The 60,948-nt window shown below is 38.3% G+C and overlaps 1 protein-coding gene across 4 annotated transcripts; it reads right to left on the bottom strand.

Moving 5' to 3' along the window:
- Positions 1-27,917: 27,917 nt before the first annotated feature.
- Positions 27,918-60,334, bottom strand: LOC139759020 (uncharacterized). Of its 4 annotated transcripts, none has more exons than XM_071680912.1 (5): positions 60,153-60,333; positions 56,983-57,036; positions 39,486-39,570; positions 34,629-34,780; positions 27,918-29,586 (listed from the first exon to the last, which is right to left on the bottom strand). In XM_071680912.1, the coding sequence occupies exons 3-5, from the start codon at positions 39,568-39,570 to the stop codon at positions 28,957-28,959; spliced, it is 867 nt and encodes a 288-aa protein (XP_071537013.1). In that variant the 5' UTR covers positions 56,983-57,036; positions 60,153-60,333; the 3' UTR covers positions 27,918-28,956. The 4 variants fall into 4 exon arrangements, with proteins under 4 accessions (XP_071537013.1, XP_071537014.1, XP_071537010.1 ...); XM_071680913.1 differs by having other exon boundaries at positions 60,097-60,333; XM_071680909.1 differs by lacking the exon at positions 56,983-57,036 and having other exon boundaries at positions 60,097-60,334.
- Between the last annotated feature and the right edge of the window lie 614 nt (positions 60,335-60,948).

Here is a 60,948-nt window from a genome sequence, read left to right on the forward strand (position 1 = left end):
ACAGAATATTTGTCAAAAGGGGAACTTTCATGTTGAATGATACAGGGAGCCACTTTTTTTATGGAAAATGTATCTTCTTACACCAAATACGCTTATATCGACTACTTTTTAGAAACATACCCTAAGTGTTTCTCACTCACATTCTTCAAAGCAAACACCTGATCCACATATCCTCTACCAATTGTGAAACCACATTTCTTCCCAATCTGATGGTCTGTACATGCCTTCACCTAATCAGTCACTACCCTCCCACGGTACCTAACCAGGTACACTTAACAAACTTATAGCTCTGTAGTTTGAACACTCAACTCTCAACTGGCCTTCAAAGTTTCTCCAGGCATCTCACCATGATCTACACATGCACTGAAAATCATAAATAACCTATCAATAACACAGTCAACCAATTAATGGAGTGAAAAAGATTTTGAGTGATCGGGGTCTGAACATGCAGGAGGGTGAAAGGCGGACAAGGAATAGAGTGAATTGGATCGATGTGGTATACCGGGGTCGACGTGCTGTCAATGGATTGAATCAGGGCATGTGAAGCGTCTGGGGTAAACCATGGAAATTTCTGTGGGGCCTGGATGTGGAAAGGGAGCTGTGGTTTCGGGCATTATTACATGACAGCTAGAGACCGAGTGCGAACGAATGGGGCCTTTGTTGTCTTTTCCTAGCGATACCTCGCACACATGAGGGGGGAGGGGGATGTTATTCTATGTGTGGCAAGGTGGCGATGGGAATAAATAAAGGCAGACAGTATGAATTATGTACATGTGTATATATATATATATATGTCTGTGTGTGTATATATGTGTACATTGAGATGTATAGGTATGTATATTTGCGTGTGTGGACGTGTATGTATATACGTGTATGGGGGTGGGTTGGGCCATTTCTTTCGTCTGTTTCCTTGCGCTACTTCGCAAACGCGGGAGACAGCGACAAAGCAAATTAAATAAAATATAAATATATAGAGGGGACGGGAGCGGGGGGGCCAGAAATCCTCCCCTCCTTGTATTTTAACTTTCTAAAATTGGGAAACAGAAGGAGTCACGCGGGGAGTGCTCATCCTCCTCGTAGACTCAGATTGGGGTGTCTAAATGTGTGTGGATGTAACCAAGATGTGAAAAAGGGAGAGATAGGTAGCATGTTTGAGGAAAGGAACCTGGATGTTTTGGCTCTGACTGAAACGAAGCTCAAGGGTAAAGGGGAAGAGTGGTTTGGGAATGTCTTGGGAGTAAAGTCAGCGGTTAGTGAGAGGACAAGAGCAAGGGAAGGAGTAGCAGTACTCCTGAAACAGGAGTTGTGGGAGTATGTGATAGAATGTAAGAAAGTAAATTCTCGATTAATATGGGTAAAACTAAAAGTTGATGGAGAGAGATGGGTGATTATTGGTGCATATGCACCTGGGCATGAGAAGAAAGATCATGAGAGGCAAGTGTTTTGGGAGCAGCTATATGAGTGTGTTAGTGGTTTTGATGCACGAGACCGGGTTATAGTGATGGGTGATTTGAATGCAAAGGTGAGTAATGTGGCAGTCGAGGGAATAATTGGTATACATGGGGTGTTCAGTGTTGTAAATGGAAATGGTGAAGAGCTTGTAGATTTATGTGCTGAAAAAGGACTGGTGATTGGGAATACCTGGTTTAAAAAGTGAGATATACATAAGTATATGTATGTAAGTAGGAGAGATGGCCAGAGAGCGTTATTGGATTACGTGTTAATTGACAGGCGCGCGAGAGAGACTTTTGGATGTTAATGTGCTGAGAGGTGCAACTGGAGGGATGTCTGATCATTATCTTGTGGAGGTTAAGGTGAATTTTTGTATGGGTTATCAGAAAAGAAGAGTGAATGTTGGGGTGAAGAGGGTGGTGAGAGTAAGTGAGCTTGGGAAGGAGACTTGTGTGAGGAAGTACCAGGAGAGACTGAGTACAGAATGGAAAAAGGTGAGAACAATGGAAGTAAGGGGAGTGGGGGAGGAATGGGATGTATTTAGGGAATCATTGATGGAGTGCGCAAAAGATGCTTGTGGCATGAGAAGCGTGGGAGGTAGGTTGAGTAGAAAGGGTAGTGAGTGGTGGGATGAAGAAGTAAGATTATTAGTGAAAGAGAAGAGAGAGGCATTTGGACGATTTTTGCAGGGAAAAAATGAAATTGAGTGGGAGATGTATAAAAGAAAGAGACAGGAGGTCAAGAGAAAGGTGCAAGAGGTGAAAAAGAGGGCAAATGAGAGTTGGGGTGAGAGAGTATCATTAAATTTTGGGGAGAATACAAAGATGTTCTGGAAGGAGGTAAATAAAGTGCGTAAGACAAGGGAGCAAATGGGAACTTCATTGAAGGGCGCTAATGGGGAGGTGATAACAAGTAGTGGTGATGTGAGAAGGAGATGGAGTGAGTATTTTGAAGGTTTGTTGAATGTGTTTGATGATAGAGTGGCAGATATTGGGTGTTTTGGTCGAGGTGGTGTGCAAAGTGAGAGGGTTAGGGAAAATGATTTGGTAAACAGAGAAGAGGTAGTAAAAGCTTTGCGGAAGATGAAAGCCGGCAAGGCAGCAGGTTTGGATGGTATTGCAGTGGAATTTATTAAAAAAGGGGGTGACTGTATTGTTGACTGGTTGGTAAGGTTATTTAATGTATGTATCATTCATGGTGAGGTGCCTGAGGATTGGCGGAATGCCTGCATAGTGCCATTGTACAAAGGCAAAGGGGATAAGAGTGAGTGCTCAAATTACAGAGGTATAAGTTTGTTGAGTATTCCTGGTAAGTTATATGGGAGGGTATTGATTGAGAAGGTGAAGGCATGTACAGATAATCAGATTGCGGAAGAGCAGTGTGGTTTCAGAAGTGGTAGAGGATGTGTGGATCAGGTGTTTGCTTTGAAGAATGTATGTGAGAAATACTTAGAAAAGCAAATGGATTTGTTTGTAGCATTTACGGATCTGGAGAAGGCATATGATAGAGTTGATAGAGATGCTCTGTGGAAGGTATTAAGAATATATGGTGTGGGAGGCAAGTTGTTAGAAGCAGTGAAAAGTTTTTATCGAGGATGTAAGGCTTGTGTACGTGTAGGAAGAGAGGAAAGTGATTGGTTCTCAGTGAATGTAGGTTTGCGGCAGGGGTGTGTGATGTCTCCATGGTTGTTTAATTTGTTTATGGATGGGGTTGTTAGGGAGGTGAATGCAAGAGTTTTGGAAAGAGGGGCAAGTATGAAGTCTGTTGTGAACGAGAGAGCTTAGGAAGTGAGTCAATTGTTGTTCGCTGATGATACAGCACTGGTGGCTGATTCATGTGAGAAACTGCAGAAGCTGGTGACTGAGTTTGGTAAAGTGTGTGAAAGAAGAAAGTTAATATTTTAATAAGATTTTGAGTGATCGGGGCTTGAGCATGAAAGAGGGTGAAAGGGGTGCAAGGAATAAAGTGAATTAGAACGATGTGGTATACCAGGCTCGACGTGCTGTCAATGGATTGAACCAGGGCATGTGAAGTGTCTGGGGTAAACCATGGAAAGTTGTGTGGGGCCTGGATGTGGAAAGACACCTGTAGTTTCGTTGCATTATACATGACAGCTAGAGACTGAGTGTGATCGAATGTGGCCTTTGTTGTCTTTTCCTAGTGCTACCTCGCGCACATGAGGGGGGAGGAGGTTGTCATTTCATGTGTGGCGGGGTGGCGACAGGAATGAATAAGGGTAGACAGTATGAATCATGTACATGTGTATATATGTATATGTGCGTGTCTGGACGTGTATGTATATACATGTGTATGTGGGTGGGTTGGGCCATTCTTTCGTTTGTTTCCTTATGCTACCTTGCAAACACGGGAGACAGCGACAAAGTATTATAAATAAATAAAACATATATTCTTATTTCATTTACTTTGCTTTGTTGCTGTCACCCGCGTTAGCGAGGTAGCACAAGGAAACAGACAAAAGAATGGCCCAACCCACCCAGATACACATGTATATACATACACATCCACACACACAAATATAAATACCTATACATCTCAACGTATACATATGTATACAAACACAGACATATACATATATACACATGTACATAATTCATACTGTCTGCCTTTATATGACAGGAAATAAATAAAACATTACTAATATGAGAACATTTTTTTTAATGAACAAACTTTTACGAGAGAATTCCTTTCTTTTCACTCCTAGTATTAATATGAGTGAAAAATGTTTTGCCTACGTTAATTTGCCACTAGTTACTTTCTTTGACATCTTTATATTAACAGTGTTGTTATCACTGTTACCATACAAGAGGTTCCTGTAGCTTTGAGGCTGCACTCCAAGCAAGAGCAGGGAAAGACGGATCTGATACATCAATGATTTGATTATTTTGTGGCAAAGAAATCTGGCAGTTCTATATACTGCAAAATATCCTAGACACTTTATAATAAGGTTTAGTGTACATATAACTCTTCAGTTCTTATCAAGTCATAATTACCATTATCTATGAAGATACTCCAAAAGTTACTAACAAGTGTCTCAAAAAACAAAACTTGAAATATGGAGTGCACATTGGTAGACATTATTCTTTGTACCAATCTCAGTGAAAAATATGGGACTTGATAACATACAAATCCGAAGATGACAAATGTCATCAACTGGTATATATGATTTCTAGAAAAAACATTAGTTTATTGATCTGCAGGTTATCATTAACGTAAAATAGTGATATCTTTATGGTTGGTCAATACCAACGAAAGACAGGAAAGAAAGCACGAGTCTCACAAACACTGGTGCAAATATTTTCAGGTTTCAGTATGTTAATATTCTTTACTATTAGCAACATTTTCTACAAAACAATAAACTAAATGTTAAATATTCAGAATATATTGGTTCTCCTTGCTTGTAGACTAATTATCTCGTCTATGCTGTACAAGATGCTGAACTGTTATGGTTGGGATGCTGTGTAAATACTTTAAAAGATAAAAATACTGAGTCTTTTACAAGCATATCCTCAGTACTAGTAGCCTTAATTTCTTTAAAAATTTTTGTCCAAAACTAAGGATAATTCTTCCCAACAGCATTTCAAAGCATATCTAATTGTAAGCATAACATTAGATATATATATATATAATTAGCCAATAAAACATAGATATTCTTCTAATAAACAGATAATGATGACAATATACAAATGTATAAGTATCCTCACTGACCTCTCTACACAGGCCTCCCTTGCTATACACATAGGATGAGTTACCAGTAATAGTCATTTAAAGTGAAATCACCAACAATGAAGAAATTTTCATAGTAAAATTGGGATTGCATTCTAGGCCCCTTCCCCCATACCCAGTATTTTCTCTTTTGGACACAGAAAAAACAAGTATTGAAAATGTATACATACAAGACATAAAATAACTAGCTAAAAAGTATAATGTTCTTAGAGCATTAATGTTTGTTTAAATGTTTTACTCTTGAATTCTGGGGGTAAAACTTGATCCGACAGTGGTATTTAAGATATATTTATCTTCAATTATGCAACAAATTGTGCCACCAATTGACTTTCTTTAGCTTTTGTCTTCATATGCTTCCATAAATCTGCAATTGTTTATCAATTTCAGTTACAGAGATCCCCATTACTATAGTTGCACATTTCCTATCCTATTCATTTCAAAAAGTCTATGACTGTTTAAAGTTTTTTTTTTTTTTTTTTTTTTTTTTTTTTTTATACTTTGTCGCTGTCTCCCGCGTTTGCGAGGTAGCGCAAGGAAACAGACGAAAGAAATGGCCCCCCCCCCATACACACGTACATACACACGTCCACACACGCAAATATACATACCTACACAGCTTTCCATGGTTTACCCCAGACGCTTCACATGCCTTGATTCAGTCCACTGACAGCACGTCAACCCCTGTATACCACATCGCTCCAATTCACTCTATTCCTTGCCCTCCTTTCACCCTCCTGCATGTTCAGGCCCCGATCACACAAAATCTTTTTCACTCCATCTTTCCACCTCCAATTTGGTCTCCCTCTTCTCCTCGTTCCCTCCACCTCCGACACATATATCCTCTTGGTCAATCTTTCCTCACTCATTCTCTCCATGTGCCCAAACCATTTCAAAACACCCTCTTCTGCTCTCTCAACCACGCTCTTTTTATTTCCACACATCTCTCTTACCCTTACGTTACTTACTCGATCAAACCACCTCACACCACACATTGTCCTCAAACATCTCATTTCCAGCACATCCATCCTCCTGCGCACAACTCTATCCATAGCCCACGCCTCGCAACCATACAACATTGTTGGAACCATGATCGAGCATTTCCTACATCCTTTTGATTTTGATCGTTCAGCTGCAAAGCTCACATTTTTTCAACTTTTTCTGTCACTGGATTGTAATCTTTGCTGAGACAAGCTAGACTGTGTCACAGAGCTTTTAATTTCATCATGATTGACCACAGAGAACACAGTGTAAGCACCAAATGCAAACTGGTGGGTGATATGCTGTACATAGAGTGTGCATATTGTAACATCTGTGCCAAACTTTTCAAGTGTGAAGCTTTGACAGGGAATAATAAATATTTTACACTTGAATTCTGAGGCTTAGTCATCTGTTCTTGATGCTACCTTGCTAACACAGCAATGGCAAATATGTCTGAAAAAATCTTTGAATTCATTAATAACAAAAATCACAGGTGTTTGCTTAATGGAATAGATTTGTTCCTGAAATGTTAACCATTCCATAAACTTCCTGTACACAAAATCCATTTTCCTACAAAGTTCCATTATATAACTAGAAATGCATTTCCACAGAAGAAATTCAATCCATAAGACATAATAAAACTTTCTTAAAAATGCATTTAATTCTGATAATGTTTCAATAATATTTTTACAAAAAAGAAGGCACAAAATTAATAAAAGTATTTTGAACAGAACACTCATGTTTCGATGGCACACTTTGCATCACTTTAAAAGTAAATTCACACCAATAATGCTTGCTGAGTCAACTGTTTTTCAAAATTCATTTAAAGTCAAATCTGAATTGTTGTATAAATAACAAGGTTCAATTGGCATGTCATAAGCATGGGGATGATCTACACAGATAGATGCTCTGCATTATCTCACTGATAAATACAGTACAACTGATGGTTCGTCTTAAGAAAGGTGACTTATCGCCAGAAAAAAATTTAGAAAACACATAGCCAAGATAAACATACAGTAACCACATTGTCTGTATTATATGCCGAAGTCTGCATTATATGCCTATGTCTGCATTAAATGCCTAAGAACCACAATAAACATAGTGTTACTACTTTGTCTGAATTATATGTCTAAGAACCTTTGACTATTGTTTCATAACTTGCATCACCAAGAATCACAGAAAATATTACTTAAACATTATGTAATTTCATTACAGTGTTACAGCAAATGAGTATATAAAAAATGTGAAATATCATTGTAATATATTATCATATCAGAATATAAAATTTAAAGATCCCTTGCCTACCACTGTTTTGCCAGCTAAGCTTGGGCTATGCTTGCTAATAAAATATACCATTTTACCAACCAAAGCATCATGTTTTGAGTATTCACTGTCTTCCATAATACCACCAAAATCTTCTCCAAGCATTGAGCGAGTGCCAACCCATCCCAGCAAACTAGGAATAGGTAGGAATAGTGATATAATGAGGTGGTGCTACTAGAGAAACTGGAGAGGAAGCTTTTGTGCAGCATATCTATTGGCTGTTTTGTGGAAGTACAGAGACACTGCAGCTGGGGTGACATGCTACCATAACAATGTTACCATAATATTTTGTACGTCATTTCTTTTTTCTTCTTTTTGTAAATAAACATGTTCTAATTTATAACATGCTTATTTCCAACCCTGAAGTGTTCATTACAGGACAAGGTATCTAGCTCAAGGATCATTCCCCCAAGCCCATATTTCCCATAATTTCCATACCTTCCTAACCACAGTTTTGCTAACTACAGGTTCTTTCAAGAAGATAACCCCTGTGGTTGGCATTGGACTTCTGTAATCTGAAATGTGAATTTGGTACTCATCATTCATTTCATCCTTTTGGTTTTCAACTTATTGGACCTGAACATTCTTCATGATTAGACGAAAGAAATGGCCCAACCCACCCCCATACACATGGATATACACGCATGTCCACACACGCAAATATACACACCTGTACATCTCAATGTACACACATATATACACACACAGACACATACATATATACCCATGCACACAATTCACACTGTCTGCCTTTATTCACTCCCACCGCCACCCCGCCACACACGGAATACCATCCCCCTCCCCCCTCATGTGTGCGGGGTAGCACTAGGAAAAGACAACAAAGGCCTCATTCATTCACACTCATTCTCCAGCTGTCATGCAATAATGCCCGAAACCACAGCTCCCTTTCCACATCCAGGCCCCACACAGCTTTCCATGGTTTACCCCAGACGCCTCACATGCCCCGATTCAATCCATCGACAGCACGCCAACCCCGGTACACCACACCGATCCAATTCACTCTATTCCTTGCCCGCCTTTCACCCTCCTGCATGTTCAGTCCCCGATCACTCAAAATCTTTTTCACTCCATCTTTCCACCTCCAATTTGGTCTCCCACTTCTCCTCGTTCCCTCCACCTCCGACACATATATCCTCTTGGTCAATCTTTCCTCACTCATTCTCTCCATGTGCCCAAACCATTTCAAAACACCCTCTTCTGCTCTCTCAACCACGCTCTTTTTATTTCCACACATCTCTCTTACCCTTACATTACTTACTCAATCAAACCACCTCAAACCACACATTGTCCTCAGACATCTCATTTCCAGCACATCCTCCCTCCTGCGCACAACTCTATCCATAGCCCACACCTCGCAACCATACAACATTGTTGGAACCACTATTCCTTCAAACATACCCATTTTTGCTTTCCGAGATAATGTTCTCGACTTCCACACATTCTTCAAGGCTCCCAGGATTTTCGCCCCCTCCCCCACCCTATGATTCACTTCCGCTTCCATGGTTCCATCCGCTGCCAGATCCACTCCCAGATATCTGGAACACTTTACTTCCTCCAGTTTTTCTCCATTCAAACTTACCTCCCAATTTACTTGACCCTCAACCCTACTGTACCTAATAACCTTGCTCTTATTCACATTTACTCTTAACTTTCTTCTTTCACACTTTACCAAACTCAGTCACCAGCTTCTGCAGTTTCTCATATCAATCAGCCACCAGCGCTGTATCATCAGCGAACAACAACAACAACAACAACAACAATTTTTAGATACACAAATTTGTTTGTAACTGATCAAGGTTTGAGGATTTTCATTTTTCATCTCTAAAAAAGAAATGTATAAGTCAATGGTTCAAAATTCCTTCATTTTCAAATAAGAAAGTTAGCCACCTCCATCATCTGAGCCTCGCAAATCCTCATCTCTTTACACTGCAGAATAACAAGGAGAGGCCCACATGATAGTGAATGACATGATCCCACCATCATGGACTATGGATAACAATGGCTTAAGGATTTTTTGGTGGATTAATTAGAGATATAGGAGATAACCTGCATTTATACATGCCTCAAGAGAGAATGGGAACAACTGGTTCCTTCTAATAGGGGCAGAAAAATCAAGAACTTATGACATATGTACCTGCATCATTTAAACCTGGCACCGATAAGTTTGAAGAAAACAATCACTGTAACATATTGTTGCGACAACTTTTCCAGTCATTTCATTAGCAGTTAGTACCAATCCTGTCATTCCATTTGTTGAGTAACATGACTTTGCCAGATCAATAAAAAAGTTATTCTTCGACTTCTGTTGTTTATGCCCTAATTCAAAACAAAATATCATTAATTCTCATCATCATACTCATCTCCAACAAAGCAAACCTAATTAGTTTGTATGTTCTTGCACATCTTATTTCCTTTGAACACCCAGCCATATCTATCCTTTCTCTAATGTTCTGTGAAAATATTACCCCCAAAATATACCTTTCAACTGAAAGCTATTTTCTTTATATACTACTATCAAACCCAAGTTTCTTTTACAACTAGACAAGTTACAGACAACACCAACAACACTCAAAATCAGAGGAAAAATGTACTGCTTCATTAACCCTTTCCTCATGGTACATAACCTTCTCACAAGCATGGTTATGGTATGCTTCAAGTTTGTATTTGGCAAACGTGCCTTTTGGCAGTATGAAACACACGTACACAACTATAAAATAATGAAAAAACAAATAAAAATAATTCATACTATGTCCTATACTATGTAACATGGAAACCTGGGTAATAATGGGCACTCTTACATTCCATCCACTGACACGTGTTACACTTGAATACTGCCAGTATCATAAAACACAACTAAACCAATGGGAAATGATATAAAAAACATATTAATTTACCATATACCTGAGGAGATGGAAGAGGGTGGGAAGAGGGCAATTTTACACTGTAAATCCTTAAACAAAGCCATGTCTTAAGGCCATTGCTGTATGTGTCCACTTCTTGCAAATACATCCGCACAATATAAACAAATGTACAATAAATATAATCTTTTTGTTACACTATCAGATACCATAGCGTGCTTCAAAACTACTACTCGTCAATTCAAAAAATTAAAGTTCCTACATGGAGATTCTTTTTATTTTTCTTACTCAAAGTTTACAAATATCACTCTAAAAAGGACATGAAATAGAAAAAAAAATGCAGTTAAAAGAATCTATGCATCTTACCAATAATACACTTCCATTACATTCTTATGATACTGAAAATAATGATGTATCATGCCTTCAATATTCCAGAAACATAAATGGCATGTAGCATTTATGGATCTGGAGAAGGCATATGATAGAGTTGATAGAGATGCTCTGTGGAAGGTATTAAGAATATATGGTGTGGGAGGCAAGTTGTTAGAAGCAGTGAAAAGTTTTTATCGAGGATGTAAGGCATGTGTACGTGTAGGAAGAGAGGAAAGTGATTGGTTCTCAGTGAATGTAGGTTTGCGGCAGGGGTGTGTGATGTCTCCATGGTTGTTTAATTTGTTTATGGATGGGGTTGTAAAGGAGGTAAATGCAAGAGTCCTGGAAAGAGGGGCAAGTATGAAGTCTGTTGGGGATGAGAGAGCTTGGGAAGTGAGTCAATTGTTGTTCGCTGATGATACAGCGCTGGTGGCTGATTCATGTGAGAAACTGCAGAAGCTGGTGACTGAGTTTGGTAAAGTGTGTGGAAGAAGAAAGTTGAGAGTAAATGTGAATAAGAGCAAGGTTATTAGGTACAGTAGGGGTGAGGGTCAAGTCAATTGGGAGGTGAGTTTGAATGGAGAAAAACTGGAGGAAGTGAAGTGTTTTAGATATCTGGGAGTGGATCTGTCAGCGGATGGAACCATGGAAGCGGAAGTGGATCATAGGGTGGGGGAGGGGGCGAAAATTTTGGGAGCCTTGAAAAATGTGTGGAAGTCGAGAACATTATCTCGGAAAGCAAAAATGGGTATGTTTGAGGGAATAGTGGTACCAACAATGCTGTATGGTTGCGAGGCGTGGGCTATGGATAGAGATGTGCGCAGGAGGATGGATGTGCTGGAAATGAGATGTTTGAGGACAATGTGTGGTGTGAGGTGGTTTGAGCGAGTAAGTAACGTAAGGGTAAGAGAGATGTGTGGAAATAAAAAGAGCGTGGTTGAGAGAGCAGAAGAGGGTGTTTTGAAATGGTTTGGGCACATGGAGAGAATGAGTGAGGAGAGATTGACCAAGAGGATATATGTGTCGGAGGTGGAGGGAACGAGGAGAAGAGGGAGACCAAATTGGAGGTGGAAAGATGGAGTGAAAAAGATTTTGTGTGATCGGGGCCTGAACATGCAGGAGGGTGAAAGGAGGGCAAGAAATAGAGTGAATTGGAGTCATGTGGTATACAGGGGTTGACGTGCTGTCAGTGGATTGAAGCAAGGCATGTGAAGCGTCTGGGGTAAACCATGGAAAGCTGTGTAGGTATGTATATTTGCGTGTGTGGACGTGTGTATGTACATGTGTATGGGGGGGGGGGCCATTTCTTTCGTCTGTTTCCTTGCGCTACCTCGCAAACGCGGGAGACAGCGACAAAGTATAAAAAAAAAAAAAAAAAAAAAAAAAAATAAATGGCATGTACACAAAGAATTTTGTCAAAAATCTACCATACATCCTTATTCAACAACATAAAATCTCAAAGCAAAAGAAAGTACTCTGAAATGCTTGGGAATAGTGTTGCAAACAAGGGGAAACAATTTCATTCAGATCACAATTTCACAGAAGGATTGAAGGGGAAGAAAAGCTATAAACAAACTAAATCTTGAAGGGCAAATCACAGTATGTATACATAACACATGGAAACCAGACATTTAAGGGCAGTAATGATTTCTTTGCCCAAATAAATTTAAAGAAAGCAAGGCATCCCTAAACAGGTTTTGCCATAATGATACTGTAGACTAAATTGTGCATATTATATAGAAGGTAGTTGCAACATTACATACTTTGCACATTTGTTCCAAGATGTGATTATGCTAAGAGAATTTTGTTGAACCCAGTCAATGTATGCTGGGTGCTTTAATCTCTGTATACATTATCCTCTTTGTCAATCATACCTTAAGAAAGTGCACCTAAAATCCTTCCATGAATTATAACTTTTTTTAGTGCTAACATCCATCTGCTGGTACCCATACTTATTCATTTCTCTTGTTTTTCAGACTTGCCATGGCACCCAGAGAGCCATAAAAAGTTACTAGTGGAGATTCCTTCCTCACACCAGTCTTTTCCATCTTTCTCAAATGCATCAGAAAACAAAGGCATTCTACCAGGCTATTTCCTTCACCTCCATGAGGCAGAACATACCACAAAAGAATTCATCGACCTTGTACACACTTTGTTTCTGAACATCTGGGGACAAGCAAAGATTGCTAAAAGCCAAAAATATTACCATTGTGAAGAGGGAAAAGAAAAGGAAAAGAATAACACAAATGTACCGTTCAGAATTCATTGCCTCAATGAAGGACCTCTTTGGCAAAGCTCATCAGGACACAATGCCTTTGATGAAAGATCAGGAAAACTGGGACCTTAACAAGGAGGAGAATAACAAATAAATGAGGTTCAAAAAAGAGTAGAGCCAAGCCACGGCATTAAAAAACATTCCAAAATGCCCAGGATCATGCATCCTCTGTAGAGCTTGAAGGCACCTTGAGCAGTAAGAAGGTACCAATTCCTGTGTGTAACTACAACTGACAAAGCTCTTAAAATACTGTTTAATATGTCACTGGAGAAAGCTAAAGTACCAAGGGAGTGGAAAAGGAAAAGCATCATACCTGTATATAAAAATGGAGACCAGGAGGGCAATTAACTGCAGACAAGTCTCCTTGGTGAGTGTGGTCTGTAAGGTACTAAGAAAGATTATCAGAAAGCAAATGAATGACTTCCTGCAGAGGAGAAATTACCTTAGCAAGTGATAACATGGTTTCAAGAAAAAACATCATAGGTAACAAACCTCTCAGATTTGTATGAAATGGTGAACTAATTCCTAAACAAAAGAGAAAACTGTGTAGGTTGTATATATCTGGACTGTTACAAGGTATTTGACACTGCAGTACAAGAGAGGATAATCAAGAGGCTGAATCACCAAGCAGGAATGGGGGAAGACTCCTTTCACAGACAGAAAATTGGAGAAAATTATCTCTGTGGAAGGAAAATAAGGACGTCAGACAAAACTTAAACTGTCACCAGCAAATTCTTCTTGAATTAGGTAAAAGACTTGCCAGAAAGTATGGAATCTTACGTAAATAGATTTGCTGATGATGCTAAGGTCATGAGGGAAGTGAAATGCCTGGAGATTTGAACCAAATTACAAGACAACTTTGACAGACTCCAAAGCTGGTCTGATACATGACCGATAAAGTTCAACCCAGGAAAATGTAAAGTAATGAGGATGGGTCAAAGTGAAAAACAGCCTTGATATAAATATCATCTGTTTCCTGGTGCCACCTTGCTGACACAGAAGACAGTGACCAAGTATAATAAATAACAAAAAATAAATATATGAAATATACTAAAGGAATCTTGGGAGTAGACAGTGTCTCTTACTTGATGCCACAGTCCCACCTTAGGAGAGTAGTTAAAGAGACCATTGGTCTGCCCACAAGTATAAGAATTGTGTACAAGTTTATGGATAAGGAAAAAATAAGCATATGGTCAAAACTAGAATATTCTTCTTATATGTGGCTACTGCTCCTAAAGAAGCACAAAGACCTTATACAAAAAGTCAAGAGGAGGGTAACAAAGATGGTTCCAGAATTATAAGAAATGAGTTACATATAAAGGATAAAAACTATAAATATGCCCACCTTCAAAGAGAGAAGAATGATGGGCAACATGATCACAACCTTTAAATTCTTAACACCAATAAATGACATAGACTATATTTGTTCTTCAAGAAATGTAAGGGTAGAGCAACCAGAGAACATAACATGAAACTGAGAAAGAAATTCTTAAAAAGATGTAAAGTACTTATATAGTTTAAGAATGATGGGTGATGGGTGAATGGGAAAAAATGACCAATGACATGGTTCATGCAGACAGCATTTATAAATCTAGGAAATTGTATGATAAAGAATGTTCAAGAGATGAGGCCCCACACTATACAGTGCAAATAGCTAATTACAAATAATTAAACACACACACACACACACACACACACACACATGGCCAAAACTCAAATATGCTTCTCAAGTTTGGTCACTGCAATGAAAAAAGCATAAAAGAGCTATTATAGAAGGTCCTGAGAAGGGCAACAAAAATGGTACCAAAATTAAAAGAGCTGTGTTTTGGGGAAATGCTAGAGGTTTTTAATTTGCTGATTAGAAGAGAGAAGAGTGAGGGGTGACCAGTGATCAGATAACAAGCTTCATGTTTTTGAACAGGTTGACGATAAGTGTAGTAAACATTCCTTCAAGATCTAAAAGGACAGAGTTAACAGGATGAAGTTCTTTCATAGTGTAAGAGTAGTGGACAAATGGAGTTAAATTACCAAGGACATAGATAATGCAGAGAGCATACATACATTTGAGAAGTTGTATGATAAAAAAAAATGTTCAAAAGATGGGGCCTCACAAATGAAAAAAAAACTTCCCATACAGTACTAAAAGGTAATTTACAAAAGGATAATAAATCTTCATAAAATCAAAAATGTACTATGAACAGTCCAGGAAACTCAAATCCATTACCAATAACAACTAAGGCTATCTAATGTTCAACATCAAATGTCTCATTCTCACCAAAGAGCAGGGAGATATATTACCAATACTATCCACCTGGGTATCAAGAGAGTCAGTGACAGCTGTGTAATGAGTCCACACTTCACTGGCTATCAAACTGCACTCTTCTGACCAAGTAGCATTCTTTTCTTTCTGCCTCACCCAATTGTGGACTACAAACATACAATCTCTCCTCTTTACACATTAGCCTTAACAACACTGAATTCACACAGCTCATTCTTTGTAATTCTAGATTTTCCTTTAGTATGCAATACCCTACCTTTGGCAAAATGGTAGGAGCAATAGATAGTTGTAGGTAAGAACATTTACATAGGAGCATTAGGCAGAAACATTATGTAGAAGTAGGTAGGAACATTAGGCAGAAGTAGTACGTATCAATAGGAACATTAGAAAGAAGCCTCTGCAAACACTGTACTAGATGTGCCCTCTGCCAGTGGCCTGTTAAGAGTAAGGCACTAAAGGATAAGAAGCAGCACAGGAGTTCACTAACTATGGAGACTTTATTGCCATGGCCACTCCCTTAAGGGAGTTGCTGAAGGGAACAGGCATCAGGGATAAAGACAGATAGATCCTGACTGATGCTAATCTTACTTTTCATTGAAAGCATTGTAATAATCAGTGTAAATCATGTATTTCTGTTTGATCAAGATCTTCAAGACAGATTAGAATACTTCATAACAGAAAAGTTTTCATGTAAGAGTTTAGAAAATCCTTTAGAAAACTTACCCTGAAATACATACTGTTAAAACCAATTTGGTAATGTTTGTTACAAAAGATGAACTACATTCTCTTTTGATTTCTGATGACAAAATATCATAATGAATTCCTGTGCCCCTCCACAAACTCCCGGTGGCTAACACACATTCACCTACTCCCTTTCCAGACAAGTGGGGTCTAAAATAACTGGAATTTCAATATAAAGGTTGGTTTTACAGGTTCTGCAACTGCCAAGACTTTCATAACATCAATGTTGGAGGACTTGCTGCTAGTGCTGAAACTAAAACCACTCCCCAGGCACATTTTGAAAGTGCAAGCCTGAGAGAATAGGCATTTCCCAGACACATAAATCTCCCTTAGGCTTCAAGGTAGCAAAAGTAAGTTAACTCTCCTATTCTGAAGCAATGCTGCAGGTGATTTTACTTATTTACCACTTCCAGAATACCTAACCCTTAGAAGGCTTAATCAGTTCACCTTAACAATGGGATCATATAAGAAGGTCTAGACAACTGCAAAACCATGTGATGAATGGTTTATAAACCTTTTCAGCACTGAGACAGAAAGACACTGTCACCAGTCTCAACACTGCTTTGAAGGCATTACTTCTTGATAATCCCTCAAGGTATTCTGTGAATGTACCTGAACTCTAGTCTATTTGTTATGAATATGTACGTGCCACCCTACACCAACTCCTTAATCCAGCCTATGACTAAGAGCATCATATCATTTTTTAAAACTTACTATGAGACAAACATTATGCCAGTTGCTGAATGCTACAGACAGATCCAAGACACCAACATTTTATCAATTCTGCAGAAATAATGTTCAGCACCCCATTAGCATCACCAAGAGTACAGGGGCCAATGTGCACACCAGCACTTGGTGTTGGAAGGTGTGTCAATGAATCTCTCTGACTAATATTCCATCCTTCCCTTACATCATCTCATCTTCATATATAATCATCTCCACAAGACTGGGGAGTACATTTTCTTTTTGGGGGGGAAAGAGTAAAAAAGGAAGACTTTGGGAGCTGGTGGGAAAATATCCCTATTTCTTCCACACACTATTTGGTTCACTGTGAAAAAATTCACTGTACACACATTTCTCTAGGAACTCTGCCCCCACACAAAGCAGGAAAAAGTTCAACAGTGTTATCATTCTTGCTATAACAATATGGTAAGTGATCAAGAGGAGTATGTCCTGCACCTTCCACTTAACCTCCTGCCACTTTTAATCATACTTCTAATCAATCACACTCCTTCCTGGTAAGTAACAACCAAACACATCTTTTGTCTTTTTCACTAGCAACTTAGCTTTGCCTCTCCTCACCCAATACCCTTTCTCATATGCCAACCTACCACCTCCACATGCCATCACTTCTCTTGCACATGTCAGCACTGCTCCCTGATACATCTCCTATTCCTCACCCACATCCACACCTTTTGATTTATGCCAGTTTTCTGTGAGAAATTCAAAGACACAGGTTAAGTGTTAAATGCTGCATCATTTCTTAGAGCCTTTGGCCACGAATTATGACCAAAGTCATCGTACACACTTTTCCTTCCCACCAAGAAATACAAAGAAAGTCCACAATTGTCAATAAACAGTTTGTACGTCCTGCATGTGTGCTGACCAGGAAATGGCTCCAGGTCCTTTAAGGTGGAGTGGCTGACTTAAACCTCATAATCAAATGGTGATTCAGTCAGCTGACCACCACCACCCAAGTAGTGATTAATTCACCTCCCTTTTCTGATTTTACTTTGTTTCTCTGTTAGTTAGGTAATTAATGTACATTATGATATCAAGATATGCTCTCTAAGGGCAAGTTATGTAATATACAATGTAAATAAATATACATTATGAGATTACATAATGTTTAAGTGTTTACGAGCTGTCAGTGCAAGGCTACTTAGTCCCTTTAAATCTGATACTTTAATTTTTTCTGCCCTTTACAACCTGTTATCATTAAGTGTGTTTGCTACATATCATAAAGCATAAATAAAGATAAATATTGAAAACATACAAATATCAATAAGGTGACAGCGTGGGTCTACTTGGATCCCTTTAAATCTGGCACTTTAATTCCATCTTAGTGCCCTTTAAAAAAAATTTCATTATGACCCTAAAGGGCAAGATATTAGTAACACTTAAAGTTTAAGCCAATCTACAAGCATCAGACCACAACTTCTTTATCTTAATTTTTCTTTGTGTATTTTCCCATTGTATCTGATGTTTTTTAAGAAATATCAATGCCAGATATGAAAACTTTACAATCTTACTTTGAAAAAAAAAGTAGTGAAAAAGGATCACTTACCATTTTCATACTTTACTGAAAAATTCACACTTTGGGAATGCAGCTGGATATCAATTCTGTAGCCAAAGAGTTAAGCAAACATAGGCTATTATAATTCCCATATAATAAAGTGGATTGTGCAACTGTCTTGAAATTATTATATACACTGTAACAACATACATAAAAGTAACTATTATGTAGAAAATAAACTATCTTCGTAAAAAAATAACACATCTACACTAAAAACAGGTTCTTTCTACAGCCAAATACATTTGATGAATATTTTCACTTTCAATAACTGGTGATAATTTAGTTACATTTGGAGGTCAAGGCACAATAAAAAAGTAACCATGTAAAAAACATTAGTTGACAACAGAAGTTTCATATCTAAGCATCAAGGCACAGCAAGTGATGTTCAGTTAAGGCTTCCTCAGCTCTGTCCTCAGCAAGTTTACCATTGCCCTATTGGCAATATCAATAGAGAACAGAGATACAAGGAGAAGGAAGACATGTTATATCACTGCTGAAGATTAATGTAATTAACAAAATAATATGATTGTGCTACTGCATAAAAATCTTGTAATACTAGTACATTTCTATTATACATCAATAATCCATGAATGTGTGAATTTTTAATAATTCAGAAGACATTTGTCAATAAGAGGAATTATGATGAAAATACTGAGTATAAACCCACCACTTCATAAAAGCATTATGAAACATACTTACTAATCTAGAGACAATCTGTTTACATAGATTTTTTGGCTTAAATATTATCAATCACATATTCTATGACATATCATACTTTGGAAACTTTAAAAACGAAAATCAATTGCATGAATAATGGGCTTGATATCAGATGATAAACACCATTAACCATTTCCATGCTATATGTTTTTCCTCACCACACAGCTTAGCCAACAGCGAAAAATTTGTTTTTATATATGTGACGCAAAAACACATTGTACATACAAGACTGAACCTAACATTTTAACACCAAAAGCACATTAAAACAGTAATAGCATAAGGATAATTCTCATAGAAACATTTACATTCAAGTTCCTAATAAATTGACCTACCACACAGCAATTAATGTCCACCATGTTGCTAACTGCATACTATAATCACAATCTGTGTAGAATCTACATGCACTGACAATAGATGAGCACCTCATCAACTTAATTATCTAAAAACAGGTTAAAACATGATACCTGTACCTCTGTTGATAATGAATTTATAAAACAACACTCTCTACAATGCTGTGCATCTAGCTAACAAAATTCAGGATAACAAATCTATCTCATTCCACAGGATTAAAAAATGCGATGCAAGATGAAAGTTTCCTCTACTAAGAAACAAAATACTGAAATTTTGTGTCACAGAGGAGGTTTGCAGACCACTAAATAGTATCCAAATGCAATTTTATATATGTATGGAACACATTGTTAAATGTGTATCATTAAACCTGGTAATACATTAAATATCAGTTAAATCAATTGTAATTTTTTTTTAATATTTAGAGCTTTAAAAATCAATTTCAACTTAATGAAATGAAATTGCAGTCATACTTGACTGTGCAAACTGTCTGTCACAAAGTTTTTTTATTTTCTTGTCCAAGAATTTTCAACACTTTCAAATCTATTCATGAACCTTATTCATTCATTTATTTACCTATTCATCAATCTATTCATAAGCCCTAGGACCAATTTCTATGAGAGTCCTGGCATTACCCAGGAAGTTCCTAAAAGCTCCCGAGCCCAAGTAGTAGAAAAATGTGGACTCCTTTGGGGTGATATGTTCTTTAACATTTGTTCTCCCAGTGATACATTTTCACATATGGTGACTTTCATCTGCAGTGTTACCTTGCTTAAGTGGAATCCAGTAACACCATCTATGAATTTCAACTTTATATGCACTTTAGACTAAATCAATCTTATTCATATTCCCACTTGACTATGTGTTGAACAACTAGATAATATTTCAGGGTGTAAGCCAAGCGACATATATTTTCATTGCTTTTTAAACTTTGGAATAGAATTACCAGTGAAATATAAAAATAAATACAATTGAAAAGGCAGACTTATTTCCATAAAATCGAATAATGATAAATCATGCAGCGCACACAATACAAACGCTTACGGAAATGACATCTATATATATATAAATATATATCAAAATGTGAAATTCACCTACCAATAACCTGAAACATCAGTTATGTAAATGTTGACTTATCTATGGACTGTGAGAACCTTCATTGTGTGAAACATGTTTAATATCTGATATGATACATGGTTAGGAATGGCATATGGTGGTAGGTTAACAAGCAGGTCATGAGTTGAAGGATGGAATACTTCTCTGGCTTGGACATGTGGATGGAATAGTTCGGACAGATTAAACAAAACAGTGTGCACTTATTGAAGTTTAGAAGAAAAACTTGATTAAGAAAGGATCTAATGAGTAAATCTGATCTCAAAATAGGTCCTTAAAGAATGAACCTTCCATATCCCAGCTTGGGAGGAGGGATCCTGACTCCAAAAAGTAATTCTACTATAAATACATTCAGGCTTAGCCACAGCTAGTGTGCTTGCTACCCTAAAAAAGTAAGACAGGTGTTTGTGCATTCTATCCATCCCACATAAAGAGAAAAGGTGTTAATAAAAAAAAATAGGAAGGTAGTACTTGGAAGGTAGCCAACAACCAGGGAGGTATATTAACAGTACTACCTCCCTAGGTATCAGGAGAGTTAGTGATGTCTGTGTTGTAAGCCATCACCTCAGTGGTTGTTGTGTTGCACTCCCTTACTCAGGTAACTGTCTTTTCCTTCTCCCTCATCCAATGTGGACTGGTGGCATTGTTGACAAATACAGAATCTTCCCTTGTCAAACAAAACAAACAACAACACTCAACACACACATAACTCTTTCTTCGTAACCCCTGATTTTCCTACAGCGAGCACTATGCATCAACCCTGCCTTTTGGCAAAAAGGTAAAAGCTACAGATATAAGTAGCAGGTAGGAACATTAGGCAGGAGCATTAGGAAGAAGTAGTATGATGGAACACTGGGCAGAAACATTAGGTAGACACATGAGACAGATATAGTCAGTAGGAACATTAGGAAGCAGCTTCTGGAAAAACTGAGCCTGAGTTGCCATCTGCCAGTGGCCTGTTCAGGGTGAGACACTAAAGGCTAAGAAGTAGCAATGGAGTTCACCAGTTATGGAGACCCTTTTGCTGAGTCCACATCCTTAATGGAGTTCCTAAAGGGAATAGGTGTCAGAGGTACAGAGAGATAGAATAAAATGAAAATACAGCAGTGTGTGCTAGGGAAATGGATTTAAGTCTGGGGAAACATCATGGAATCATATAGGAACTAAACTATCAAAGAACATCAGAAGTTTCTCTGCAAAAGACAAAATATGATAATGAATATTATATGAGCCTTTCATCATACACTATGAGAAATACACACAGCATTAAATAAACCATGACTATATGATATGGACTAAAACTGGTGAGTCACAAGTAGTCTAATATGCTACTGGGGATGCAGCAAATATTTCTACATGATAATATGCTACTAGGGATGCAATACAAAATTTTACATGGTCCAGGTGTGATCTTGGGCAAAGTTGTGAGTTGTGGTAATGGGGTGCACCATGGAATGGTTGGGTCTGACCTCATATCTCCACTATGGCCCATGCCCAGTTATCTCTATGCAATAAAACAACCACTTCACAAATGATGGATCATATATCAGCTCTGACATTTCCTTTCAATAAAGAGTTTTGAAACCACTTCATTCTTGATGGATCAACCAATATCTATAAACAAGAGGTATTTCAAAAATGCAGTTCAATAACCAAATAATGACAGAAAGGTACATACTTTAATATCATAGAGATAATGAATATGTGCAACGAGGCATATAGTAACAGGCATACAGACAGACACATAAACACAAAAGCACACACTTACAGAGGGCATGGCATGAAATCTAGCATGGAACAAGTTAAAAAATCATGCAAAGAAATACTTTATAATACAAAGCTAATGGATGAAATGTAATAAAATGACTGTGAGGATGCTTAAAGAAGAAGGAATACATAAACTTAAGAAGGTGTAAAATAGCAGAAATGAGGCCTCACAAGTGTAAAATTCCTGCTCCACACAGTACGTGATTAATTACATATATGCACACATAATTTTGATTAATTACTCATATCATCCAATGACCTCTTTCACAAGGCTCCTGCATCTTCCAGGCTGTGTTACAGTAATCAGCCAGAAATGATGGACCCTCTCTGGAGTGAAAAGCTCCTTAACGAGATTGTATCCCTTTTTGTTTACTGGCAATGATACACCCTCACCAAAGGTGACTTTCCACACATGGTGTAGCCTCATGCAGGTGGAGTCTGGTAACATTAATGCACACTTACAGTACGATCAGGCAATTACACACAAATACAGTACACCTACACATCCAACTCACACACATACACACACACACACACACAAACTTTAATTACTAAAAAGTGAATTGTCCCACACTAGAGGTTAGAAGAGAGAGATTCCTCTTTAGATTAAAAATTACCTGAGGGTATGAGAACAAAAGAAATATGTCAGAAGTAAAGTTACTAACTATCGGGGCTCAGTTTTGGCATCATCAAAGTTATTCCTGATGAATGTAAATGATTGGTTGGAAAGATAAATTATCCTTGAACATGTTTACAGGGGATGCTAAATCATAGGCAAGAAACATCAAGGACTGTGAAAAACAAACAAAACTCAGGCAAGCTCCGACCTTTGTCAGACGTTGGTTGACAAAGTTTAGTACATACAATGCGATGAAGTTGAGCATAGTAAATGGAGAAAAATTACAAGAGTCTATATGTGAAAAGGATCTACTTGACTCTGCAGCCAATCACAGGAACATACATCAAGAGTGTACAAGAGGTATCTAATCTACTGGTTGAAATAAAAATTGTCTTGACGTAGAGTATGGTTCAACAGATTTGGTCAAAACTTAAAAGAAAATGTTATTTCTGCTGGAGAAGGGTCAACAGACAGCAATAAGAACTGTACTTGAAATATGGAATCCAAATAATAAGGGAAGAATAAGAGCTACTTAAATGCCTATACTGGACAAGAAAAAAAGACTTAAGATATCATGACTGCTTTCAAAATTCTAATTTGTTTTGACATGTATGATACAGATCATCATTTCAATATTATATGTTAACTACCAAGTGCACACCAAAAATTAACAAGAAAAAAAAGAAAATGTGATGAACATACTGGTCACTGAATGGAACCAGTTAAAGAGAATGAATGCCAAGTTAGAATTTTCAAAACAGAATATGACAACATATCAGTGTTATGAAATGGGATCCTAAGAGTATAAAAGTCCCTATCACTACAACCCATACTATCCTAATAGTTCTCATACTTGCATGCATCCATAAATGCACACAGAAAGTGGTAGACAATTGCATATATATAAACACACAATGAGACTAAAAACTGACATACAAACACACGTACAAGTATGGACCATTTTCCACCATCACCACCTGCCACTCGATATCCTTTTTCTTGAAAACACCTACATAAAACCCACCAAAGTTCGCACAGGCCATTACAAGAACAAACCTATCCCAACCATTGTGAACACCATCAATGATAGTAAACTGTATAATCAAATACCACCTCTTTTTGTTCCTCCTCTTCTCTGTTCATATAAAGGCTTTGTTTAAACCCTTAATGTAACATCCTTATTTACTATTGTACTTTTTCTCTAAATCTTCAGCCTTTGGCTGTAGCTAATTCAATAAACCATTAAATAATATCACTTACAAACATATATACACAAACATATACATGGTACAGGGGCACAGCAGTCTTTGTTTAAAAATACATTACATAAAATTTCATCTATTAATGTATTTTAAGTGATCCTTAGAAATTACCTATCTACAAATGCCCTTGCACACCATCAAGCACAAAAAAATTAAACAGAAGAATTATAAGAATATAAAATATTATACAAAAAGTTTTTGTAAACTTTACAGATCTATACATGAGTCAGCTGGTAGTAGTGTATCAAATTTACAAGAAAAGGACTAATAGATGCACTAAATTCCAAGAAACAGTAAAAATTAACAAAATAATGATATGTAACTTTTACCACAATGAAGAATACTGTACACAAAATTAATAGTGGATGCTCAAAATTTACAATACTTTTAACACATTGAAGAATTCAGTACAAAATTAATAATGGATGCTCAAAATTAACTATAATATGAAACAAAGCAGAAGCAGTAAACTAATACAAAAATTAAGCCCTAGTTGGAAAAGTAAAAGATACAAAACGAACAAATAAAAAGAAAGCTAAGATCCAGGGCTGTGGACACTTCACTCATAATCATTCATATACAAACATTCAGAGAGCAGGCTGGGAAAACTTAAAAGATAACAGTACCGCAAAGTAACACAAGCATACAAATCTCATCTAATATGACACTTCAAATTGAAGTTAACTTGACTCCACCCTGTTATGTTGAAATACTTGCGATAAGGATATCAAAAAGTTTGCTGAAATTGCTTCAATCCAATCAAAACATATAAAACAAGAGTGTTATAACTGTAAAAAAGAAAAAATATTCACCATATGCAGCATTATATACTGATACACATATGTCAACTTCTTATTGAACAGTATGATTAAGAGCTAAAGAAAGTGTACTAGCATATGGCGAGGATGACTGAAATACTGACAAAGGGGGTGAATATGTAAGAAGTGGAATGGACATAGAAAAAGGGTAGAACACATTAGAGATGGAACGATGTAGAGGAAAAGGTTTTGCTTGCTTAGGGCCTTAACAAGGAGAAGGGCGTAAGGTGTGCATGGATAGAGTAAATCTGGGTGACATGATATACTGGAGGTGAAGTGCCGTCACTGGTTTAAACAGGCCATATGAAGAGGTCAAGGGAAATGATAGAAAAGTCTGGAGCATCTGGGGGGTGTGGTTCCAATATATTACCTATGACAGTTAGGATGAGCATTTGAGCAAATTAGGTCATTTCATTACCATTCCTGGTGCTTCCTCACAAGTGCAGGAAACAGCAACAAGTGTGAAAAATCCTGTCAATTTACATGTAATGGTGTAGTGACACTCATATTAGGTGCCTAACAGTGTTACAATGACTAACATCAATAATGAATAGCAGAGCATTAAAGCTAAGTGCACAGAGATGAGTACATGTGGGGTTACTTTATATCATATATGATGGTTAAGAAATCTTTTTAACCCCTTCACTGTGCAATCATTTTCAGCATTGAATCTTTTTAACGCCTTCACTGTCCAATTATTTTTAGCCCTATGCACAAATTCACAATGTGTAGGGAAAAACACCCAATCGTGTGTGAAGCAGTAAGTGATTATCTCTGTGCACATCATATGATCAGTGGAGCAGTGACAGGAACAAGAATGCTTAGTAATATGGAATTCATATACTAGTGAGTGTTTATCAGTTACACAGATATATGGAATCACAATAATGATGTCATATTATTTCAGAATCCTGAGGTGATGAGGAACGATAAGTATCTAATAATCAAAATCAATGATCATTTTCCATGTCATTTCAAGGAAAACCTTCAGAAAGCAGACAATGAACAGCAGATTCATTGCAAGTCAGTAACTCTCCTTAAGGGGTGGTCATTCTTTTTCTATTCATAATCTGATCTCTATGAAACTTTTTTATCTATTCATAATTACCCTAAGACCACTTTCTATGAGTCTTGGTGTAATCCAGGACCATTCTAAAGGCTCACATAGCACAAGGCTGCTCTATTCAAACTACCACTGAAATGTGACTCCTTTAAGAGACTGTACTTCTAATGATACAGCCTCACCAAGGATGACAGTTCACTCATGGTGTAACCTTGAGCAAGTGGAGTCCGGTAACACGTATTCATTCTTCTCGTCCATATGAAAACCTTTTGTTGGGCTCTCTCAAAGCTCTAACACATTCTCAAGCTAAACAATATACAACAGAACAAATTTGGCTGTCCTATGTATTCTCAACCCATCTACTGAACAGTAGGGCATACTTTGTGGTTTAGCATTTTCCCAGTCCTTGTAATATACAGAAAATACACTACTGGTCTACCACATTCTTAATTCCTAAGGCATATCAGCAAGAGTGGTGGTCTAGCATATCCCAAATACCCACACTGTGTTATAGGACAATATGGGATTTTTTCAAATGGGATTTGAAAAAATCCCATATTGTCCACTTTTTTCTGTTTCTGGAGTTTCCAATTATTGAAATCAATCACTCTATTACTAATTATATAATTCTAATCATCCTTCAAAGTATCCTTATTTAGGCAACTCTTATTGCATATTCTTATATCTTAAGCAAGAATCAACTGCTTAATTCAGTCAGAAGCTAAATCAACATGCTGTGTTGATCTTAAGATCTTAAACACTTTATAGTGTTTCAAGGATGAAGGAAGAAGTGATAATGATATAGATAAACATAAACTGACATACTGTTGGCATATGTTGGTTCAAGTATATATGAAATAATGTTTTCATATTTGCTCGCTATTTCCTATGTTAGCAGTGGAGCACCAGAAACAAATTAAGAACAGCCTTCTTCGTTCACAATAACTCTCTAGATGTCATGTATAATGCATCAAAACCAGAACCTCATCTACAGCCAAGCCCCAGGAGCTTTTTGCAGCTTCAACACGCCATACTGTATGTCCTAGTTTAGCCCAATAACAGCATGCACCACTCAGTATGTCACATTGTTTTAGTTCTCTCTATCCCATACACTCCTACATGTTCAGACCCTGATAACTCACAGCTTCTTTCACTCCATCCTTTCATCTCCTTCTCAGTCTGCCCCTTCCCATTCCTCCCTCCACTTCTGACACATATACCTTCTTAATCACTCTCTCTTCAGGCATTCTCATCATACGTTCAAACCATTACACCACATACCATTCAGCCCTCATAATCTTAACCCTCTTACTACCACATCTATCTTGCAGCATCATTCCTTGCATGATCAACTATACTTACAACTCATTTTATCTTCAAGTATTTCATTTCCCATTACCAGCCTTGCATTTTGGGCCCAAGACACACCCACACAACACTCCTGGGAATCCTATACTATCAAACATACCAATCCTTGCCCTTACTGACTGAGAACTCTCCTTCCACACACTTCTAATACACAATTAAAAAAAATTGATTGCTACAACTTTCTGATACAAATGTACCAAAAAAAAAAGAAAAAAGTACATAAAGACCTAAAAACACATATCAATATATTATGTAATTCTATGCAAAAATGGGCAGATAAAAAAAACAAAATATATATATATATATATATATATCATATGAATAGAAAGTTGTTTGTAGAAAAATAATAGATATAAGAAAGCTGACTATGAGAATAATGATATATAGGACAGGCATTTTATGGCAGATATAGGATGCCCAAGATAAGTTTGAGAAATGGAATGAAAAAATACTTTTCTATCAAAAGCATGTTGACCCATGCAAAGGCTGATATGCTCAAAGGAACAGTATAAGAACCTTTATTTGACAATGTTTAAGAGGCATCTGTTTTAATTATTCAGCAGACTATTTTACAACAGTGAACAGAATAACTAAAAGCGGCACTAGGACACAGACAACAAACTTAATACCCACTCTGAAAGTGTAGGTTTGGTCCTTTAGCTGGGCACAACTGGCAGTGATTTGCTTGCAGCAGTATGCTCAACGCTGGCCAACATATGATGTCAGGCCCCCAGGCCAACAGACCAGCTCATGGTATGCTCAGAGCTAGCCAAAACATAGTGCTACGGCGCTGATCAAATACATAACTTCCTTGCAAGATTACAATCCAACTAATCATAATGCTAATAACAGATAGTAGTTTACCAGGTGAAAAGTTTACCAGGCACAATCTTCAACATACAGAAAGCATGAAAAACTGATTCACTGACTGGTATAGTGAACTTTCTTAAGCTACTCTATTACATTAAAAAAAGTATAAAATGAGAATATAACACTTTTGTTCATTAGATATAATATACACACTATATTATATACAAATAGCACCAAAAAGCTTTCACTTCATTATCTGCAAAAATAAAGAGAGAAAAGATGTACAACTAAATAATACAGTGACTGACAATGGACAGACATTAAAAAGTTTTATATCCCTATAAAGCTGTCTAAGAAATGAATGATTTGTTATTTTGATGTTTACTCCTGTAAGATGAGAATGTATACATTATCTTCCTACATTACAAAAGCTATATCTAAGTTACTCCATCCCTGACCTTGTCTAAACATACTTCCACAACCTTACTAATTCCAGTACATACAACAAAATGTACTTCTTTTTACTGTTACCCAATATGCAGTATAAACATACCAGTAGTTCCATAATTACCCATCATTTGTAATCCATGTGATTTAACATACAGTATATCTACATTCATGAAGTGACAAAAAATATTGTCCATCTGATTTACTCATTTCCTGCAATCTACCTGTACATCAAAAAACTCACTGTTGAAAGAGCTACAACCCATACATATCCACAGCACAATTACTATTTATCAATCCCATCACCCAGAGATGATGGTTCTTTGTTATTTGGAGATTTTTCACAAAGGTCATTGCTTTCTGGAGTCTGTTCAATTGTCTCAAAATCAGACAGATGGACAGCTGATGACAAAATCTGCTCTGTTTCTGCCTGTATGTAAGTGCTAGTGTCAAAGCTATGGTTAACATCATCCAAAGGTGAAGAATTGTTGTTCCCACTTCCATTTGTAGACAATGAGGCACAGAGTGATATTTGGCTGGAATAGGCAGGTGGAGCAGATAGAGGACCAAATAGACTTTCTGACTCTTCCAAGTCACCAGTATCCACTCTGTTGTTAAGATGTTGCAAAGACCCACCTGTGGCACCTTCAGGCTGACTTTCAGGTACTTGATGTGGAACCAAAAAATCCTCTAAGCCACCCTCTGTGTTTAGCTGCAAGGAGCCTGAACGTGTACCTAAGTATAGAGGTAGCATAGACATAGCTTCCTCATAACTAGGAGGCTTTTCAGTTACTAGAAAATAGTCTGGAGGCTTTCCATGGGATGCTGTTGAGGTTCCTGGTGTGCGAGAATGACCCTGTGATCGACCCATGGGGACAGTGATCACATGCAGGTCACCAGTTGCATCAGAAGTGACCTTATAGAAAAATATACAACAGTAATAGGACCTGTTAATATGGAAATAAGTCTGTGAAACACAGAATACAGCAGCTAAAACCAGCAATTTGAAAAATCCTAGCCTTCATGAATCAAACACTAATTTCTAAGCAAAACAGAGTCATCATAGCAACAGATATGAAGTGCGAAATCTAACAGCCAAAATTACAATCTAACACCAAAACCTACCAATCTGATGTGCACTATACTGCATTATCTTTCTATCATCCTTAAAGTAACTTCCATTTCTATGGGGTAGATCATCTGCATGTAACCTCTCAGTTCACTTGCACACGTCTTCAAACTATTTGTATGAATATGTATACAAAAACATGAAGTTCCACAGCAACGGGAGAACTTTTCAATTTTTCACTTTCCACACTAAGCTAATTCATCATGTTAGATCCAAAGGCTTCAGCTTCACACATGATCATTCCATTGCACCTAATCATAGCAACTTACCATTCTATCAACAACTCCTCTGATTCAACCAACAGAATTACATTATCTCTGCACAACATAGCTGTATTAGATTCTGGTGTACCTCATTAGTCTAGCACACACAACAATAAAACATTTCACTTTCATCTCACATAATGTCCAAAACATAAAGAAGCAAAACAGCCTTAGTGACATTACACAACCATAACACACTCCTATGTATATCTCAGTTCACCGAATCATACCACCATTTACTCTCACACAAAAATTACTTCCACTATAAAAGCTCATGAGAGCACTCAGACATCTGTGCATGCCGCAGAGTTATGATTTCCATTAGTCACTTTTCTACCAGCTACAGGTAATTCTGTTTTTTCTTTATCATTTATTCTACTACCTGTATAAGTGCAAAAATTTGACCTATACACCCTCTTCCTTTCCTACATCTACCCTGTTTTTCATATAAAGAAAGGATTCACTTATCTCTTTTAACACCACATAAGTATATAGAGCTTTTTCCTCTGAAGTTCTAACAACAATATTCCTTGATTTAACTTCATACAGTAGAAAAACTACTTTCAGTTATCACATACAAACTACCTTTCCTTGTAATTCCACTGCACAACAACTTCCCCTCCACTCTTCATTCTCACCACTCTATCCCCTCACACAAAGCTCTTTCAGCTTTTAGGTATGTTACTGTTCTTCTCATCCCCTCTTTTTGTATAGTTTCTTCTAACTATTCTGCAGTCTCCTGACCTCAATTTTCTCAAAAAACCTCCCTCGTATACCTATTTACCTGCTTCCAAAATAGTTTGTGGTTCAACCTTAAATATGTATTCACCAATTTTTTGTTATCCTTATTGACTTGCATTTCATTGCTTAAAACACCAACATTTTTACTCCTTTACTCGACTTCTACATAACATATGTAAAAGAATGTTCCTTGAAACGCTTGTGTTGATGCAGTGCAACACAGTTACTGAGAGTGAAATATATCCAAACCATTTCAGTACATCCCCTTCAGTTCTTTCAATCATACTTAGCTTACTATCGCACCTCTCTCTTACACAATGGACCCTCTCACACACCACATATTGTCCTTAAGCACTTCACTTTCAACATATCCTTCCATTTCCTTTTTTTTGTGTTCAGGGTCCATAACTCACACCCATACACCACTGTTGGTACTACTATAAGATCAAACATAGTCATCTTTGCCCCTACAGATTAAGAACTCTCTTTCCACACATTCCTCAATGCATCCAGGACCTTTGCCCCCTCAACCAATCCACAGCTCACTTCACCTCCAAGTTCCATATCCACCATATGCCATGTCCACCTCTCTCTTACACAATGAACCCTCTCACGCCACATATTGTCCTAAAGCACTTCACTTTCAACATATGCATCCTTTTCATTTTTTTTGTGTTCAGGGTCCATAACTCACACCCATACACCACTGTTGGTACTACTATTAGATCAAACACAGTCATCTTTGCCCTTACAGATAAAGAAACTACCATTATATCAAACACAGTCATCTTTGACCTTACAGATAAAGAACTCTCTTTCCAAACATTCCTCAATGCATCCAGGACCTTTGCCCCCTCAACCAATCCACAGCTCACTTCACCTCCAATAGTTCCATATCATGCCATGTCCACTCCAAGGTATCTAAATCACTCTACTTTTTCCTGGTTCTATCTATTCAAACTCACATTTAAACCAACCTCTCTCTACCTGCCTGCTGAATCTCAAAACTTCATTTTCATTCACAATAACTCTCCTCCTTTCACAAACCTCCAAGCTTAGACACCAGCTTCTATATTTTCTCAATAGAGTATACCACCAGAGATATGTCATGTATGAAAAAAGAAAGATTCACCTCCTAGGTCCTCCTCACCCAAGCATACTTAAATTCAAACTTAACCCTCTCTCCCAGACCTTTACTTTTATCTCCCTCACCACATCAACCATAAACAGTTTAAACAGACATGATCACTATCACCTTCACCTTGAACTACCCATCCTCCTCCTTTCCAACTCATAACTTTTTTCTTTCTTTCATACTATTCGCTATTTCCCGCATTGGCGAGGTAGCATTAAGAACAGAGGACTGGGCCTTTGAGGGAATATCCTCACCTGGCCCCCTTCTCTGTTCCTTCTTTTAGAAAATTAAAGAAAAAAAAAATGAGAGGGAAGGATTGCCAGCCCCCCACTCCCTTCCCTTTTAGTCGCCTTATACGACAAGCAGGGAATACGTGGCAAGTATTCTTTCTCCCCTATCCCCTGATCGCTGACTTCCCTGTTTGCAAGGTAGTGCCATGAACAGACAAAGAAAGGCCAAAGCCACCCACATCCATTCTCTAGCAGTCATGTGTAATGCAACGAAACCAAAGCTCCCTATCAACAACCAGGCCTCAAAGACTATTCCATGATTTAACCCGGACACTTCACATGCCCTGGTTAAATCTACTGATAGCAGGTCAACCCCCAGCACACTACATCATTCCAATTAACTCTATCCCATGCACACCTTTCACACCTTCATGTTTAGGCCCTAATTGCTCAAAATCTTTTCCACTCCATCCTTCCATCTCCAATTTGGCCTCCCCATTCTCCCTGCTCCCTCCAATTATGACACATATATCCTCTTTGTCACCCTTTCCCCATTCACTCCCTAAACATGTCCAACTCATTTCAACACACACTCTTCTGCCCTCTTGACCATATATCTCCCCTACTCTCATTACATACTCAATCAAACCACCTTACACAGGCATTATATAATCCTCATAAAATCTGTGTCAGTCACGCACTTCTTAACATTTCACATATTCTTTCTTTTTTCATAAAACTTAAAACGTGTCAATAATGTTCCTCCTCATCACTTTGATTATTTAACAATCTACATATTTTCTATGGGGTCACCATTCATGCATGAAACTCAGGTCAACATCAATACACTTATAATATATAGGTGGTTGTAGGGGTACTTGGAGATTGAATATTTTCCCATACATTCTTGGCATCAGAAGAACCTTTAAAGGCTGCCAATTGTACAATAAGTCAGGTGGATATAAAAAATGAGGAGGGACATGATAAAACATCAATTGATGTTGTCTATCATTTCATATGAGAACATCATCTGATATTCACCACTGTTTGAGGGTTAAGTCTTTATCAGCAAGGAACATTTCCAGCTGGATCAAGAAGTTTCTACTATTTTCACATCCTGGGCTCTATACTAATACCCCTTATGTAAGAAAAGCAACATCTACCATGGTTCAACATCTTGTTAAATGAGATTAGAAAGAGAGATTGATATCTAACAAACAAAACACCTTTGTGTGACAATATCCATGTCTGGATCAGGTTGACCTCTCTTTTGTGAACATGGGTGAACCAACTTCACAAAAAAGGATGGTCCAGAACAGGAGGCTAATTTTCTCTAAGAGTGAGCTTTCTTTAGCTTTGTTCCTCGGGTTTTTCTTCAAATTCATCTTTGATGTGAATCTGTTCTCAGATGCTCAAAGACTTTGCACATAGATGAGAAATGTATGCACTGAAGAATGAAAAGCCATTTTTCTACTCTGGGCATGACCTTATAAGCATTTGTCTATATTCCCTTTCAAAATATAATTATCTAGATCTCTTTGTATAAACATAATTCAGATCTCTTTGTATAAACATTATTTAGATCCTTTTGTATAAGCAGTCATTTCCTACATAAATTTTCATACACTTTTCCCCTTATAAGAAATACTTCAGTTAACTCCTTCACAGAGTAATGAAATGCTCTTAAATGCACTGCAATCTATTACTTTCCCAAGCAACCTTCACTCTATAAATCACCTCTACTGACATTTCAATTCCCTAACTTTTCACTATTTCATTACAGAGTATGTAAACAATCACAAGATTTCAACCTTTTCAGATTCTATCAGCAACCTCAACACAGTAAAGAGCTTAAATATTAACAGTATAAATGACTAATCATTGAAAATTATGTCACATTAGTGAAGACTCCTTTGCAGTTGCCACCTCCTTAATGGAAGTTCCCAAAGCAAATGGGCACCAGAGATGTAGTAGGTAGATATAGAGACAATTCTACCACATCAACATCTTTTACATGCTTACATATCTTAGAATCACTAAATATCATATGCACACTCTAAATCATTTGCATTTCAAATCTCTACAAAATCACATAAAAAGTAAGAGACTATCATCACAATTCATAAATACCTTAAAAGAAAATACTGCAAAGAATCTTATCCAAATGCAAAGGTATGTATTGACAAAAAGACATTAAATAATGCTAACTAAAGTGTCATGCATACATACCCACATAAATGAAAACAGTGGCATGCACTGCCAATAAACACTTCAACTTTCCAGGTTACCACTGCCTAACACCCATATGATTATTAATGAACAGTCATTGATGAAATATCAAGTGTATTGAATACCATCCGGTACATATATATGATATCCTGTCACAAGCAAAGGCCTCAGGTCCCAATAACTCTGAATAATTAACAGTTTATTGTATATGTGGTATCTCAAACTTCTTACCTCACGGACGGTGCTAGGATGGGGTGAGTGAAACATCCAACGGCACATAGCAGCAATAATAAGAAATGATCCAATGATCACTAACCCAACTCCTATGTACCGGACAGGTTCAATGTATGCCTGAGCAACCCCCAGCCAGTTAAGCAGTACACCTGTTTTAATAATCAGAGTCAATTACAAGAAAAGTATATTTCTATAGCAAGTACAGAAAAATACAATAGTCTTCATCAATACTATCAATGCCCTAACTCTTTTCCTTTACTAAAAACAGGATGGCATAAAAAGAAAACCATCTCCATAAGAGAAAGTTATAGTTAGCCTGAAAAAAGTAAATGTGAAATCTGCCTTGGCAAATATACACAAAAGAAACAGAGAATCTGGGAACGAGATATGTAATGACATAAATATAAACACTTAACTGGAAAGCATTCTCAGCAAATTCTGCTGAAAACAGCAAAGATGTAGTATTCTGTATTAATGTGAAACCTATCAAATCAGGAAAGGCATTTCATATACCACATTATTTGTTGGTATAACCATACCAGAGTTATTCCATAATCCTTCAGGACAAAACATTCTGGAATGGCTACACTTCTTTAGAGTATCAATGCCTCCGTGGTTTACCTCAGAGTAGGCATGCCTGCTCCTTTGCTTGTTACCAATACGTTCTCACTAAGAAAAGTGCTACCTCAATGCATCAGATCTATTTATCTATCTATCTATCTATCTATCTATCCATCTATCTATCTAGCTAGCTACTAACATCATGATATTTCCAGATTAATGAGGAAGATAAAGTACATATACATTGTGCAACATCATGCACATTCTCAACCCATTCCCAGGATGTTAAAATGAAGCTAAAAATGATTCCTGCTTTTTCACTTTGCCCAGTAAGATAACTCATCAGTTGGAGACCAAAGCCTCTATTCATAGCCCATCCTTTAGGTGCATCCAACCCCCAGGAATCATAAAATCAGGCATAGTATAGGAGAAAATACTAAAATAATACCAAATAAAAGCATATCCATCCCCAGCAAGGAGGCAGGTATTGTTATTTAATGAAATACAATCAAGAATTATGAACCATACATGAAGTGACTATAGAAACATTCAATAGAAGATTGGACTTGTGGTTGAGGACAATACCATGTACATCTCAGCTGATGAAAAAGATTAGCATTATACAACAAGCAAGACACACAGAAAGGAGAGGAGTGACAGTTATAAAAAAAAAAAGCACTAACCAACAACCAACAATCGTGAGCACTATGCAGTACCACTATAATTTCCTATATGATTAGGCTATCTTATGCAACATGCTGTCCTCTGGCACTTTATTTGAAGCATGCACATTCTCTGGCATTCTCTTGCAAAACCAGAGTTTCACATCCATACAGTATCATCAAGACTAATTACCTTTAAACATATCTATCTTTACCCATACAAATACAAACCAGTCCTTCCAAAATCTCCGTATTGTACCCAAGACCTTACTCCCATCCCCCACCCTATGGACTTACTTCAGACTCAATGTTCCATAAGTTGCCACATCCACTCCAAAATCTCTATAAGCACTCCTCTTCCTCCAGGTTCTCAACAATCAAACTTGCACTCAAACCACCCCTGCTGCATGTCATAATTTTACCAGTACTTCTCTTTACATTTACTCTCAACTTTCTCCTTACATACAGTCTCCTAAACTCTGTCACCAACTTCTGAAGTTCCCCTCTGGAGCCTGCTACCATGGCCATGTTATCTGCAAAAAGCAACTAATTCAGTTCCCATGACCCTTAACCCCCAACATAACCTAAACTTGCCCTTTCTTATATGACCATTGTAATCATCTCCATCACCTGATTAGAGGACAACAGTTATGTCACACACCATTAACACATACCCATCTTTACTGAAGAACCAATAATCTTCTCCCTTCCTAATTGTGTATATGCATAACACTACTAACACAAAATTTGATACTTCATTTAATACTTTTCTTTTACCCCATACATTTGTAGCATCTACTACAAGAGTTTTATGCCAACCCTATGACATGCTTTCTCCAAATCCATATATCCTGCACTCAAAAGAAATATATATCTGTAATTTCAGCATTAAATTCTGTCCCCTTGCCTTTAAAAAATATGGGCACTATCAATGTTAGCATAATAAACTCTACTGAGGTTACAATATATCAAGACCACAATCTATGGCCCATTTCTATTAAAATCCATTAAATCTAAAATATGAACACTACTTGGTTCCAGGGATTAAAGAATTTTTATCTTTTACCATCATCTTAATAAACAAGCTTTCATATAAAATTCTGCTTTACACTGTCATATACAATTTGTTTATCTTTATAATGGCATGATAATTGATAAACTACCATCAATATATCACTACCCTGAAAAAAAGATATGGAAGAAATAATAAAGAATTCAGATATGATTCACTTTAATACCTGACTGCCTTCCCCACCTAAGTGAAGTAGCACAAGAACAAATGAACAATGGCCTCATCCACTTCCACATGTCCATTACCTAGAAGTCACACACAATTACTATCTTAAGAGTGCAGTGTTGGAATCCAGAATGTGTGACAGCTCATCATAAGACTTTCAAGGTGATGCATGTATCAAAAAAAGAGAAATACTTTACCTTTTTAATCTATCTTTTTAGTGCTTGCTTGGGGACCACAGTTATATGTTCTCCTTTTTTTCCACTTTCTTTACAACTAACACTGTCAAAAACCATAATGCTACAATCTGCTTTTCACTTGATTTCACAAACATCTTTGGTGTCTTAACCCTTCTAATCCTATAGGGAATCTCTCCTATATCAACAAATTGAAAAAAGATCAGAAATACATTTTTTCCTTACCAAACATATCTACAAGATGCATAAGTAATGAAGAGCCCTAAAAAGGTGGTACAGGTACACCATCTATTTTCCGGCAACTGAATGTTCGGCACCTACTTTAGTCCGGAAAAAATCACATGAGGGAACTTGAAATTACAGCGGCCACCAGACTAGTTTACTGGGCAGCCACAGATGTCATTGTGTGTAGGGCGCGCTTATTTACATTCTTTCTACTGCACCTGGGGATGATACCGCAATTCTGGGAGATTCTTAGTTTATTTTGCTTAAATCTAACCATAGTTATGGCTTCTAAGACATATGAGAGTGTCAGTCGTGGTGTCAAACGTAAACACCAAATCCATATCAATCCAAGATTAAGTAGAACTATTGAAAAAAATGGACTATGGTGTTTTAGTGTGTAAGCTGTGTGACATTTACAGTACTGGTTCATCAACTGTTTATGATATAAAGAAGCAAAGTGAGAAAATATCGAAATTCTATGCAGACAGCAATTCCAAAAAGCAAATGATTAGAAAATATATGAAAGATGGTAGGAGTACTGAGAACGATCGAGTGATGATAGAATGGTTTCAACAGCATCGGAATGATGGAGTGGACTTGTCAGGAAGCTTGATAATGGACCAGTCAAAGTTGTTCCATAAAGAACTTAAATTACAACATGAGCATGACTATAGAGAAGGATGGATTTAAAGATTCAAGAAGCATCATGGAATTTCCATGCAATGAAGTATGCATCATCAACTGATGATAACAGCAGTGAACCATGCATCAAAACTCATAATCTTAGTCATTAAAGGGCCAAAAAACTCCAAAACAGCTTGTGGCCATTCCAAATTCCCCTCCATGCTTTATCTTTTTTTCTATTCCTCTTTTCAGATATTTGAAAATCTTAATGCATATGAGGCTGCTGAGGCCTCCAGAGGTGTCTCCTAAACTACTTTCCTCAAAGACAGAGATGAACTATGTCAATGTAATATCAGAGAACTGTGGAAAATCTTGGTCAATATAGTTTCTTTGGTTAGCTATATATCATATGATTGAAGAAATCATATGATTGAAGAAAAGAGAGACCAGCAGTCAGTACCTTCCTAATAAGTACAAAGTATTCTATATGCAGTTATGAAGTCCAATACACATCCAATATCAAATTCACTAAATAATCACTGTAATGAGATCTGAGATGCTGAGGACCGGATTCTTAAAATTCAGTAAAAACATATTTCGAATGCTTTATTTTCTGTATGTCCCTTCCATAAATCATGAACTAATATAAAATATAATGTCCACTTCATGCCAAACCAAACTGTGACTGTAAATGCAAACCAATACATTTTTTTTTTTTTTTTTTTTTGCTTTGTCGCTGTCTCCCGCGTTTGCAAGGTAGCGCAAGGAAACAGACAAAAGAAATGGCCCAACCCACCCCCATACACATGTATATACATACGTCCACACACGCAAATATACATACCTACACAGCTTTCCATGGTTTACCCCAGACGCTTCACATGCCCAGATTCAATCCACTTACAGCACGTCAACCTCGGTATACCACATCGATCCAATTCACTCTATTCCTTGCCCTCCTTTCACCCTCCTGCATATTCAGGCCCCGATCACACAAAATCTTTTTCACTCCATCTTTCCACCTCCAATTTGGTCTCCCACTTCTCCTCGTTCCCTCCACCTCCAACACATATATCCTCTTGGTCAATCTTTCCTCACTCATTCTCTCCATGTGCCCAAACCATTTCAAAACACCCTCTTCTGCTCTCTCAACCATGCTCTTTTTATTTCCACACATCTCTCTTACCCTTACGTTACTTACTCGATCAAACCACCTCACACCACACATTGTCCTCAAACATCTCATTTCCAGCACATCCATCCTCCCGCGCACAACTCTATCCATAGCCCATGCCTCGCAACCATACATATTTTCACTAATAACACACTTTAGGGACAAGTTCAAGCTTACCAATACATGAGAGTGCAATGCCATATCTATAAGCTTGGTGTGTAAAATTTGGAACATTGCGGAGAAGTTGTACTGGTGACGGCATCTGAAAGATACACATAAAATCATTAGCAATAATAAACAACACACAGACAAGTTATTAGCTTAACTATATGTCTAATTTATGACTTAAGAATACGGTCTAAAAACAAACAAATACTAAGTGCCAGGGAATACACGAGCAAAAATTATTTTTCCAATCTCTATGTCTACTGGGCATCAGGTGTCCAATACAAAGGATCACATACATGGGAGTGGATCTATCAATAAATGGAAGTACCACAAGAGAATCATGACTGTCTGGCATCAGTTCAAGACTAAATACATTATGGATAACAGGATATTGCTTTTAATTAAATAACAATAACAAAATTATGTTGCTTCTTAGTTAGGTAATGATAACAGATGATTGTTTCACTGGAATATTACTAGCTAACTACTTAGAATTATTGTGCCTGAAGACATTATAATGAAGAGCAATGAAAATCATTTTCAGACCATATGGGTAGCACACTTAAATTGAAACTCGTGAGACAATTTGAAGGTAAAACAGTATATCTGAAGTAGACTCTGGCAATCTTCTACCCCAACAACCCAGGCTGGGCCATTAGCTGCTGAGGTGAGTCATTGATTAACTAAGCTGATGGAAGCCATAGTCCATAGACATAAGTAACTACCATAGCCTGGCAGGTCTGGTACACTTTGTACATACTTATTCACAGTCTTCTCAAATTTCTGTGCTATGCATTAAACTTAAAAAGATTTTGTGCACCCCAGTGATCCTGTCTAAGTCTGAGTTTATTAAGGAATCTGTGTCAAGACGAGATACAGACCAAGTGAGAGAAGAGGGAGCAGAATTGAAGGATGTGAATGAATGCAGTATTGAGTCATCAGTGTATGAGTACACTGGATTATTTGTGGAGAGGAAATCGTTGACAAAAACTAAACATTCATATAAATATCAGCTGCTAGGTGAGGTTTTCACAAGTTTTGTTGACTTCTACAAGTCTTTATCCTACTTATACAGGTACTGTACTCGCAGACTTGGGCCCTTGTCTGCTTATTCCTGTGGAGGGATAACACATCCACCCTCACCACTACTTTGCCCTCTATCCCTAGCTACCATATCCTCCCTCACCACCACTACTGGCATTGTTCAGTGGTTCCATCCACTCACCCTACCATTTTTCCTCTCCATGCCTCTTATCTTACTAGCAGAGCTTTCCCACTCAAAAAAAAAATATATTAACACATATCTCTCACCTCAGCAGCCAGCTATTTCAATCCTGCCAATGAAATGGATGAAATATTGACAACTGTATATTATGTGGTTAGTTGCCACGAGTCTGGCAATTTCCTCAACATGTCTACAACTGCATATAAGAGTTACTTGTCATGAGTCTTGCAATTTTCTTGCCATGTCTACTAGCTGGGGTAGACAAACAGACATGAAGCCCTTTTTATAGCATACATCAACCCATTCATTGTGGCTAGGGTGTATACTTCCAGATTCTGATAATTCTTTTCCTGTTCACTGCAGTTGTGGCCTATGTATTAAAAATTCCTGAGTTGTCTACCTCAGCCTCGCTAAAGAACGTACAACCATCAACGCTTGTAGTGACATCCCAAGCAGTGAAGCACTGATACCAGACACTACTACTATCTAAATTCATTCTATACACTGATCAGAATATGTGGAAATTTCAGGGAAGCCTGTAAAGGTCTGCACTCTCATGTGATAATCTAAGAGAATGTGACACATAATATATATCAGTGATGAAAACCCTTATTAACCATTTTTGCTTGTGACAAAAACAAATCCAAAAATACCAAAAAGCTCACTTCATATGCCTAACAGTATTCTTACAATAATTCATGTGCCTGAGAGTGGAACAGCTTACGTTAATGGGCATATGGTACATATAAACACTGTTTCCAATAAGAAAATTACGTTAAAGTTAAACATAAGGACATACTTAAGAAGAAATTTTTTCAGAGTATTAGCATTGATTATTTTGCCAGCTACTTGGCTAAACAGCCTCTGATTCACCAGTGCTGACTAGGTGGCACTGGCTGATCAAATGCTATTTTGCCAACTACTGGGATAAATGTTATCTTGCCAACTATCTCATAAGCACTAATAAAACTTTTTGTATCACTCTTATCACACTGAGCCAGTAGGAATGAAAGTGCTACAGATGTCACCAAGGATAGCTGCAACTCAGGAAAAGTTACCAGGGGGTCAATCTGTAAGGCAAGCAATCCAGGTCACTGCCCACCCCAACCTAATCTTCAACCTGTCCCTCAACTGCACCTGGCCACTAAGTCAAGGTAGCAATCCAGGATAATGCTGACCCTGACCTAAGCTTCAACCTCATCCTCAATCTCATCACACAAGCCAAAGTAAAATGGGAACAATTAAGGCCACCTTCACCTAACCTTACCTCATCTTCTACCTCACTCTACATACCACTGTGTAAAGGGAGTAACCCAGGCCAATGTTCTTCCCTAATCTAAACTTGCCTTCAACTTCTTCATCAACTTCAACCTAACTACTCAGACCAATGTGAAAAAGAAGCAATCCAGGCCAATTTAACCTTCAACCTCACCTTTAACCTCACTATCAACATCATTGCATTACCCCAATATCTAAAATGAGGAATCCAGGCCAATGCTTGACCTAAGTAAACCTTCAACCTAACCACACAAGTGTAGAGGGAGCAATCTTGGCCATATAATCCCCGCAACCTCACGTTCAAACTTACCACACAGGACAATGTGCGTAAAGAGAGCAACCATGGCAATCTTACCATCAACCTCAACTCATCTGCAGGTTGTAAGGCAACACATACGTAAGGTTATCTCTAAGGGTGAGGGTAAGGTTACATCAGGTTAGGGCAAATATTAGCCTGGACTGCTCCCTTTACACAATGACCTGTGTGGTGAGATCAATGGTGAGTTTAAAAGTGAGGTTAGGTTAGTGCACGTACTGAACTGTGCGGGAAGTTGAGGGTGAGGTTGAATGATAGTTTAGGGTGAGCAGTGGCATGAATTACTCCCTTTACACATTTGTGAGGTTAAGGTGGCATTGAAGAGGTCTGGATGAGCATTAGCCTGGATTACTCACTTCACACATAAGCATGTGTATTGAGGTCGAAAGGTTTGCTCTGGTTGAGCAATGACCTGAATCACACTTAATAAATCACAATGGCCTGCATAATGATGTTAAAAACTACATGAGATTGATGACTGACCTTGGATGTTCCTTTTATGTACTAGCAAGTGTTAAATTAGGGAGATAATTAGCCTGGGTTGCTCCCTTCAAGCACTGGACTGTGTGAAGAGGTTTGGAGTGAGTTTGAAAGTTTGTGGTTAGGAATAGAATTGGTTTGAATTACTACCTTTACACAATGGCCTAAGTGATGAGGTTGAAGATTATAGAGTTGCCAATATGTATATGGTGAAAATCAATGTTTTACATATTGTCAGCATCATTAATCAGATATGCATGAGCTAAAAGAATGTTCAAGTTACTGAGGTATACACTCAGCTTACTGTAACAGTTCATGTAACCTTTACAATGATTTCTTATTCCTTTCCAGCTGTAAAACTTGTGCTTGTTCTAAAACAGATACGATCAAAATTGAGTGAAAAAAAACTTTTATTGACTCAATCAACCTAGGACTAGTTCCTCAGACTAAAGAGGTTCGATGCTGACCACTACTTGATCATTCTATCTAAACAATGGCTCCACTGACACCATACACTAAAACCTTGGTAGCCAGTACCTCTCATAACCACCATTTAATTATTTAATCATTTGGCACCTCATGTACATGAATACATCTCTGAATGCAAAACATATGAATCTGCTACTGAATGCCTTTTAGAACTGTTTGTCAAGCCCAAAAAATAAAATACTTGCAGGACATCTCCTTACTTCCCACATAGAGGAGTCTACAGAGATGCTAGATCAGTACTTAAAGCAGTTCAGACTGTAACATCAAAGACATAAAGGCAGGTCAGTACCAAAATAACTACATATGGAACACTTTCTTTAATGGACTTTCAATTGGCACACATACAACAGTACCTGCCAGAAAACAAACCCTTGTACCCTGAAACAGCAATCAATTTGATTCCTACCATGACAATAAATGCAGAGAAGTCCCTGAATTAATGGCAACAGAGAAATCCCTGAAGAGCAAGCCACTCCCTCCTGCACTGAGCATTAGGTGCTACTTGTGTGGGTACAATAGCCATTCATGATGTAAATGTCCAACCAAAGACACTAACAAAAGCAAAAAGAAGGGAAATTTCTTTCAGGTTCACAAGTTATCTTACTCCAAAACTACTTTTAACACTCTTCCTCCACTTGCAACCATTTTTGCAGCTTTACAAAGTTGTCTCTGAGAATAAAGTGAAAATAGTGATGAACTAGCAGCCTGCTGAAATTGCAAAAACCAATCACATCAGTCAATCTCCTATAAAGGGTGCAGCAAAGCTTGATCCTGAATGCCTCCATCCACTACAAGAGCTCAGACTAAAGACATGCTATGATGGTGTTAAGTAACAGGAATGTTTGCTCACAATACCTTGTGAATTTACTGGGTTTTTTTTAGAATATTCATTCCACTGTCCACTGTAAAAGCTTCCCACTTCCTATAGCTGCTGTTGGGGCTTTCCACAGACCGAAGGGCATTGGAAGCTATGTTTTCTTGGCAATACAAAAATGACACTATTCCCCTTGTGGTTGAAACCAAAGTCTTTGATCATGCTATTGCCAAATCTCTCAGGCAATCAGGATTACAAGCAGCATTCTTCCTAAGTACACTTTATGGTAGTGAACAAAGACCCTTGTCAGTGGAGAAAGAAGCTTATGCAACAGCAAAAGTGTTGCATAAATGGAGACATTATTTACAGGGGCACTACTTTAAGATTGTTACAGATCAAAGATATGTTACATTCTGTGAGGTTAAAAAATGGAAAAATTGTGAGGTGGTACATTATCATAGTACAGCAAAGACATAATTTACTGCCTAAGAAAAGAAGAGACAGATGCATTTTCAGGGGTTAGCTCATCACAAACTGAAAAACCCTGTAGGAACTCCACAACTCCATGTCACCCTGGAGTTACTACAATAATCCACTTTTCTAATGTTGATATCCAAATCAGTGCCTCTTGTCCCATCTGTGCTGAACTCACACCTAGATTTCACAAGCCTACTCCCTTCACCAACGTTCCCATTTGTTCTCTTGTCTTAAACACATTATATCATTTACCTTCTTCCAAAATATCTTTTTATTCTCCCTAAAGTTTAATGATACTCTCTCACCCCAACTCTCATTAGCCCTCTTTTTCAACACCTGCACCTTCCTCTTGACCTCCTACCACATTCTTTTATACATCTCCCAGTCATTTACACTCCTTCCTGGTAAGTATCGTCCAAACACCTCCCTTTTCTCTTTTACTAATAACTTTATTTCTTCATCCACCAATCACTACCCTTTCTAATCTGCCCACCTCCCACCTTTCTCATGCCAATGCATCTTTTGCACATTTACTCTTAACTTTCTTCTTTCACACACTTTACCAAACTCAGTCACCAGCTTCTGCAGTTTCTCACTCAAATCAGCCACCAATGCTGTATCATCGCAAACAACAACTGACTCACTTCCTAGGCCCTCTCATTCCCAACAGACTACATACTCGCCCCCTCTCTCCAACACTCTTGCATTTACCTCCCTAACCACCCCATCCATACAAAAATTAAACATCCATGGGGACATCACACAACCCTGTCACAGATTGAATTTCAATGGGAATCAATCATTCTCCTCTCTTCCTACTCATACATTTGCCTTACACCCTTGATAAAAACTTTTCACTGTTTCTAGCAGCTTACCTACCACACCATACACTCTAAAGACCTTCCACAAAGCATCTCTACCAACCCTATCATATGTCTTCTCCAGATCCACCTGTTTTTTCGAAGTATTTCTCACACACATTCTTCAAACATCTGATCCACAAATCCACTACCATTTCTGCAACCACAATTCTCTTCCCCATTCTGATGCTATGTACATGCCTTCACCTTCCATACAATTTTCCAGTAATACTCAACAAACTTACGCCTCTGTAGTTTTAACACTCACCCTTACCCCCTTTGCCCTTGTACAATGGCACTATATACATGCATTCTGCCAATCTTCAGGCACTTCACCATGATCCATACATACACTGAATATCTTAACCAACCAATCAACAACACAATCACCCCCTTTCTTAATAAATTCAACAGCAATACCATCCAAACCTGCTGCCTTGCCAGATTTCATCTGTAAAGCTTTCACCACCTCTTCTCTCTTAACCAAACTATTCTCCCTGACCCTCTCACTTCGCACACCATCCCAATCAAAACACCCTACATCTGCCACTCTAATCATCAAATACATTCAACAAACCTTCAAAAACTCACTCCATCTCCTTCTCACTTCATCACTACCTGTTATCACTTCCCCACTTACTCCCTTCACCAACGTTCCCATTTGTTCTCTTGTCTTAAACACATTATATCATTTACCTTCTTCCAAAATATCTTTTTATTCTCCCTAAAGTTTAATGATACTCTCTCACCCCAACTCTCATTAGCCCTCTTTTTCAACACCTGCACCTTCCTCTTGACCTCCTACCACATTCTTTTATACATCTCCCAGTCATTTACACTCCTTCCTGGTAAGTATCGTCCAAACACCTCCCTTTTCTCTTTTACTAATAACTTTATTTCTTCATCCACCAATCACTACCCTTTCTAATCTGCCCACCTCCCACCTTTCTCATGCCAATGCATCTTTTGCACATTTACTCTTAACTTTCTTCTTTCACACACTTTACCAAACTCAGTCACCAGCTTCTGCAGTTTCTCACTCAAATCAGCCACCAATGCTGTATCATCGCAAACAACAACTGACTCACTTCCTAGGCCCTCTCATTCCCAACAGACTACATACTCGCCCCCTCTCTCCAACACTCTTGCATTTACCTCCCTAACCACCCCATCCATACAAAAATTAAACATCCATGGGGACATCACACAACCCTGTCACAGATTGAATTTCAATGGGAATCAATCATTCTCCTCTCTTCCTACTCATACATTTGCCTTACACCCTTGATAAAAACTTTTCACTGTTTCTAGCAGCTTACCTACCACACCATACACTCTAAAGACCTTCCACAAAGCATCTCTACCAACCCTATCATATGTCTTCTCCAGATCCACCTGTTTTTTCGAAGTATTTCTCACACACATTCTTCAAACATCTGATCCACAAATCCACTACCATTTCTGCAACCACAATTCTCTTCCCCATTCTGATGCTATGTACATGCCTTCACCTTCCATACAATTTTCCAGTAATACTCAACAAACTTACGCCTCTGTAGTTTTAACACTCACCCTTACCCCCTTTGCCCTTGTACAATGGCACTATATACATGCATTCTGCCAATCTTCAGGCACTTCACCATGATCCATACATACACTGAATATCTTAACCAACCAATCAACAACACAATCACCCCCTTTCTTAATAAATTCAACAGCAATACCATCCAAACCTGCTGCCTTGCCAGATTTCATCTGTAAAGCTTTCACCACCTCTTCTCTCTTAACCAAACTATTCTCCCTGACCCTCTCACTTCGCACACCATCCCAATCAAAACACCCTACATCTGCCACTCTAATCATCAAATACATTCAACAAACCTTCAAAAACTCACTCCATCTCCTTCTCACTTCATCACTACCTGTTATCACTTCCCCACTTACTCCCTTCACCAACGTTCCCATTTGTTCTCTTGTCTTAAACACATTATATCATTTACCTTCTTCCAAAATATCTTTTTATTCTCCCTAAAGTTTAATGATACTCTCTCACCCCAACTCTCATTAGCCCTCTTTTTCAACACCTGCACCTTCCTCTTGACCTCCTACCACATTCTTTTATACATCTCCCAGTCATTTACACTCCTTCCTGGTAAGTATCGTCCAAACACCTCCCTTTTCTCTTTTACTAATAACTTTATTTCTTCATCCACCAATCACTACCCTTTCTAATCTGCCCACCTCCCACCTTTCTCATGCCAATGCATCTTTTGCACATTTACTCTTAACTTTCTTCTTTCACACACTTTACCAAACTCAGTCACCAGCTTCTGCAGTTTCTCACTCAAATCAGCCACCAATGCTGTATCATCGCAAACAACAACTGACTCACTTCCTAGGCCCTCTCATTCCCAACAGACTACATACTCGCCCCCTCTCTCCAACACTCTTGCATTTACCTCCCTAACCACCCCATCCATACAAAAATTAAACATCCATGGGGACATCACACAACCCTGTCACAGATTGAATTTCAATGGGAATCAATCATTCTCCTCTCTTCCTACTCATACATTTGCCTTACACCCTTGATAAAAACTTTTCACTGTTTCTAGCAGCTTACCTACCACACCATACACTCTAAAGACCTTCCACAAAGCATCTCTACCAACCCTATCATATGTCTTCTCCAGATCCACCTGTTTTTTCGAAGTATTTCTCACACACATTCTTCAAACATCTGATCCACAAATCCACTACCATTTCTGCAACCACAATTCTCTTCCCCATTCTGATGCTATGTACATGCCTTCACCTTCCATACAATTTTCCAGTAATACTCAACAAACTTACGCCTCTGTAGTTTTAACACTCACCCTTACCCCCTTTGCCCTTGTACAATGGCACTATATACATGCATTCTGCCAATCTTCAGGCACTTCACCATGATCCATACATACACTGAATATCTTAACCAACCAATCAACAACACAATCACCCCCTTTCTTAATAAATTCAACAGCAATACCATCCAAACCTGCTGCCTTGCCAGATTTCATCTGTAAAGCTTTCACCACCTCTTCTCTCTTAACCAAACTATTCTCCCTGACCCTCTCACTTCGCACACCATCCCAATCAAAACACCCTACATCTGCCACTCTAATCATCAAATACATTCAACAAACCTTCAAAAACTCACTCCATCTCCTTCTCACTTCATCACTACCTGTTATCACTTCCCCACTTACTCCCTTCACCAACGTTCCCATTTGTTCTCTTGTCTTAAACACATTATATCATTTACCTTCTTCCAAAATATCTTTTTATTCTCCCTAAAGTTTAATGATACTCTCTCACCCCAACTCTCATTAGCCCTCTTTTTCAACACCTGCACCTTCCTCTTGACCTCCTACCACATTCTTTTATACATCTCCCAGTCATTTACACTCCTTCCTGGTAAGTATCGTCCAAACACCTCCCTTTTCTCTTTTACTAATAACTTTATTTCTTCATCCACCAATCACTACCCTTTCTAATCTGCCCACCTCCCACCTTTCTCATGCCAATGCATCTTTTGCACATTTACTCTCAACTTTCTCCTTTCACACACTTTTCCAAACTCTGTCACCAATTTCTGCAGTTTCTCACTCAAATCAGCCACCAATGCTGTATCATCGCAAACAACAACTGACTCACTTCCTAGGCCCTCTCATTCCCAACAGACTACATACTCGCCCCCTCTCTCCAACACTCTTGCATTTACCTCCCTAACCACCCCATCCATACAAAAATTAAACATCCATGGGGACATCACACAACCCTGTCACAGATTGAATTTCAATGGGAATCAATCATTCTCCTCTCTTCCTACTCATACATTTGCCTTACACCCTTGATAAAAACTTTTCACTGTTTCTAGCAGCTTACCTACCACACCATACACTCTAAAGACCTTCCACAAAGCATCTCTACCAACCCTATCATATGTCTTCTCCAGATCCACCTGTTTTTCGAAGTATTTCTCACACACATTCTTCAAACATCTGATCCACAAATCCACTACCATTTCTGCAACCACAATTCTCTTCCCCATTCTGATGCTATGTACATGCCTTCACCCTTCCATACAATTTTCCAGTAATACTCAACAAACTTACGCCTCTGTAGTTTTAACACTCACCCTTACCCCCTTTGCCCTTGTACAATGGCACTATATACATGCATTCTGCCAATCTTCAGGCACTTCACCATGATCCATACATACACTGAATATCTTAACCAACCAATCAACAACACAATCACCCCCTTTCTTAATAAATTCAACAGCAATACCATCCAAACCTGCTGCCTTGCCAGATTTCATCTGTAAAGCTTTCACCACCTCTTCTCTCTTAACCAAACTATTCTCCCTGACCCTCTCACTTCGCACACCATCCCAATCAAAACACCCTACATCTGCCACTCTAATCATCAAATACATTCAACAAACCTTCAAAAACTCACTCCATCTCCTTCTCACTTCATCACTACCTGTTATCACTTCCCCACTTACTCCCTTCACCAACGTTCCCATTTGTTCTCTTGTCTTAAACACATTATATCATTTACCTTCTTCCAAAATATCTTTTTATTCTCCCTAAAGTTTAATGATACTCTCTCACCCCAACTCTCATTAGCCCTCTTTTTCAACACCTGCACCTTCCTCTTGACCTCCTACCACATTCTTTTATACATCTCCCAGTCATTTACACTCCTTCCTGGTAAGTATCGTCCAAACACCTCCCTTTTCTCTTTTACTAATAACTTTATTTCTTCATCCCACCAATCACTACCCTTTCTAATCTGCCCACCTCCCACCTTTCTCATGCCAATGCATCTTTTGCACATTTACTCTTAACTTTCTTCTTTCACACACTTTACCAAACTCAGTCACCAGCTTCTGCAGTTTCTCACATGAATCTGCCACCAGCTGGTTGCGAGGCATGGGCTGTAGATAGAGTTGTGCGGAGGAGGGTGGATGTGCTGGAAATGAGATGTTTGAGGACAATATGTGGTGTGAGGTGGTTTGATCGAGTAAGTAATAATAGGGTAAGAGAGATGTGTGGTAATAAAAAGACTGTGGTTGAGAGAGCAGAAGAGGGTGTTTTGAAATGGTTTGGTCACATGGAGAGAATGAGTGAGGAAAGACTGACCAAGAGGGTATATGTGTCAGAGGTGGAGGGAATGAAGAGAAGTGGGAGACCAAATTGGAGGTGGAATGATGGAGTGGAAAAGATTTTGAGTGATTGGGGCCTGAACATGCAGGAGGGTGAAAGGCGTGCAGGGAATAGAGTGAACTGAAACAATGTGGTATACCGTGGTCGACGTGCTGTCAATGGATTGAACCAGGGCATGTGAAGCATCTGGGGTAAACCATGGAAAGTTCTGTGGGGCCTGGATGTGCAAAGGGAGCTGTGGTTTCGGTGCATTATACATGACAGCTAGAGACTGAGAGGGAACGAATGTGGCCTTTGTTGTCTTTTCCTAGCGCTACCTCGTGCACATGCTGGGGGAGGGGGTTGTTATTTCATGTGTGGCAGGGTGGCGATGGGAATGAATAAAGGCAGACAGTATGAATTATGTACATGTGCATATATGTATAAGTCTGTGTGTGTATATATATGTATACGTTGAGATGTATAGTTATGTATATTTGCATGTGTGGACGTGTATATGTCTGTGCATGTATATGTATATATATACGTTGAAATGTATAGGTATGTATTTGTGCGTGTGTGGGTGTTTTTGTATATACATGTGTATGCGGGTGGGTTGGGCCACTCTTTCGTCTGTTTCCCTGTGCTACCTCACTAATGCGGGAGACAGCGTCAAAGAATGATAAATAATTAAAATAAATAACAAGCATATTATCCCTGGGGACAGGAGAAAGAATACTTCCCATGTATTTCCTGTGTGTCGCAGAAGGCGACTAAAAGGGGGGGGAGCGGGAGGCAAGAAATCCTCCCCGCTCGTTTTTAATTTTCCAAAAGAAGGAACAGAGAAGGGGACCGAGTAAGGACATTCCCTCAAAGGCTCAATCCTCTATTCTCAACTCTACCTCGCTAATGCGGGAAATGGTGAACAGTATAAGAAATATATATATATATGAAGGTGTGTGTTCATATGCACTTTGTTCATATTCATATTCCTCTGCATTGTACAGTTGGGTTCGGTAAAATGCTATGTGAAAATGGTAAAATGCCGTGTGAGCCTGATGGGAAATGACCGGTGTAGACCCCATTGCTCACCAACGTGAGACAAAGGGTATTCGAGTACATAGTATTTGAATAGTTATTTTCCTATTTGGGGTGATCATAGCCTAGCGGTAGCACTCCCGCCAGTTGCACAGGGGTCCCAGGTTTGATCCTGGCTGTTGGAGGTTTGTATGTTCTATGAAGGTGCGCGTTCATATGCACTTTGTTCATATTCATATACCTCTGCATTGTACAGTTGGGTTCATTAAAATGCTATCTGCTGGCTGTGTGGGCCTGATGGGAAATGACTGGTGTAGACACCGTTGCTTACCAACGTGAGACAAAGGGTATTTGAGTACATAGTATTTGAATAGTCATTTCCATATTAGGGGCAATCATAGCCTAGTGGTAGTGCTCCCGCCTGTTGCACAGGGCTCCTAGGTTCGATCCTGGCTGTTGGAGTTTTGTATCTTCTATGAAGGTGCACGTTCATATGCACTTTGTTCGTATTCATATACCTCCGCGTTGTACAGTTGGGTTCCGTAAAATGCTATCTGCTGGCTGTGTGAGCCTGATGGGAAATGACTGGTGTAAATCCCATTGCTCACCAACGTGAGACGAAGGGTATTCGAGTACATAGTATTCAAATAGTCATTTCCCCAATAGGGGCAATCATAGCCTAGCGGTAGTGCTCCTGCCTGTTGCACAGGGGTCCTGGGTTCGATCCTGGCTGTTGAAGGTTTGTATGTTTCATGAAGGTGTGCGTTCATATGCACTTTGTTCGTATATTAATTCATTTATTTATTTTATTTCATCGCTGCCTCCCGTGTTAGCGAGGTAGCGCAAGGAAACAGGTGAAAGAATGTCCCAACCCACCCACATACACATGAATATACAAAAACACCCACACACACACATATACATACCTATACATTTCAATGTTTATATACATATACATACACAGACATAGACCTATATACACATGTACATATTCATACATGCTGCCTTCATCCATTCCCGCCCCCACCCTGCCACACATGAAATGACACCCCTCCCCCAGCGTGCGCGCAAGGTAGCACTAGAAAAAAACAACAAAGGACACATTCGTTCACACTCAGTCTCTAGTTGTCATGTGTAATGCACCGAAACCACAGCTCCCTTTCCAAATCTAGGCCCCACAAAACTTTCCATGGTTTACCCCAGATGCTTCACATGCCCTGGTTCAATCCATTGACAGCACGTCGACCCTGGTATACCACATCATTCCAATTCACTCTATTCCTAGCACACCTTTCACCCTCCTGTATGTTCAGGCCCCAATCGCTCAAAATCTTTTTCACTCCATCATTTCAACTCCACTTTGGTTTCCCACTTCTCCTCGTTCCCTCCACCTCTGACACATATATCCTCTTTGTCAATATTTCCTTACTCATTCTCTCCATGTGACCAAACCATTTCAATACACACTCTTCTAATCTCTCAACCACACTCATTTTATTACCACATATCTTTCTTATCCTTTCATTACTTACTCGATCAAACCACCTCACACCAGATATTATCCTCAAACATCTCATTTCCAACACATATACCCTCCCCATTCATAAACAAATTAAGCAACCATGGGGACATCACACACCCCTGCCGCAAACCGACATTCACTGGGGACCAATCACACCCCTCTTCCTACCTGTACACATGCCTTACATTCTTGGTAAAAACTTTTCACTGCTTCCACAAACTCACCTCCCTCACCATATACTCTTAAGACCTTCCACAAAGCATCTCTATCAAGCCTTTCATATGCCTTCTCCACGTCCATAAATGGTACATACAAATCCATCTGTTTTTCTAAGTATTTCTCGCACATTCTTCAATACAAACACCTGATCCACATATCCTCTACCACTTCTACAACCACACTGCTCTTCCCCAATCTGATGCTCTGTACATGCCTTCACCCTCTCAATCAAAACCTCTCATATAATTTACCAGGAACACTCAACAAATTTATGCCTCTGTTGTTTATACATTCACCTTTATCCCCTTTGCCTCTGTACAATGCATTATACATGCATTCCCCCAATCCTCAGGTACTTCACCATGATCTATACATACAGTGAATATCCTTACCAGCCAATCAACAACACAGTCACCCCTTCCTTCTTTTAGGCAGCTGCATCATGGGCATGAAGGGTCTTGTGATATGCTGAAATGGTGTTTCTAGTGTTGTACTCAAGGGTGATGCCCACAGAATAAGCAGGAAAGTGTGGTTTGTATTTGCCTGGGGAAGGTAGTTTTTGATATGTGTATTTCATGTGGGCTGGAGGTAACAGGTGAGTTGAAGGGTTGATTGTTTAATGCTTGTTGCATTATATCAGTGTGTATGTGTCGAGGCAAGCTTTTTATTTATATTTAGCAGTTGGCAGTTTGTTATGGGGTCTAATGTCATAGCACAGACATTGACCTGAGAGTTGAACATAATGAAATGGGACTGCATTAGGAGGATCTTTGTTTCACTATAAAGGTGCTGAGTGTTTGCAGCTGCTAAGCAGTTAGTGATTGTATTAGCATACTATTTTGGGGTATACAGCTTTGTTATATTCGCAAATTTTCATATCATCCAAGGTCAATACGAGTCATTAATCAGAAAAATACACACCTTACTCATGCTAAGTACTGAAGAAAACTTTAAGTACATCCTCAATCAAAAGTAACCTCTCCTGACTAGCATTATATGCCATCTGACTGAAGCATGTTTCAGAAATTCCCTGCGCCATCATTGTAAATTTCTTGGAAGCAGTTCAACAAATGTTGAGACCTGCTGCTTCTTTGCCCAAGCAACATGGCAAAGAGAATCCTGTTCCATAATAAATACTGCCACACCACTTTATGTGCCCATCTTTATAACTGTCAGTGCCGAGTTCTAGCACTTGATGCCAAGCCAGGCCATGGGAATGATGTTAACAGTATCATTCCAGGAATATGTTTCCACTAGCAGAGGTTACAGTACATTCTCTATATCCTATCAATGCAGTCACTATTTTGTGACTGCACACTAAAATCTCATGCAGAAATAGGGTAGTTTGGATGCAATCACATCACTACTTCCAACCATGCCCAATCAAAAAGAGTTATGCTTAATTTCAAACACATTTCTATCCCATTCTCAGTTACCCAGAACTTTAACTAGATTGGTAATTCTGGTTTGTTTCCTGAAATAGCTTTTGCCAGTTCTAAACTGGGAAACACGACTTTGAATAAGTTACATGCATGGTCACCTTCGCATGATGGCATGTTTTGTTTAACAAAAACATATGTAAAACAAAGGTACTATTTGGCAGCGGATGGAACCATGGAGGCGGAAGTGAGTCACAGGGTGGGGGAGAGAGCAAAAGTTCTGGGAGCTTTGAAAAATGTGTGGAAGGCGAGAACATTATCTCGGAAAGCAAATATGCGCATGTTTGAAGGAATAGTGGTTCCAACAATGTTATATGGTTGTGAAGCGTGGGCTTGTGCGGAGGAGGGGGTATGTGTTGGAAATGAGATGTTTAAGGACAATATGTGGTGTGAGGCAGTTTGATCAAGTAAGTAATGAAAGGGTAAGAGAGATGTGTGATAACAAAAAGAGTATGGTTGAGACAGCAGAAGAGGGTGTTTTGAAATGGTTCGGTCACATGGAGAGAATGAGTGAGGAAAGATTGACAAAGAAGATATATGTGTCGGAGGTGAAGGGAATGAGGAGAAGTGGGAGACCAAATTGGAGGTGGAAAGATGGAGTGAAAAAGATTTTGAGCAATCAGGGCCTAAACATGCAGGAGGGTGAAAGGCGTGCAAGGAATAGAGTGAATTGGAACGATGTGGTATACCAGGGTCGACGTGCTGTCAATGGATTGAACCAGGGCATGTGAAGCGTCTGGGGTAAACCATGGAAAGTTCTGTGGGGCCTGGATGTGGAAAGGGAGCTGTGGTTTCGGTGCATTATCACATGACAGCTAGAGACTGAGCGTGAACAAATGTGGATTTGTTGTCTTTTCCTAGCACTACCTTATGCACATGCGGGGGAAGGGGGTTGTTATTTCATGTGTGGCAGGGTGGCGAATTATGCACATGTGTATATATGTATTTGTCTGTGTGTATATATATGTATACATTGAGATGTATAGGTATGTATATTTGAGTGTGTGGACATGTATGTATATAAATGTGTATGTGGGTGGGTTGGGCCATTCTTTCATATGTTTCCTTGCACTACCTCGCTAATGCAGGAGACAGCGACAAAGTAAAATAATTAAATAAAATAAGTAAATAAAATATATATATGTATATATTGAAATGTATAGGTATGTAAATGTGTGGACGTGTATGTCTATACATGTGTATGTGGGTGGTTTGGGCCATTCTTTCATCTGTTTCCTTGCGCTACCTTGCTAATGCGGGAGAAAGCGACAAAGTATATAAAAAAAAAAAATGATAATAAAAGTACTATTCTGGTTACATTCTTCTAAAAACACAATTCCATGTTTGCATGTTGCATGATGTTACCAAACATACTTTGGGAGGTTTCATAGTTCTTGATGAGAATTTCATTTTACATGAATTCTGTTGTACATGGCCCCACCACCTTGGTTCTACACATCCTTTTTGAACAACTTGCAGAACACAGCAGGACAATTCAATCAAAGGCTGGATGAATTTGCAAGCCTGTGTCCAATCCAGCCTAAACTTCTTTGCAGTTATCATTTGCTTGGGTTTAGATGGTCCAAGTAAATCACCTTCCAAGCCATTCAAACAATCCAAGTATTCTGCAGTTGTCATTTCATTTCTGTTAACACCTAAGGATATTGCACGCTGCGAGTTGTATTGCATATGCATATCACGTTAAAATGAAATATGAACAAATCATACGTATACAAAGACTTAAGACAGCATAAGTAAATGGCTTATCTAATGGCTTATCTTGATGAGATAATTATCTTATATCAGAATTTATGATAAAAACAAACATAAAATCTGATTGTAAAAATCAGGCAAATTTTGAAAAATGGAACAGGTAACTCTAAGGTTATATCACAAATAGCACTGGCCTGGATTGCCCCCCCTTACATATTGGCCTGTGATGAGGACGAAGGTTAGGTTAGCTAATAATTGGCCTGTGAGGAGTGGTTAAGAGCAAGAATCTGGCCTGAAGTGCTCCCTTTACACAATGGCCTGAGTGGTGAGGATGAGGTTAAGGTTATGGCATTAGCCTAGATTGCTTTCTTTATACACTGGCTTGTGTAGCGAGGTTAAGGGTGAGGTTGAAGACTGGCTTTCGGTGAGCAATGCCCTCACCTGTCCTGAGTGGTGACTATCTTGTGTGGAGCAAGTAGTAATTCAGCCCATCAACTGAAATGATTTTATAGGTGACTTTAAATTCAAAGGTAGTCATACATGAATAAAATCATATGCAAAATTTTGAAATAAATTTCATCTGTGCAACATACATAGTTCTTTCAGCAAATATTTCCCAGTACTGACTGAATGAGGGGAGAGGAACAGGGCCTAGCCATTCTCCTGGAGTTATATTTTACTACTACTAACTACTTGATTAACTACATGGTCATGCTGTCAGACATGAGCCATAAGCCTGTCTAAAAATGCTTTTTTATAAAAATAACCACACATCACATCCCTGCGGATAAAGGGGAAACAATATTTTCCATGTATTCCGAGTGTTGTAGAAGACGACTGAAAGAGGTGGGAGCATGGGGGCTGGAAATCCTCTCCCCTGGTTTTACTTTTCCAAAAGATGGAACAGAAAAGAAGCCCAGTGAGGATTTTTCCCTCTAAAGGTAGTCATCTGTTCTTGATGCTAACTCGCTGGCATGGAAAATAGTGAATATGCATGAAAAAACAGACAAGCACATCCAACAGTATCAGACCTTACAATAATCTTTTTGCCACACAAAATTTACAGGCCTCCTTCCTGTCCCCAAGTCCTAGGCTCAAGCCTTAGCAACCTAATGGATAATCCAACTCTGAGCTTCAAAGTCAGGCGAGTTAAACTCCACTCTGAAAATCACTAAGTTCTCATGCTTGCATTTCAGTGCAGTATGTTACCCCTAAATGGCATCATGGCATGTCCATACCTGATCCTTCTATAAAAAAAAAATAGCAAACCTCTCAGGACAGGTTATATATATATGGCAGCAAGCTCAATGCCATGCCAGGGAATGGAATGCTTATACTCCAGACAAATACCACCAACTCTTTAGCGAAGTAAACAACCCTGTATCCATTTCAGCTTGGTTAAGGGTAGTTGCAAAAAAATATTTGACATAATAATGTTTGACCCACCATCCAGTCCACTGAAGCTAACCAGATGACATATGGGAATCAAAGACTATTTTACCAACAAGCCAACATAATAAGCACTTTGTATATATACATATCTGATAATACCTCACATAATAAGAATACATTAGATATTCAGCTTGCCATAAATCCCTGATTTATGTATCCATCCCCAGTATTTATGATATAGGGTAAAGAGCAATTTCTCATATCATGCTCACCATTTCATTTTAATCTACATACAGCATCCTAACGATTTAAACATTTTAGCTCCATACTATTATTAGCTTTGGATAATGAGTGATTTTGTTCTGCAATGCTAGCATAGTGTTTAGAGAAAACAGTAAAAGTCGAGGACCATGGAACACTTTTCATGCATATCTAATAAGGTGACTGCAGTATAACGGGGAAAATGTACAGTTAATTGGTGAGAAGTTTGATACTTCATCTGTAAAAAATCAACACAACCTCTAAAAACTTCATATTTCCTCCTTAGTAATCAAGATTTGGTGATATGTACAAAATCAGTTGTGCATGTTCTTGGTTTATGATTACTGTTCTACTCTTATGGGAACATTCATGCTACTGTAAGTTATCATTCGAGGTGTAATTATCAGTTCTCTAAGATATAATCTATCAGAATCTTTTGATATGAGATAACTTGCAATGGAGTTACGAGAGAGGGTTCTTTGGATTAAGAGGTAGATAAACAACCAGTTCAGATGTTTTTAGAAATATTTCTAACCATTTGTGGAGCAGATCCCCTGATGAAATAATCCCTATATCTTTACAATCATCTGTATTCACCCAACGATCAACATAATCAATAAAAATCTCACCTAACCCCACATGTGGGCTGAGATTTACTTAATCATAGGAGGTGATACAATCCCATTTTCTACATTATATCTAAAGTGAAAAGATTCCAGTGGTTCTTCTTTCATTAAATGTATCAATCATAATATGTCCATCCTGCTGTCATAAACATTACATACGATTTATTTCAAAGTTCAATACTCATCAAAAGATGCCACTGAATACCATGCATGTGGCACCAGATGTCAATAAATAGATACAATAAGTGGCCATCAAATCTGTAGCAGAAAATTTACAATGTATACATCTACAATCAGTTCTGCTACTTTTACATACCTTAACCAGAAATTTGTTCTATCATAAATAACCCACACTACTATCATCTTACCTAAGTTCAAGAAAATATAAGGATCAAATTCATGCTCTGCAACTGTTACTGTATTCTTTCATCACTACACTATCAATGCAGAACAATATTTCTCAATTCCCAAAGCAAAGGGCAAGTAAAAGCAAAAACAGACTTTTACCCCTGAATATCTATGATCATGTTCATTTATGCAACACCAGTAAAATCATATGGGGTAACTCCATATGCTACATGTGGTTGCACACAAGTGCACAAGGGAAACTTACCTTAGTAGACGTTTTTTTTCAAATTTAATCTACGAGTTTTCTGATATCAATCTGGCTTCCAATTAAAGATATGAACCAACACAGCCTCATCTACACTATCCTGGCACACCCACATCCTGTAATTGGATATCCCTCCCACATGCCTGTCAATCTATCAGGCTACAGGTGGATATTGAAATCAATATCAATTCAGTGGTGCTTGAAAGGCTAGAATCTTAAGATCTCTTGGAAATCCACTGCTTTCAAAACTTTTCACATAGGAGACAAGAGCTAAAATCTCAATATTGCTGAAAATACAGCCAAGAGAGCTTACACTAACGATAATAATTCTGCTAAGAAAACTGTTTCAAGTACATTTCTCCCTGCAAAACATATAAAGACTGATATAACCTGTTGACATAGAATTCATGTCCAAGACTGTTTAACTTTTCCTTGTACACACAATAATAAGGTTTATATAACCAAATACCTAGTTTACATATGAACAAATTTTTCTGTACTCTATATCAACACAAGAAATTAATGCACCATTGAAACTATAATGCCATAAACAAATTATCACAACATGGAAAAAATGTTACAAATTCCTAAAACTACTCCAACATAAACGGAGTAAATTACTGTCTACCTGGGAATCTGCAAAGCAATAAATCCCTCCCTTACCAAGCGATTATAGGGAAACTGGCCATATCTACTGGTAGCCATATAACAACTCCAACCTTGCATGAAGATATGATGCTCAACAGGGATGAGGGGCTGCTAACTGCAGGGGTTTAACTTCATTATACACATTCCCCAACCCAACCCATCGCCGATTGTACTACAGTAAAAACTTGCTACCTTGCCATCCTCTCTGGCTCCATGTTATATACAGAAAACGGTTCCTGGGGGGAGAGCAGGAGGAGGAGGTGAACTGGCGTTCCTTTCCCTACACTCCTGTATTACCCAAAGCTTTTTTTCTCTCTCTCTATCTAGGTTTGATATGTCTGTGGTATACACTGCACAGAATATCAATGCTTAAGTTGAAAAGTCAAAAAAGCCTGATGTGCACACAAGTACCTACTAATGTTTGGTGCTGTACATCTGAAACTTTCCGTATGTTAGTGGATAGAGTTAACTCCAATGCTATATATTATATTATATTATATTATATTATATATATATATATATATATATATATATATATATATATCCTTGTGGAGTGAGCAAAAAGAATACTATCCATATATATTGCATGTGGTAAACAACCTACAGTGGCGGTGGAGCAGGGAACTTGGAAATCCCTCCTTGTTGTGAAATCATTTTCCAAAAACAAGAACAGAGGAAGAAAATAAGCGAGGATTTCTCCTCGAAGGCTCAGGATGGAAGCCTAAAATTGGGCTGGTGTGAACAAGATGAAAAGGAGAGAGGTGCAATGTTTAAGGAAAGAAACCTGGATGTTTTGAAGGAAACAAAATGGAAAGGAAGTAGTAGAGTGGCTGGGGAATATTCACGGGGTAATGGCCTAGATACTAC

The sequence above is a fragment of the Panulirus ornatus genome, chromosome 32 (assembly GCF_036320965.1).
Source record: "Panulirus ornatus isolate Po-2019 chromosome 32, ASM3632096v1, whole genome shotgun sequence".
Lineage (NCBI taxonomy): Eukaryota > Metazoa > Arthropoda > Malacostraca > Decapoda > Palinuridae > Panulirus > Panulirus ornatus.

Coding starts and splice junctions, on each gene's coding strand:
- LOC139759020 (XM_071680909.1), bottom strand. CDS start 60,159: ATGCAAGGTTGGAGTTGTTATATGGCTACCAGTAGATATGGCCAGTTT. Junction 39,571..60,096: donor AGTTTCCCTATAATCGCTTG/GTAAGGGAGGGA, acceptor TGTATCTTTCAG/ATGCCGTCACCAGTACAACT. Junction 29,587..34,628: donor ATCCTAGCACCGTCCGTGAG/GTAAGAAGTTTG, acceptor TTTTTCTATAAG/GTCACTTCTGATGCAACTGG.